Here is a 71932-nt window from a genome sequence, read left to right on the forward strand (position 1 = left end):
AGACACATCACGTGAAAATGGCTTCAGAGAAATCTCTTTGGAGAAATAACATCTGAGGACAGTTCAGTGCCACCCCTGCTCCTTTGACTTAGCTCAGAACTTCAGATTGTGCGTTTATATTCAAAGGCAAGAGACACAAATTATTTTCCTTAACCGGCGCTTCTCAAGCAACTCCCTTTTCATGTCTGTGAAATGGAAGCTATCTTAACTAGGAGATGAGCTGGCCAGTTAGCTTAAATTCTTTGGGTCAATAAGAAAACATTTTTTTTTTAAAAAAAAACCTCATCCACAAAATATTATAGTTCGCTACCTTCAATAACTTTATATTAGGAAGGAATGAAATGCTAGGCATTCTAAATATGAATGATGGGTCTTTGAAGTTGTCCTTAGGCATAGGCTGACACATATCAGCAGAAGGAAAAAGGGCTTCTGAGAGTTATTTGGTTCTTTCATAACCTGCGTGCTTCATAAAACAATCTGGAGAAGATGGTTAGAAGCCATGCTGCTCTTAACAACAGGAATCTTCATCCTTTGGAGAGCTGGCTGGTTCTTTTGATCTCTGTATTAGGTCATGCGATCACATGGTACATGTCTTGATGGGTTATTCCACATCATTCTGCAGAGAGTGAAGCCACATTTGTCCAAGGATTATGGGGTTAGGCTAAGAGTTACGGTCAGGGCTTCCCCCCTACCCAGCCTCAGTTCCAGCACCTCTCAGGTGGGCACCATTGCCATTATAAGAGACCAAGGGAGGCATTCGTGGTGAGTTCTAGGATCTCCTTCCTCTGGAAAAATAGCACTGATTATGGTAATGGTTAGGTGTAGACTTTGGGTCAGGATAGGTTTAAATTTATAAACAACAAGAACAACACAGCTGAAAGAAGGATAGGTCAGAGACTTTTCACCCAACAAGAGAGACCTTAAAGTTGTGATCTCCCCACCACATTTTAGTTCCTAACATATTTTTGCATGCCACTGCAATCTCCAAGTGGTGAGTGGCGCCATGGGTTCCAGGCACTTTCCCAGGGTTCAGTTCCCTTGGAATGAGGGACAGCGGAGACTGTGGTGTTTTTATGATGTATGGTTTATCTACACACATATATAACCCGATCCTACGATGGAGGGGCTCTGTCATGGACTGGTTGGACGCAGAGGAAAGGTGGGAAGAACCAGCTGGGGAACCACCAAGGGAAGAAAGCTTAGAGCTTGGGGAGTGGTGGTGGGACAATGATGAGTGGTGGTGGGAGAAGAGGGAGAAGACTGGGAGGAGGAGGTGTCAGAAGCTGAAGAGGTAACAGGGCTTAGTGAGCTGGGAGAGTCTGTGGCAGAGAGAAGTCCAGTATCAGAGGTAGAAGCTGAAGCAGGCGAGGGAGGGGAGGAAGGTCAAGAGGCAGAGATGAGTCTCGCTGGTGAAGAGTCACAAGTGTCTCCCCCTTGTGCTGCAACAAGCTCCCCTCTCCACCGACTCCCAGAACCAGGAGAGGCATGAAAAAGGTAGAGCAAAGACAGAGGGCACACAAACACAGTCCCTGGTTGCTTGGAAGACCTCGAGAGCCTCAGACCCAGTGCCGGATTTACGTATAAGCTAAACAAGCTATAGCTTAGGGCCCCCCAAAAAATTAAAGGGAAAAAACCTGGCTGTACGTTTCCAAAATATAAGATAAAAAACAAATAAAATAAAACCTACATACAGCAATAGTGTTTTGTCTTGTGTAGGCTCCTATGATGTAAGTAATGGGCCCCGCCTGCTAGCCTGCTCCCTACAGTATCACGGGTTTGCTCATTTCTATATATAGGGTGCCTACATTCCGCATGTGCAAATGGCTTTAGATACCTATTAGGTCCATAAATTACCATATTCAACACACAAAAAAGAGCGACAATTTGTTGTTGACAAAGGACAGCTGGACATATAAAGGGCCCCATTGCCTTCTGTAGCTTAGGGCCTCATCAAACCTAAATTTGGTCCTGCTCAGACTATAGAGGCAGAAGATAGCCTTCATGGCTAGTAGCCATTGATAGACTTACCTTGGATTTGTCTAACACTCTTTTAATGCCACCCAAGTTGGTGGCCATCACTACTTCTTGTGGGAACAAATTCCATAATTCCATGGTCCTCTATTCTGGATTTGAGCTCAACAGCATGCTCCCCTCCAGTAACTAGTATTCCGAAGCATCCTGCCTCCAACAGTGAAGAGAGAACTGAGCCATTTCCCCCAACATTTGGACATCCTGCCATAGCATCATGGAAACAGCAGTCTGCACTCTTCCTCAGCATGCTCTGAGCCAGACTTTTCCTTTCAATATCTAGCTCCATGACCCGTGATATCTTAGAAGCCCAAGGAGCTGACTGTAAGGTGACATTTAACTTGATACCTCGGCCTTTGCTATTAATAAAACATAACATTACTTCAGTGGTGCAAATCCTGCTCCTTCAGATCATCCCAACCCACTACAAAAATAGAAGAAGAAAAAGGTTGGGGGTTGGGAGACAGACTATAAAGAGAAGGTGCCAAAAAAAGCTTACGCCAGTGTTTGCTGTCAAACAAAACTTTGTGCCAGACGTCCCAAATCGAAACATTACAAGATCACAAGGCTTCTTTTTTCAGGAGAGCCTCTGAATGAGGCACTTAAAGCACCAGTATTACACCCAGGTGGGTTGCAATGGGGGATAAATTGAATTTCGTTTGCCTTTAAAGGTGTATCAACCAAATCTGCACATTCCAAAAAAATAAAACACTGAAATGCAGCAACCCTTCAGAATTCGCGCATTTCTGAATTTTGCAGTTCAGTTCTACGGCCAAGTACAGTGGTGCCCCGCAAGACGAATACCTCGCAAGACGAAAAAATCGCTAGACGAAAGGGTTTTGCATTTTTTGAGTCGTTCCGCAAGACGAATTTCCCTATGGGCTTGCTTCGCAAGACAAAACGTCTTGTGAGTTCTTGCGAGTTTGTTTCCTTTTTCTTAAAGCCGCTAAGCTGTTAATAGCCACTAAGCCGCTAAGCCATTAATAGCCGCTAAGCCGCTAATAGCCGTGCTTCGCAAGACAAAAAAACCGCAAGACGAAGAGACTCGCGGAACGGATTAATTTCGTCTTGCAAGGCACCACTGTAATGCATACTACTACTACTACTAATAATAATTTATACCCTGCCTATCTGGCTGGGTTTCCCCAGCCACTCTGGGTGGCTCCCGACAGAATATTAATAAGAATAAGAATAAAGCAATAAAACATCAAACATTAAAAACTACCCTGAACAGGGCTGCCTTCAGATGTCTTCTAAATGTCAGGTAGTTGTTTATCTCTTTGACATGATGGGAGGGCGTTCCACAGGGCGGGTGCCACTACCGAGAAGGCCCTCTGCCTGGTTCCCTGTAGCTTTGCTTCTCCCATTGAGGGAACCGCCAGAAGGCCCTCGGTGCTGGACCTCAGTGTCTGGGCAGAATGATGGGGGTGGAGATGCTCCTTCAGCTACACTGGGCCGAGGCCATTTAGGCCTTTAGACATCAGTAACAACACTTTGAATTGTGCATACAATTAAGCATACATTAGGGTGATGTGTCCACAACAATGCATCTGTTGGTGGAAGTAACATACCCAACTGTATTGTGTTAGAGAATAAAAGGTAAAGGGACCCCTGACCGTGAGGTCCAGTCGTGGCTGACTCTGGGGTTGCAGCGCTCATCTCGCTTTATTGGCCAAGGGAGCCGGCATACAGCTTCTGGGTCATGTGGCCAGCATGACTAAGCCGCTTCTGGTGAACCAGAGCAGCGCACGGAAACGCCATTTACCTTCCCACCGGAGCGGTACCTATTTATCTACTTGCACTTTGACATGCTTTCGAACTGCTAGGTTGGCAGGAGCAGGGGCCGAGCAATGGGAGCTCACCCCGTCGTGGGGATTCGAACCGCCAACCTTCTGATTGGCAAGTCCTAGGCTCTGTGGTTTAACCCACAGTGCCACCCGTGTCCTGTGTTAGAGAATATTGCTTTGCAAAACTGAGCTGGATTAAACTAACCTGCTCTACTAGCAGAAGCCAGTGCAAAGACGCCAGCTAGTGCAATAGGACTTTCTTTGCACTCCTCCCTGCACTCCTCCCACAAATCTACTCTGGGGGGTTGGGAGAAACCCCCGGAACAGGGCATGGCGAGAGGGGGGAGCAAGAGGACACTTCTATCCTCACAACACCCTAGTGAAGTAGATTTGGCTGAGATATAGTGATGGGTCCAAGCACATCCAGTGGGCATCATGGTTGAGTGGGGATTTGAACTCAGGTCTCTCCAAGGTTAGATCAGTGTTCTGTCAGGCAAATGTTTGAAGGGGTTTGCACTACCCTGTTGTAAAGGGAAGAACTCAACGCTGTACTGAGACTCAATCAGCACGAGAATTTCTGCTTGCCCAATGAGCATAGCTGTCAACTTTTTCCTTTTCTTGTGAGGAATCCTCTTTGGAATAAGGGAATTTCCCTTAAAAAAAGGAAAACATTGACAGCTATGCCAACGAGATGAGGGGAGTTTGGCACATGCCCTCCTTTTCCTGCCTATTGGAGGAAGAGGGAAATATAGACTTAATGAACCAAGGCTTGTTGTTGTTGTTTAGTCGTTTAGTTGTGTCTGACTCTTCGTGACCCCATGGACCAGAGCACACCAGGCACTCCTGTCTTCCACTGCCTCCCCTTCATGGATCACTGCCTTGCCCTGGCGAAGGGGCTTAGATAACTCAGAGAAGCTATGAGCTATGCCATGCAGGGCACCCAAGATGGACAGGTCATAGTGGAGAGTTTTGACCAAACGTGATCCACCTGGAGCAGGAACTGGCAAGCCACTCCAGTATCCCTGCCAAGTAAACTCCATGGACAAAGACAACAGGCATATAAAAACCAAGGCTTATTTCCATCTATATACTAATAGAAAAGCCACCTTCAGGCTGCCCATTCTTCTGAAGCTCAAATGCAACCATCCACACTGAAGAAGAAGCTATCTGCAGGCATGGTGGGGAGACTGGACCCCGAGGGTGGCAAGACAACAGCTTTAGGAAAAAGCTCTAAGAACGAACCCTCCCAAAATGTCCAACAAGGACTGAGCATGCTCAGTGGCCACAAGATGTTGGGTATGTGTTGGGCTGATGGCAGAGAGCATGGTTGGTGTGCTAAACAGGAATACTTCACCGTGCAACATTTTGTTGCGGTTCCTACTTGTACCACAGAAAGAAAAGTGACCCAGGGGGTAGGCAGGGCTGTTGCTGCCCCCAAACCTGGCCTGTTGGGAAGCCTAGGGCAGTCACACATCTATTACTATGTTCACAGTGACTGGTTGACATAGGAAGCTGAGTGATGGCAATATTAAGAGGAAGCTTTGCTGAATGGAACAGTTCAGGGATGTCAAAAGTTTCACCTGTAGGTTCCTGCCTGTTCTAGCGCTGTTAAGGGCACAACGCCTCTATCCACCAGAGACAATAAAAGGCTATTTAAGGAAATATCCCTTTAAAAGAACGAAAGAAGCAAACCTTAGTTAAAAACCAGCAGAATTTATAGGTCTAAGCAAGTTAATGTTTGATGCATTGATAAACCAAGCTATTCTTCCCACACTTTGAACCGCCCTTTGGTGATATGAGACTGGGATGGAAAGAACATTATTTTAATAAATGATGGAAGTGTTGTTTACTTAGAAACGACAAATGGCATTTTCTCTTTCTCCCTCTCTCTGTTCACGCGATCCTCACTTCCCATGTGGTGCCTTCTGGTCTCTGGGAAACTCTACTGACAGGGACACTGCGTAAAAAGGCCGTGATCTCAAGTCAAGATTCTATGCCAGCAATAAATGCTTCCATTCAGATGTCTTTGCCTACTCAGCTGGCGGTTATTGATGAGAATTTGAAAAGCAGCTGAAAGATACATGAGCAAGAATCACACTGAAGGCAACTGCGAATTTATCACCTGCTTCCCATGTGAATATTTTTTGCATAACTGCCTAGCCTGAACTGTGATGGTAGAGCAGTTAAAACCAATGGCTTCAAGGAACCATGGGTGCCAACTTGAATAAACTTGCCCATCAACTTTGGGCCCCCCGGCCCCCTCAAATATTTTATTGGGGGGCCGAAGACCCCTTGGACCCTAGGATTTGGCTCCTATGGTTCCAAATGTCACATTTTTCACTTAAAGATTAATCTGTAGGGATCAGATAAATGTCAGCCCCCAAAGAAAAAAAGGTTAAAAAGTAAGAAAATGTGGTCAGGAATGCTTGGAGGAAAGGAATCAAAATGCTCTTATTAAAGTATCAAGGTCTCCAAGAACATGCTGTTCAGAAGCTTATACAAAACACTGCACCTAGGCGTTTTTTGTTTAAAAAAACACACACCCAACTTCAGAACAAATTAAGAAAATCTGTTTTTTCCCCACAGCCATGGGAAAGGGATAAACTAGGGACAAAGAGATGAGTTCTCTAAAAAATCAGTTGCTTCTAAAAGTTGACACATTATGCTGTAATATTTGCATCACCCCCCGCAAAAAACCCCATACAAGTTAATTTGAAGGCATAGCTTAAACTCTCCAGCACACCCTCACAATCCCCTGTTCTCACATCAGATTTCCAAGGAGAAAAAACAAAAGGTTTTGCCCCCTGAGTCTAAACTATAGTTCTCTGCATCTTTTCTCAGTCTGCCTCAAACTGCTAGTCTATTCTTTTCACACAGAGATCCGGCTTGGTTTTCCCATCCTTTACTGTCCCCTCTTTGATTGTTCTGCCCCAAGAAGCAATTGGCCAGCTCTATAGTTCCCATGGCAAGAGATCACCCCTAATTTTGCCCAACAAAGGGAAATACTTGCTAGGCCAGGCCAGGGCTATCAAGATATATGGGACCATGCTGTACTTCTCCCAGCTGATCCTGTTTGTGCCTGGAGATCCTGTATGTCTCTCAGGGATTTCCTTATGATTCCACTCTCCTTTGAAATGTCCCAGGCAATTTCTTTTCCTCCTGGCCTGAGGACTGGGTTTATGAGGTCAATGGAATCATTCAGCCAGGACTTGAAAGGAGTTTTTGGTAGAACATTACCTTGGCGCCCCTGCTATAATCCTGTAGTGCTTTTCAAATACTTTCTTCCTATATTGGATATCTGAGAATCATAGAATTGGGAGGGACCTGTCAGCCCCAACTTGCCAATACAGGAAATTCACTTCTATAGCATTCCAGATAGGTTGAACATCTGGATTCTGCCTTAAAAAAGGGTTCTTTGCCATTTCCACTCCTCTCGCTTTCAAATCAGAAGGTCTTTTTTTTATTGTGCATTTATAAGAAAAGTGAAGGCAGAATGCACTGCAATGTAGACAGGTAACACCTTCTTTGATGCAACATCATCTAACCACCGTGTAAGCAAATCAGAATGATTGTTCAATAAACAGGTTGTCTGGAAGTGCTTTCAAAGACTGGGGAAAGTGGCCCTGCTCCAAATTGTTGCTGTGCATGCTCTGTTCTACCACTCCTTCCATAAATTAGAACTTATGCACAGCTAGCATGGTCCACTGTGAGCTTTATCCACAATGTTGGCTTTATTCAAGCTAGTAACATTGACCATGGACAACGACATATCGAAAGCAGATGTTCAGTGACCTCAGGAACACTCCCCAACAGTCTTAGGACTCAGCTACATTAGCCAAAAAAACAGTGTTTAAAATGCATTATAGACATGCAACACCAGATGGTGCTGTAGAGCACAAAACATTTCTATGCAATTTTACATAGAGATTTTTTCTTTTGTTATAACAATTTAATTTATGACTTATTTTTAGTGTAGATTCACCCCTACATACCCTTTAGCAACTTCTAATCTATTTGCTCTTGCGGTCTCCATCTCGACCTCTGAGCTTTTAGCCACCTCCTCCTCTCTTGATGCAATTGACTCTGATGTGAGAGTGGAATTTTGCAGAGGTTTTATAGTTTCCTGCATAGGAGCCAACTCCCAGGGGCCAAGGACCCTTTGTCGCCTCCATAAAATATTTGAGGGGGCTGGAGGAGGCAAAGTTGATGGGCATTGCCATTCAAATGGTGTGTGCATGCCGTATCGTGTGATACAATAGAACATTGCGCTATAAAGCGTTATATACCATAAAAACAATGGAATTGTTTTTCCAGTACCACAAAAAAAGGAGCATTGCTGGTAAACGGAATATATTGAGACTATGCATGACAGACTCCAGAGCACAGCAAAGCACCCAGGACAAAACCTGCCCTACTGTTAGGCAGAGAGAGGTGAGCCAGACACAATCCATAATGAGTTCAAGCAGTGGGTCAGAGGTTCTCTAAGCTTTTCTTTTGCCCCAAAGAGAAGAGACAGGAGGACAGAGGAAGACTAGAGCTGTGATGTTATTTCACAGATAGTGCAATGTTGCCATCTGCAGGCTAAAACAATAAGAATACACATTTCTTCATGAAATAAAACTAGGTTTATTGAGGCTTTGGTGGACTAGAGATCTCTTCAAGAATCCTAGGAATCTGATATTCTAGTGCAAGCCCTTATTGAAAACTTAGGTTTTGTTTTAGGGTTGTCACCCACTGCAACCCATTTCACTACACTGGGGGAAACTGTGGCCAGATGATTTGTGTCTTTCTCTCTCTACTGTCTGGGATGTAGGTGGCGCTGTGGTCTAAACCACAGAGCCTAGGGCTTGCCAATCAGAAGGTCGGTGGTTCAAATCCCCGTGATGGGGTGAGCTCCCGTTGCTCAGTCCCTGCTCCTGCAAACCTAGCAGTTCGAAAGCACATCAAAGTGCAAGTAGATAAATAGGTACCACTCCAGCAGGAAGGTAAACAGCGTTTCCGTGCACTGCTCTGCTTCGCCAGAAGTGACTTAGCGATGCCGGCCGCATGACCCGGAAGCTGTACATCGGCTCCCTTGGCCAATAAAGCGAGATGAGCGCCGCAACCCCAGAGTTGGTCACGACTGGACCTGCTGGTCAGGGGCCCCTTTACCTTTACCTTTTTACCTCTCTACTGTCCATGTATTTGGAAGAGTACCTCTGTGGCATGCCCCCCCCTCACAAACCTATATCTCATCTTTCTTCCAAGGAGCTCTAGGTGGTGTACATACCTATCCTCCTACCCATGTTATGCTCACAACAACCCTGTGAGGTAGGTGAGCGACTGTCCCAAGGTCACCTAGTGAGCTTGATGGCTGAACGAGAATTTAAACCCTGGTCTCCATGGTCCTGGTTCAGCACTCAAAACACTAGACCACACTGGGTCTTCTTTTTGTGGTTGTCTTTAAATGGACTTGGACCACACCAGTGGTGTAGCGTGGGGGGTGCAGGGGGGGCCAGCCGCACCGGGCGCAACATCTGGGGGTTAGGGTTAGGGGGCGCAAATCCACGGGTTAGGGGGCACAAATTACTTGCCTTGCCCCGGGTGCTGACAACCCACGCTACGCCACTGGACCACACAGTCCTCCAGACAGGGTATTCCTTCAAATAGGGACCTGGTGCTAGACTGAGGCCTGTCTGTCTTTGCATGCAGTACATGGGGCTCAGCTTCTGCCAACAGCGGCAACTTTGACTCAACTTAGCTCTGCCTCTTGCGTCCCAAAAGCTTACAGATTCCTCAAACCATGGGAATGGCTAAATAGAGACGTGTTTCATAATAAGGGCTGAGCTCCTTTTCCAATGCTGATTTGTATGGTACAAGTCAACACATATTAAGTACCTTTAGTCTGAGCTGATTAACCTTTTGGACCCAGATATACAAACAATGTGAGTGGGAAGGTCTGTTGCCCCTCCTTCCTCCCTGGTTCATTTTCTGCTGGCTGGTCTTCTAGCCTGCCTTACATAGATGTTGGGAAGTCATCCAGAACTCAGAGGGCCTATTCCGTTTTCCTTGTGGCATATTGAGATACATCTCATATCTCAAAACCTGTTCTGCATTCTGAAGTTTGATATTTGGGATTCGCTGACCTCTGAAATTTACATGCTACCAGAAAGATTGTCTCCCGAAATCTGCCTCTGATGAAAGGGGACTTCAGTTTTGGACAATATGTTAGCTCAGGAGGTGTGCATCAGATTAGCTCTTCAAATCAGAATCCACAAAGAACAAGTTCTGCAAGCATGCCTATTTCCTCTTGAGGTTAGATTGGTAGCTGCTTGGAGCAGGGCCTTTTCAGTGGTGGCTTCAATTGCCCCTATGTACTGTGGACACTCCTGCTCCTGTTCCTGTTGTTGTCTTTTAGAAAAAAGTTTGAGGATGTCTTTTTTATTTTATTCAATGTGAACACATGCATTAGGCCTCAACCTTTTCCCCGGGTCTCTGGAAATGTAGCAAGAAGAACACATCTTACCTCTAGCACATATAAAATGTGTGTGGAGGATTACTAGGCCATGCACTGAACAATAGATACTAAAGTACATAAGATGGTCACTATTTTCCTCTGAGGTGTTCTCCTTGAGGTAGGTCTGCCTGGCTACATTGCCTTCTGGGCTTTGTTGTCCTATGAATTTTCTATTTTTATTTTGACAGGGTTTCGAATCTGTTGTCTAGCATGATTCGGCTTTTGCCACCAATCCTTTTCTGGCTCAGTTCCCTTGTCTGCAAAATGGGCTGAATGTGTGATGCTGAATCACAAATGCAAAGCATTTCACCCTCTGAAGCGAAATAGCTATACAAACAACGTAAGTAGAATCCGTAAATTATAATGAATGGGATTATTTTTCTTATCATTTCTAGGTGTGCGCTTAGACAACTTTTTTTTTTAAAGGCTCCCTCTCCCCCCCCCCTTATTGAAACAATCACAAGGCTGGAAATATGAATACAGCTTTTATTAAGATGTCAATATGCCCTAATCAGGTTTCTAGAAAATTAGACAAAGATATGTGTTCAGAGGTCAGCAGTGTTGACTCAGCAAAATCTAGGGTCTGTGTGCAATCTGAAGTCACAGAAAGTCTTTTCTCGCTGCACCTGCAAATATGAAAAAGAACATTTCTTTCATGGCTATGGGAAAGGGATGAGTTAATTAGCAAAGATATGCTTGTGCAGTGTTAGCACTGGATACATTTGTGCAGAGAAATACATGATCAGCCTAAAGGATTTGCCATGCTACACTTTTAATTCTCAGTCACTTGCAATAGCACAGGTGTAGCATCCTGTCATGAATGAGCCAGCCCCCAGTGAAGGCTTGCAGCCAGCTCCCAGGGAAGACTTGCAGCTAGTCCCCAGTGAAGTTTTGCAGCCAAATGAAGAAAGCAGCCAGGAACAGAGAGGGTTAACTGCCATGCAGGACGAGCGTCGGCTAGTACCAACTCCCCCGCCCCGGTGGGGAGCCAGCCGGGACCCAACCAATGCTCCCGGGAAGTGCCAATTGGCATGGACAGAGAAGGAAGCAGTTTGTCAGAACAAGATGAGATGGGAGCTGAGCCAATCCCTCTTAAGAATAGGCTAAGGGGAGGGCTGTTAGACAGAAAACAAAGCAAAAGGCGCAAAGTGAGAAAGTTCAATATCTTCTGTATCCGGAAGAGGTCTTCAGAAGGGTCATCTTGATCGGTGATGGAGGAGGCTGCATTAAAGCCTCCTGGAGCTATCTGTTTGTTTTGAGAATAAATCATCCTTTTTAATGAACTACACTCACTGTGTTATCAAGCCGGGGACTGGACTCCTGACACATCCCAAAGAGATGTTTGTGAAATAAAAACTTTTCAGTGCATACACAGGCACAACACCGTACCCTGCATCCCACACAGAGTCTATTTTTGCTTTCCTACCTACCTGAGCCTTCCCCGCTCCAGAAGACACAACTCATATTCTCACAATTAGTTCTGGGCCAAGCAGTCATCACCGGTGCATGTGTAAGCCACTTCACTTTGAACCTGAAAATGGGGGGGGGGGGGGGAGAAATGTTTCAAAACTCTTATTTTCTAGGGTTGCCGCATTTCAAAAAGTGAAAATCCAGAAACAAAAAGTCATTGAGCTCTTTTTTGGGGGCAAAGTTGTTGCGAAATCTCAGAAGAGAATTAAGTTTTTATTTTTTATGAAATTCACCAAAATTTAGACTTCCGACATTGGTTGCCATACATCTGGACATACATTTCCTGGACATTTTAGCAATGTCTCTAGTAGGTCCCAGAAACCAGAAATCCAAGGGCTGCTTCCTTGAATTGCTGAGCTGGAGAGACGGCTCCTTACCTTCAGCCCGCAATACGATGGAGGTGCGTTCAAATGGCAGCAGGTGGATGCAAACGTAGACCTTTGCTCAACCAGCCCAGAAATGGTATCTTCAGAGGCACTGGGAAGCGCCTTGTGGTAGTGCTCTCTTAGCCTGCAGAATGGGCATAATATCTGGTTTAAGAAGGCCTTGCATATTGCAATTTCAGGGGGGAAATGACTCATTCAATATGTGTTTCATGAGGCACTACTAAGCCAAAGGACTATACCGCCACATAGTGGATGGTTTTTTTTATGTACCGCATTTTTCACTCTATAGGACGCACCCGACCATAGGACGCACCTTGTTTTAGAGGAGGAGAACAACAACAACAACAACAAATTCTCCCCCTCTCTGTGCAGCGCCCCTTCAGTGAAGTGTCAGGAGAAACAGAGCCCCTTCCATTTTTCCTCCCACTTAGCTGAAGGGGCGCTGCACCTTAGCTGAAGGGGCACCTACCCTTCAGCGAAAGGAACCCGAAACCTCCGGAGCGCAGCAGGAGCGCTCCCACTGCGCTTCGGAGGCTTCGGGTTCCTTTCGCTGGAGCCAAGGAGCCTGCATTCGCTCCATAAGACACACACACATTTCCCCTTAATTTTTGGAGGGGGAAATGTGCGTCTTATAGAGCGAAAAATATGGTATACTTAGAAACCCAGCAGATGACTGGCAGGTTCCCACCAAATCTGATTTCACTTGGTTCTGATCACATGTGAAATTTCATTTCTATTAGCCTACTTTGCATCTATGAAAACAAGGTTCCCTTTTTCTTGACTGATCTTGGGTTGAATCTTTTAATGTTCCGAAGTAATATCTACCTATCCATTAGAGAGCTATAATAGCATGTCACCAACTGGTCCTTTGTTTCGTTGCATCGTAAAATGTTTTGATTATTCCAGAAAAACTTTAAAACTGGAGAAAGCAATACAGCTGTGTTGCTAGCACTTTGCATGGAACCCCACCTCCAAATCGAATCCTTAACATCTACATCGGGTTAGGGAACATTTTAGAACCCAAGAGCAACTATTTTTTGGGTGGGGGGGGAGCACATGCCAATGATCAGAAGAGAGAGAGGTAAAGTGGGTGGAGCAATGGATATAATTTTTTACCTTTGTGTACTAGAGTAGTTTCTAACATGCTACCTCACTACCCTTCATCCAGACAAGCAGGAAACCTAAGCAGGCACATCCCAGCCATGCAAAAACACTCAAGGACAGGGAAAAGCAGAGTCAGAATTGGTGTGGCTGATGAGAGGCATGAGGGCCGGACAGGGAGACTTGCAGGGTGGCCATTGTCAACTGGGACTGAGGTTTTCCACCCGAATCTACAAGCTGAAATACAGTGGTGCCTCGCAAGACGAAATTAATTCGTTCCGCAAGTTTTTTCTTCTTGCGAGTTTTTCGTCTTGCGAAGCACGGTTTCTCATAGGAATGCATTGAAAATCAATCAATGCGTTCCTATGGAGACCGTCCGGGGACAGAGGGGAAGCGCCGCTCTGTCCCCTCTTTTGAAGCAAGGGGCTGCGGGGAGAAGATAGCTTCTCCCCGCCGCCCCTTGCTTCAAAAGAGGTCCGGGGACAGCGGGGAAGACGCGCTGCGCTTCCCGCTGTCCCCGGAGCTTGCGGGGCAAGCTTCGTTTTGCGAAGCAAGCCCATAGGGAGATTCGTCTTGCGAGGCAACTCGAAAATGAAAAAAACTCGTTTTGCGAGTTTTTCGTCTCACGAGGCGTTCGTCTTGTGGGGCACCACTGTAAAATCTTAAGAAATACAGCTAAGCCTATACAGTCATACCTCTTGTTACATTTGCTTCATGATACGTTTTTTTCAGGTTGTATCCCGCGGCGACCCGGAAGTACCGGAAAGGGTTATTTCTGGGTTACGCCACTTGCGCATGTGCAGATGCGCAAAATGACATCACACGCATGTGCAGAAGCGGCGAATCGTGACCCGCACTTGTGCGGAAGCACAGACGCGGCTTGCGTTCCTTTCAGGTTGCGAATGGGGCTCCGGAACTGATCCTGTTTGCAACCAGAGGTACCACTGTAAATTACATGGGGGTTACTGTATATTCTGGGGGTCATGCCTAAAGCCAATATTGCTTATACAGTAGTACCTTGGTTCTCGAACTTAATCCATTCCGGAAGTCCGTTAGACTCCTGAAACGTTTGAAAACCAAGGCATGACTTCCAATTGGCGCAGGCACCCCAGAAACAGTAGCCGACAGCCGCAACAGAAGTTCGGCTTCCGAAAAACGTTTGAAAACAGGAACACTTACTTCCGGGTTTTGGGAGCAGATTTGTTCGTCAACTAAGCCGTTCGAGAACCAAGGTTCCACCATAGTCATAACACACTGGGTCCAATGGTGGCTGGGATCGCCAAAGTCATTTTCCCCAGAACCCAGATCGCTTTCTGCCTCCTATTTATTTATTTATGCCGCGTGCATAACACTGAATGCCCACAAATTTTGGGCTTACTATACAACCACTCCTTATCTAGAAGGTAGCGCTCACCTCTTCTTGAAATCCAGGAAATTATGAGTTGTGTAAGCTCCGCACATTTCATTTCCTTTCGAAAGCAAATCAAATAACTTTGTCGGTGGTTTCTGGAGTTCATAAGGAAAAATGTAGAACGGCAGTCATATTAAGCAGTATATAAGTGCTTTTTAAACAATAATGAAATTCTGCAATGCTGATGCCACCAGTGTCACAGCAAGCCAATAATAATCAGGCCATGTCTAAACTAACTGGTTTCCGTTTGCAGTACTAGTTCTTTTAGCATTCCCTTTAGGGCAGGGATGGGGAACATGTGGTCATATAGTCATTTGTCGGACTACAGTTACCATCATCCTTGACCATGCTGGCTGGGGCTGATGGGGGTTAGAGTCTAGAAGCCCACATCTAGAAGCCCACATTGCCCTCATATTTTTTATTTTATTTTTAATGTGAAATGAGGAGCGGAAAGGGTTTCGTTTAGGGCAGTTTTTTCATGTTAATATGCCAAGCCATATTCTGGAGACCCTATGGAGGCAGAAGATCGCTCGTGACTGGCCCAAGGTAACTCAGTGAGATTCACTGTTGTGAGGGGGTTTATCATTGAAATAAAAAAAAAATAAGGTCATATATATATATATATATATATATATATATATATATATATATATATAAAATAAATGTTCATAAATGTACCAAGCAGGCGCATACATAGATGTGTGGACCACATGTCTGGAGTAGCACAGGAGGACCGCCCTGAAACTATTTTCACTCCCAAACTGTTTTCTCTTCAAGGAGGAAGGAGGTGGGGGAGCCTCCCCATTGTATTTTTGTTCCCAAATCCTGTCTTAAGGGTATGTCTGGGTATGAATAGGGTGAGCCTGTGACCTGGCTCAGGAACTAAGTATTTGTCATTACAAAAGACTGGCCAGGCTCCCCACGGTATCCAGTCAAGTAACCATTTACAGGTAACTTGCCAGACAGGAGATAAACAACACACTCAGATTTCTGTTGTAGGTCACCTCTTCTGTGATGCAGGTATGATGTTTCTGGGGGTGGTCTTGGACTCCAAGGCAGTCAATTTAAAATGTCTATATAAGGGCAGACACACCTTTGTTCGGGGTCCTTCTCCTTTCCTGCATGTGAGGGGAGCACCCTGTTGCAACAGTTCAATAAAGATCAGGCTTACGAGCTGCTTTGCTTCTCAATATTCTCTGGTTGGCCTCGGTTCTTTCCTCCGACCGATGGAGAGCCTACAAAGGACTCTATAAGGGCTCTTGTATCCCACATAAGGGAATAAGGGCAGATTTTCGTTTATTACGTCATAGAATCCAAGAGTTGGAAGGGACTACATGGGTCATCTAGTCCAACCGCCCTCTTTTGCCCAGCATAGGGATTGAACCCATTATCCTGAAATTAAGATTGAGGTTGGATGGCCATGTGTCATGGATGCTTTAGTTGAGATTGCTGCAATGCAAGGGGTTGGACTAGATGACCCTTGGTGGATTACTTCCAACTCTATGTCTCTTTCAGACCGGGCTCTTTCAGGTTTTAAAACTAGGGCACACTATATATGGGGCTGCCCTTGACATGCAACCTTCATCTGGTCCAAAATGCAGCTGCAAGCCCCCCCCCCTAGGGCGCAGAGGGGGGAGAGAGCGGTCTCCAAAGGCTGATGGATCGTCAAATGACTGATAACTGTGGAATAAGGTTTATCTACATTGTAATATTGCAAACAGTTTTGCCTAACAATTTAACTTGGAAGGTACTGGTTGAATGAAGCTCAAAAGGAAGGTTTGGGCAATTAATGATTGGAAGTTGCTGTGCCATTAAACTTCAGATAACAGGCTTGGAGAACATCCCGGATTGGAACGGAGACAGAGGAAGCTGCGCTGATACAAAGACAGTTGGAAAAATATATACTAACGAAGCTGTATTTGACGGATGAAAGTACATGATGTTTGACATGATTGAGAATCGTGGACTCAGGGACAGAGAATTATAAAGCATCAAAATCGAGATGTGGAAAATATGGAAACAAGGAGGAGAGGCAGGACTGAGATGTGGAGATATGCTTCAGAGATCCAGACCGTGGGGAGCTCCAAAAAATTAATAATTATAATTTGGACCATAACTTGGTCTTTTTTATTTTAGTTTTTATGTTAATTTATTTAATTGGAGCATTATGATTGGATATATTAATTGGATGTTTTTTATTGGAAAATCAATAAAAATGATTTAATAAAAAACAAAAAACAAAAACAAAATGCAGCTGCTAGATTATTGGCTGGGCTTCTGTTTAGAAATGAAAAGAAGCTTTCAGAACTATATTGCATCTTACCTTTCCGGCAAAACAAGCAGCGGGGTCCTCCGTGCCACAACAACTGTTCGCCACTGTTAGGCTATCGTCATAGAGAGCAACGAGAAGAGCTTCTGGGGCATACGTAAATGTCTGGGCAAAGCGGTGTATATAGCTGCAACAGAGAGAAAAGCCTCTCAGAACATTTCACAGAACGTTTGCGCTAGGTCTTCCTATGCTCTTGCAAAGGTAAAGGGACCCCTGGCCCTTAGGTCCAGTCGTGACCACTCTGGGGGTGCGGCGCTCATCTTGCTTTATTGGCCGAGGGACCTGGCCTACAGCTTCTGGGTCATGTGGCCAGCATGACTATGCCGCTTCTGGCGAACCAGAGCAGCGCACGGAAACACCGTTTACCTTCCCACCGGAGTGGTACCTATTTATCTACTTGCACTTTGATGTGCTTTCGAACTGCTGGGTTGGCAGGAGCTGGGACCAAACAACGGGAGCTCACCGTGACCTTCTGATTGGCAAGTCCTAGGCTCTGTGGTTTAATCCACAGCGCCACCTGTATCCCAGCGCCACCCGCGTCCCATATATCATATATATATGACCATATATGCTCTTATATCAAGCAGCTAACCAGGACTTTTATTCTTCATGACTAAGTTCTTGAAAAGTTTGTTTTAGGAAGGAATTAGTTCCAGTTCATTCCTCACCTTACAAATGAATTAGTACCCAAGGCTCTGGGTCAAGGCTGGTACCTTGGGTTATAGATGCTTTGGGTTACATGTTTTCAGGTTATGGATGTGCCGAAACCTGGAAGTACCGGAATGGGTTACCTCTGGGTTTCAGCACTCACGCATGCGCAGAACCGCTAAATCGTACTTTGTGCATGCGCAGAAGCGCCAAATTGCGTCACATGTGTGCGCAGATGCAGTACTGCGGATTGCAAACGTGCCTCCTGCATGGATCATGTACGCATCCTGAGGTTCCACTGTACTGTTCTCTTTCTATTTTAATTATTGGTATGGGTTTAACCAGTGCTTTTCCCCCTAAAAAATTAAAATACTCATATTGAAATACTGTCCCTCAATCAGGCCAAACTTAGATTCACAAAATGTTTAGGGGTATGCGTACCCCTGTGTCCCCTCAGAAAAAAAGCACTGGGTTTAACAGATTTCACATATGTATAGAGTTTTAATTTTATCAATGTTTAATTGTTTTTAAATGATTGGCTTCTTTGAGAAAATGTTTGTACCGGTTCTTGTTTTTAACAGTAAGTTGCATTTGAGTCCTGTCTGGGGGAAAATGCAGGTTGTGAAAAATAAATATATAATAATGATAATTAGGGCTGCATGGCTACTTTTTTCTTCAAAATAAACACATTCAGTTTCAGTCCTGCATATTACAACACATCATAGCTTGTCTGGGAGAACTTAAATGTTTTTCCTTGGTGCCTAAGGCCCCAGTCTCTTCCACAAGTCCTACCACTGATGAATTAAGAAATGTCCTGTTACCTTCAAGTCGGGTGGGAAAAAAGCATATAAGTGGGTTCTCCCACCTTTTTAACGCAGGTTTATGTTGAAGTGGGAATTAAGGTCAGTTTGCAATTTTGAGTTTGGAACCAGCAGGTGTTGCCAATAATGAATAAGCACATATAAATTACAGCTAATTAAAAAGCTTATCTCTAGGAAAGTGTGTGTGTGTGTGTGTGTGTGTGTGTGTGTGTGTGTGTGTGTGTAGGGGGACACTTACTTATAAATTTCCCGCTGTCTACAGTCCACATTACACAGGCATTCAGGAGTCGGTTGTGCAACATTTGAACTGTCGGTATTCTTGTCCCATGGCAGGGAATATATGCATACGTATTTCTGCAAGGAGCCAGAATTGTCTAGGCAACAGTCGTTAATTCTTTTATCTTGGGTTGAGAGTTTATTGCAGGTTTTGGCAGTGTGGTTCGACACCTGTGGAAGGAAAGGCAGCCAATGATCATAGAATCATAGAATCATAGAGTTGGAAGAGACCACAAGGGCCACCGAGTCCAACCCCCTGCCAAGCAGGAAACACCATCAGAGTACTCCTGACATATGGTTGTCAAGCCTCTGCTTAAAGACCTCCAAAGAAGGAGACTCCACCACACTCCTTGGCAGCAAATTCCACTGTCAAACAGCTCTTACTGTCAGGAAGTTCTTCCTAATGTTTAGGTGGAATGATTTCGCAACAAAACTGAACCACATGCGATGGTTCGTGTGGAAGGATGCGGGCACCAAGGGACCAATTTCATGTGGCATGTCCAGCCACAGAGGCCAATTTCAAAGTAATCAACTAACTCGACGTTTTTAAAATCCACCTTTTGGGAAAGGGCCATAGCTCAGTAGTAGAGCATCTGCTTTGCAGGACTGGAAATGTCCACTGTTTGAAACCCCAGAGACTTAACTGCCGGTTAGTGTAGACAATACTAAAGTAGATAAACCAGTGACTCTACTCAAGATAAAAAAGGAGCCATATGTCCCTGATTCACCTGAAATGTCCCAGGGGAGAAATATACCATCAAGTACTGGCTGAAGAGTAGTGGCAGAACCCCCTAGGGCAGGCACAGGCAAATTTGGCCCTCCAGATGTTTTGGGACTACAACTCCCATCATCCCTAGCTAACAGGACCAGTGGTCAGGGATGATGGGAGTTGTAGTCCCAAAACATCTGGAAGGCCGAGTTTGCCTATACCTGCCCTAGGGCGATCTCAGAGGAGGAAGGCTCAGAGCCCGGGGAGTGGTGGTGGGACACTGAGAACAAGTCAGAGGATGAAGCGGGGGCAGAATGATTGGAGGCTGAAGAAGCAGCAGGCTTGAGTGAGAGAGAGGAGCCAGATGTAGAAAGCAAGGCAGACTCAGAACATGAAGCAGAGAAGGAGGGGCTAGAGGCAGCAGAAGTATCCACCAAGCTTGCCTTTCCTACTGTAGCAATCTCCCCTCCTCCCTTGCCTCCATGTTTTTAAGGCTGCTTTGGAGGCATCCAGCTGGGGAGGGGAGTTAGTGGGAAGTGCTCTAGTTATCTCCCGCTTGGACTACTGCAATCTACTCTATGTGGGGCTACCTTTGAAGGTGACCCTTCAACTAGAACTACAACTAATCCAGAATACAGCAGCTAGACTGGTGACTGGGAGCAGCCACCGAGACCACATAACACCGGTCTTGAAAGACCTACATTGGCTCCCAGTATGTTTCCGAGCACAATTCAATGTGTTGGTGTTGACCTTTAAAGCCCTAAATGGCCTCGGCCGAGTATACCTGAAGGAGCGTCTCTACCTCCGGACGCTGAGGTCCAGCGCTGAGGGCCTTCTGGCAGTTCCCTCATTGCGAGAAGCAAAGCTACAGGGAACCAGGCAGAGGGCCTTCTTGGTAGTGGCACCCACCCTGTGGAATGCCCTCCCATCAGATGTCAAAGAGATAAACAACTACCTGAAATTTAGGAGACATCTGAAGGCAGCCCTGTTCAGGGAAGTTTTTAATGTGTGACATTTTAATGTATTTTTAATCTTTGTTGGAAGCCGCCCAGAGTGGCTGGGGAAACCCAGCCAGATGGTCGGGGTACAAATAAATAATAATAATAATAATAATAATAATAATAATAATAATAATAACAACAACAACAACAACAACAACAATAATAATAATAATAATAATAATAATAATAAGACAAGGACCTTCAGTCCTGGCAACTATTCCATGGGGGCCAGTCCTTGGTGCTTGGGATGCTGTTTTCTTGAATAAAGAGCTAACTTTTCTGCTTTTCTCTACGTCTTGAGTGCTGACCTACATCTGAACCAGCCCTGACATATACAGTGGTACCTCGGTTTTTGAAAGTCTCCGTTGAAGAACATTTCAGAACTTGAACGCCAAAAACCAGGAAGTAAACGCTTTGGTTTTCAAATGCGCCTCGGAAGTTGAACATGCCACACGGCTTCCGTACTGAGTTTTCCATATTGAGTTTTCCCTTTTTGAACAATTCGGAACTCGAATGGTCTTCTGGAATGGATTACGTTCGAAAACTGAGGTACCACTGTACGTGGTCCAAACCAAAAATGAACTGATTGAAGCATGCCTACCTTCCTATAGGTAAACTTTTGGATATTCTTTTTTGGAATTCATAGACTCATTGCACTAAATCCACACTTCCTTGGAAGTAAGTATTGAAATATGCAGAACTTGCTTCCAAGTATATGGCTCAATCTGTGTTACGTAGTTGGCATGATCACATGACACAGTTCTTCCTGTCTTGTACCATTTTGGAACCAGTGGGGGGCAGGATCACAGTTCTGAATGCCCCATATAAAAATTGTTCTGCAGATGGAAAACCAGCACATAGAAGACTAGTTGAGAAGGCCCAGTTAAAGCCCGTCTCTCTGATTTGCTCCTTTTCTATGTGGAGCTGGAAGCGATACAACCCATCACCTGATTCTGCAGATAAGAGGACTCAGCCATTCCTGTCGGACACAGAATGCTCTACTATTTTCAACAGAATGACAACGGCCATCAATGTGAAATGGCCTTTTGCTCCTGAATGCTCACTTCCTTCTGGACGCAGTCTTCTTCCAATGAATCGCAGCACTTGGCAAGCACTTCAGAAGCATCTTCAGCGAGGGATAAGATATCCTCAACAGAAGCATTTGGACTTTTCTGAGTATATGTTATGAAATAGCTAGACATGGGCAGAGAAAATAAGTGGGAATTTAAATTAGTGTAGCTATCCCAAAATGGTCTGTTCAAAAACCCCTAAAAACTCTGAAACCCCATTTTAAAATACAATATACTCCTATAGAGACTCCTTATACTGAGTTTAAAACCAGAATTGCATTTGGGTAGAAACTGTTTCTCAGGCGGCTAGTCCTAGTCTTTGTAACTCTGTACCTTCTTCCAGAAGGCAGAAGCTGAAAGAGATCATTTCAGGAGTGTGCACTATCCTGCACTATCTCTGCAGCATTCTTATGGCACCTGGAAGCATAGATTTGATCCAAGGTGGGAAGAGTGCAGCCAATTATTCTCTCTGCAGTCTTTGCAACCCTGGACTGCATTGTTTTTCCCCTGGCCGTGCAGCTCCTATTATTATTATTATTATTATTATTATTATTATTATTATTATTATTATTATATACTGCCCTATACCCAGACGTCTCAGGGCAGTTCACAGAATTGCTGCAACATGCCTATTAGCCCTATATGGCATTCTTGTCTGAAGCAGTGTAGGAAAGGGGGCAGTGATTGGCTCCATTTCCCAAATCCTTGGATACTCTCTGACCTTCCCACATTTAGTGTGGTGTATTCTAACCATGTGTGAAGAATCCCAGTCCCTAATATGTGTCCAGGCAATAATAGGTCTATTGTCGTGATCTGGCTTCAGGCAGTGACCTGGACACAGTGGATGGGAGTACCAAAATGTTTATAGAGGATCTATACTATAGGGAACCTCTGGCCCAATTTGGGAGCTCCTGAGTGAAGCTGGCATCTCACAAAAGGGAGACTGTGGCTCTCCCAGTTTCTCATTTTTCCATTCTTAAATTCAGTTCTCCACATTTCTCCAGCAATTTGTGATTTTTTTGTTTAAATCCTCATGAAAATTCATTAGCATTTTAGTGTGAATTTTGCCCGACAAACACATTTTTGTATGCAGTTTGGGCTAATGTTCAAGTTTTAGCAAACCGTTTCCCTTAACATAATGCATGTTTGCATGTTATTTTCGCTAATACATTCATTTTTATGCAAACTCCCCCTTATATTATTGTCTAGTTGAAAATTGCATTGCAAAATTCAGTAAAGTGTGATTTATTTATTTTTTGGAACGATGGTTGTGTTTCAGTTCTCATATTGTTTTGCAACATGTGAATTAGGTAGGTTTACCTTTAGATATGAAGTGAATCATTTTGTGTGTGCCCTAGACAGAATTCTTATGCACTGCTGCATTTGAAAAACACGACTTGAAAGACACATTTGGATATGGTAGCAAATTTGGTACTATCCCGTGAAATTCCATTGCAGTTTGCTTCTTCCAACCCAGATAGATCTATCCAAGCTTTCACAATGAACAGGAACTACCAAAAATTCAGAGATTCAACAGGTAAAGTTCTGACTTGCCATAAATACATAGGATGCAGAAGGTTTGCTTTGTACCTGAGTTTTGTTTTCTCTTTCCCAAACACGGAATAGCGGGAGCACGCTTTGTTGGACAGATCCGTGAGCATCATGAGAGACTTCCTCTCCAGCTTCTGCAGCGTAAAAGAAAGAGGTGAGATCAAACACTTGACACACTTAGTGAAGGGATCTGCTTCTAGCAGATCTGGAAGTGCCTGTTAACAGGAATCCGAAATATAACAGAGCTTTGCAATCGCACATTTTCACTCAGTTTAGTTGTCAGGGATGTGAGGCGAGTAGTCACGAGGAAGTCCTAGAACTCTGTCATAGAATACCAACCGTAAAATGGGTGTTAGGAACATTCCTTCCCAGAGTGAAAGAGAGAGCTCTGAGGAACAAGGGGAGTGGCAGGAAGGAGGAGACAGAGGGTTGCTTCCTTCACATGTGGAGAGTGAAGCGAGCCCCTCCTTGTTGGGATGCGTCCAGGGAGTCGGTCCAGTATACCTGAAGGAGCGTCTCCACCCCCATCGTTCTGCCCGGACACTGAGGTCCAGCGCCGAGGGCCTTCGGGCGGTTCCCTCATTGCGAGAAGCCAAGTTACAGGGAACCAGGCAGAGGGCCTTCTTGGTAGTGGCACCCGCCCTGTGGAATGCCCTCCCACCAGATGTCAAAGAGAAAAATAACTACCAAACTTTTAGAAGACATCTGAAGGCAGCCCTGTTCAGGGAAGTTTTTAATGTTTAATAGGTCATTGTATTTTAGTATTTTGTTGGAAGCCACCCAGAGTGGCTGGGGAAACCCAGCCAGATGGGCGGGGTATAAATAATAAATTTTTGTTGTTGTTATTATTATTATTTGGCAGGCCCCCAGCTGGCTCCAGCCACCGGCCGGCAGCCAGGCAGAAGCCAGCAGAGATAAGAACTCTTTGCAACGGAGGTGGTGGAGAGAGACATGTGTAAGCCTATTTACAGGCATTTATTCAGCATCAGGAACAAAGGGAAAAACATGTCTGCTTCCCTTTCGTGTCCAAGCAAACAGCAGTATAGCAAAAGCAATATACAATGAAAGTTCCCAGCAGACTGTGCTGGAAGTTAATAGACATGTGACATACAACAATCCACACATCTGTTCTAAAGGTGGAATGGAACTATATCCTAACACTCCCGTCCCAGAAGGCAAGTTGTCAGGGAACTGCCATCAGAGGCAAGAGGAGAGGTAACACGCTCCAATGATGCAGGGGAGGGAACTAGCAAGGAGAGAGAGAGAGCTTCCGCTGGGGAAGGAAATCCAGGGGACACCAGGGAGAAAGGGGAGGCTGAGAGTACTGCGGAGGGGAGGCTCCGAGACTCTTCCAGTGAACTCAGCGGAGAGAGCACAGGACCTCCGCTTGGCACGCCCACGCTGCGCAGAAGGCTTCCGCGCAGAGAATCTAGGAGGAGACTTGGAGTCAAAGAATTTTTATGTTGGAGGAAGTTTAGGAGACGCCCACTGACGGATTCTGCCAGTGACTAAGACAGTCGCGTTGTAAGGGCTGTCAAACCAGGGAAAGGTTTAGCTATACAACCAGCTTGGAGCAGTTTGCAGTTTACGCACAAGCAACCCCAATTCCCATTACAGAAGTCATAAATTTTCAGGACAGTGTCAGGCAGGCAGAGGGGCCGCAACTCTCAGACACGCTTTCAGGGGAGGAGGCACAAGCTGCTCATGAATCTCCTTGTACTAGAAGGATGTGCAGAGTTCAGGCTTGGTGTCAAGCCCACAAAAGGAGGAGCAGATGGCGTATTTCCTGTTGGAAAAGAGCCCACCCCCCCATTGGGCTCATCTGACCCTTCGAGTGCGGAAGACTGAGCCGTGTGCTCGGAATGAACTATTGTGTAAATACCAATAAATCTGAAAATTATGAAAACGCCGGCCTGCCGTCTCTTGGTGTGAGAGGGAGATCGTATATCCTGACAGCGGGAATCAAATGTTTACCTCACAGAGATGTGAGAATCTCTGTGGTGACTCTTCATCAACTGCATTACAGGCAATGGTCAATTTACGCACATCAAATGGGCACGTGACTGTGAACATGCGCATTGTGCCGAACCCATTGGCAACTTTAAAAATGGCAAAAATGTCCCTAGAAGCGCCCAGAAAGGGCAAAATTTGCAAAAATCCTAGCAATCCCAGGAGCCTTTGCACCGACCTTTGAGGCCTGTGGAGAGTTGGCGTTTGAGCTAGGAGGTTTGGAGGGAGCGATTGTAGTGAGAGTTTGGCGTCTGGTAAGTTCTGCTGGGTTTTTTGAGGGTTTCTGGAGATTTAGAGGGTGTTTGCAGGCTTTTCCAATGGCGTTTCCAATATACGCAATTTTACGTAACCGTGCGGTGCCTTGGAACGTAACCCTCGTGTAAATTGGGAGTTGCCTGTACTTTGAATAGTTCTGCACATGAGTCAAGGACAGTAAAAAGTGAGTTCCACCCAACTTCTCCAATGGAGAAGGTCTGTAGCCTAGTAGAAGAATATCTGATTGCATGCAGGAGGTCCCAGGTTCAAGCCCCAACATCGCCAGGTAGGTCTGGGAAGATTCCTGGGCTGAAACCCTGGAGAGCCATTGCTAGTCAGTGTAGCCAATACAGAGCTAGATCAGGCTTCCTCAACCTTGGCCCTCCAGATGTTTTGAGACTACAGTTCCCATCATCCCTGACCACTGGTCTTGCTACCTAGGGATCATGGGAGTTATGGGCCAAAAACATCTGGAGGACTGAGGTTGAGGAAGCCTGAGCTAGACGGACCAGTGGTCTGGCTCAGTATAAGACAGTATCCTATGTTCCTAACTCTGTGGGTTTAAGCTTTTGACAGATACTGAGGTTGGGAGCAGGGCCAGCCCACCCACGAGACAAGGTGAGGCAACTGCCTCGGGCGGCAAGATCCACACGGGCAGCAGATCCAGACTCCAAGGAATGCACAATGGCAGGGAAATGTGAAAATAAAGAAATTCCTTCCAGTAGCACCTTAAAGACCAATCTGAAGAAGTGTGCATGCACACGAAAGCTCATACCAAGAACTAACTTAGTTGGTCTTTAAGGTGCTACTGGAAGGAATTTCTTTATTTTGACTATGGCAGACCAACACGGCTACCTATCTACTACTAGGGAAATGTGAATTCTGGTACCCCTTCTTCTTCTTCTTCTTCTTCTTCTTCTTCTTCTTCTTCTTCTTCTTCTTCTTCTTCTTCTTCTTCTTCTTCTTCTTCTTCTTCTTCTTCTTCTCCTTCTTCTCCTCCTCCTCCTCCTCCTCCTCCTCCTCCTCCTCCTCCTTCTTCTTCTCCTCCTCCTCCTCCTCCTCCTCCTCCTTCTTCTTCTCCTTCTCCTCCTCCTCCTCCTCCTCCTCCTCCTCCTCCTCCTCCTCCTCCTCCTCCTCCTCCTCCTCCTTCTTCTTCTTCTTCTTCTTCTTCTTCTTCTAAAAACCCATTGCAAATATGCACAACATGATGCCCTTAGGTGGCTGGCAATGCTACATAAGTGGAACAAATTGTGAAGCATCACTGAGAAGGCACTTGATGTGCTTGGTGCTTAAAGTTCATTTGTCAGGGAAATGGCTGCCGGCATCGGGCTGCAGCTGAATTGGAAATGCAATGCGTTTAGTCCTGAGAAAAGAAAGCACCTACCTCTTTTAAGAAGCAGACTGTGGGTTGCGCATGGGTACAACATGTTCCGACGATGGACAAGTAGGTCGTTGTGGAGGCGATCAAGAGTGGCAAAGGTGTATGGCTATGGTCAATGGAAAACTCATACAGAAACCTAGAAAATGGACCACAAAGTAGAACATAAGTGATTGCATACCACAAGTGAGGTCAGCGAAATCTTTGCAGCTACTTCCATTGTCAGACTTCTCCAAGTGCTGAGTCTCCACATTTTATGCTGTAAAGGGATGGTGAATTTTAAACTCTACTAACTGGATGTTAACTCATAGAAGTGATAAGAGGAAGGATAAATAATAAATAATATCCTATCCAACCTCCAAATCCCTCCAATATTAAATCCCCAGCTGTGCAAAACAACAAGATAAAAACCCGTTTGTGGTTTTAAAGTTCTTTCTTGCTTTACAGACACCTCACTGAAAAGAACTTTGGGCAAACTGGAGAAAAAATAAGTTTCTAGAAGGAAAATATATGGGGTGGTATATTTGCATTATAACAGACCCAGGAAGGAGCCATAGCTCAGTGGGTGGAGCACATCACATGCTTTGAGTGCAGAAGATCCCAGCTTTTCCCAGTGGAATTTGCTGCCAAGGAGTGTGGTGGAGTCTCCTACTTTGGAGGTCTTTAAGCAGAGGCTTGACAACCATATGTCAGGAGTGCTCTGATGGTGTTTCCTGCTTGGCAGGGGGTTGGACTCGATGGCCCTTGTGGTCTCTTCCAACTCTATGATTCTATGATTCTATGATTCTATGATTCCTCTCTGTTGTTGAGAGTAGAAAACGAATTCTAGGCTGAAAAATCTCCGCTCCCCCCCCCGACTGCTGTTGGTGGACAGGAGTGAGCTAGGTGGATCAATGATCTTGACTCAGCAGAAGGCAGCTTCATAGGGTGAGATTTGTAAGAACTAGAGTGGCACCTCTGGGTGCGAACGGGATCCATTCCGGAGGCCCGTTCGCAACATGAGCAGAACGCAACCCGCGTCTGCAGGTCGTGATTCGCCACTTCTGTGCATGCGCGTGACACTTCTGTGCATGCGTGGGACAGGTAAGTGGCACAGTTGAAATGCACACATGACTCACCTGTCTGCAAAGTCCTGGGGGTCCTTTCTGAAGGCCCCACATAGTTCTTCATTGGATGGCTCCACATATGTATGGAACTCCTTGGGTGGGTGCTTCAAGGCTGCAAGGCAAAGCTTTCGTTCAAGGCCTTCCTCACGGCAACAGGCAGCTGTCCCTGGATGCTTCGGGAAAGGGTTATTTGGGTCACAGGATTTGGCTGAGAGTGCTAAAGACTGGGTAGGAGGAAGAGAGAGGGAAGGAAAAAAGAGGAAAAGGTTACAAGCTTGCCTAAGTACTACAGCCGCTGATACATAAGATCACAAGAAAAAACACTGTCTGATCAAAGCAAAAGGAAATCTAGGTGGAATCTACACACATACAGAAAACACTGTGAAATTGTGAACAGAATGTGAGTAAACTCTTTTTATACTTTTATAGAAGACTGTGTCATGTTTTATCTTTTATGAGGGAATAAGGGGGAAATACCAGAACAGTTATAATAGAGGCTTTAGTGAGCCTGAGCAAACACATCCGCTGAGTTTAAAAAGGGGAATGTTACTCTGCTAAATTGTAGAACTTGTTAACACAAGTTGGAAAGGATATAATCAAACAATAGACGCGGGTGGCGCTGTGGGTAAAACCTCAGCGCCTAGGACTTGCCGATCGCATGGTCGGCGGTTCAAATCCCCGCGGCGGGGTGAGCTCCCGTCGTTCGGTCCCAGCTCCTGCCCACCTAGCAGTTTGAAAGCACAATTAAGTGCAAGTAAATAAATAGGTACCGCTTTATAGCGGGAAGGTAAACGGCGTTCCGTGTGCTGCTCTGGTGCCGGTTCGCCGGAGCAGCTTCGTCAAGCTGGCCACGTGAGCCGGAAGTGTCTGCGGACAGCGCTGGCTCCCGGCCTCTAGAGTGAGATGAGCGCACAACCCTAGAGTCTGTCAAGACTGGCCCGTACGGGCAGGGGTACCTTTACCTTTACCTAGATGCTCTCCTGCATCCCTGAACATTCCCACATGACCTTCCTCAAACCCCTGCTATAAATCAGTGTTGCACGCCTCTTCTCCTGCAGCGTCAGGAGAAAGGGTGTGTGTGATCTCCACCATTCCTCATCCGCCTCGCCCTCTTGAGTCCAATCCCTGACAGTTTGGAATGGAGCAGCCGAGCAGGAGCGCATGGGTGAACCAGCAGAGGCAGCCACTTCCCACGGCAGGGACAGCGGCCCCCTTGGGAGCTACCCCGAACTACCACGGTGGCGGTCCAAGCTCTGACAAGCACATCTGGCCAGCTGACTGGGGGGGGAAGGGAGGAAGGACAGCAAGTGCCCCGGCCATGATGCTGACATCCACCCTGCCACCAACTGTTGCTCACTGAGCCTGCCTGAGCGCATGCTGGCCTGACCTCGACTTGGAAGGAGCGTGGCATGATGAAGGGGCATGGATGGGGCAGGGGAACCCCCCGTCACCTGCCATACCCCCCAATGTTCTCCTCAAGTTGGTACCACTTAGCACCGAGAAGGTCTGGGTGCACATATATGCTTGTGGAAGTGTACCTCTGTTGTGTAGCATTCCGGGTCAGCTCCCTCAACGCAGCATTTTTCCGCAAGGGCGACAATCTCCACCGCGATACTCTTGACTTCCTCAAAGGTGCTGTTGGTATACTTCCTGCTGTTCATGATAATTGCTCTGCGAACCAACAGGAGGGAAAGGGTATTATAATAATCTTAGTATAATCCAAAGTGCTGGTTTTGCCCTATGGAGCCTTAAATGGCTCAAGGACCACCTCTCTCCATATGAACCTACATAAACCCTGAGAGCATCCTTTGAGGCCCTCCTTCATGTGTCTCCTCCTTGAGAGGTCCAGATGGTGGCAACATGAGAATGGGCCTTTTCTGTGGTGGCTCCCCACTTGTGGAACGCTCTCCCCAGGGTGGTTTGCCTGGCACCTTCATTATATACCTTTATGACCCAGGCGGAAATATTCCTCTTCAACCAGGCGATACGATAACGACACGATACTATACAATACAATACGTATCTACAATAATCTACATGAGACATTCAAAAACCAACAAGCCTGCTATCCCAGCTATCCCAACCTGGTTAGCCCCTTAAAGACTCTGATACCCCATAATTAAATGCAATATACTCCCATAGAGACTCCTTACACAGCGTTTAAAACCAAAATCGCATTTGGATAGAAAGTGTTTCTCAGGTGACTAGTTCTAGTCTTTGGCTGGTTAACATTTGATACCTTTAAAAATGTGTTGTGGGAAGGGGGTGGGGCTTATTGGTTTACTTTTCTTCCTATTTTTTATATCATGTACTTTGTGTTTTTTTATCTTGCATTTTTATGTTGTGAACTGCCCTGGGATCTATGGATGAAGGGCGGAATGCAAAATAAACAGACAGACAGACAGATAGACAGACAAACAAAATGACAAACATGGAATTCTGGAGTTGAAAGGGATCCCAAGGGCTTTGTTGCAATCAAGCAATATATCAATTTTGTTTAATAACAGTACAAATAAAACAAATATTTCCACGCTATACTGTGGCCACCAGCAGCAGCCAGCAAAACCCTAGACACAAAAAGCCATTCAATTCCACATTCTGGCAGTCTCCACCCACAATGCAGTAGGTCTAGGACCCTCGTACCTACGGGACCGCCTCTCCTGGTATGTCCCACGGAGGATCTTATGGTCTTCAAAGAAAAACTTCTTGGAGATCCCGGGCCACAGGGAGGTTAGACTGGCCTCAACCAGAGCCAGGGCTTTTTTGGCCGTGGCCCCGGTCTGGTGGAACGCTCTGTCACAAGAGACTAGGGCCCTGAGGGACTTGACATCTTTCCGCAGGGCCTGCAAGACAGAGCTGTTCCACCAGGCCTCTGGCCAAGGCACAGTCCTTTGGTAATCTTCATAGAACTCTAGCTCAATGGTTGCCATTAATTTGATTCTGGATTGATTTTAGAATGTATTGATTTTAGAATATATTTCAATTACTTGATTGTGATTTTATGTAAACTGTGTTACTTTTATTGTTGTTAGTTGCTCTGAGCCTGGCTTTGGCTGGGGAGGGCGGGATATAAATAAATAATAATAAATAATAAATAAATAATAATTAATATATTATTATTATTATTATTATTATTATTATTATTATTATTATTATTATTATTATTATTTCTCCCTCAGATCCAGCCTGCCTTACCAAATGGCTGTGTGATCCACCAAACTCTCTCCTTATTGGGTTCTGCTCTGGCTCCCCCCACCCGGCTTGGCTCAGTATTTTCGAAACCAAAGAGGGGCAGCCCTGTTCAGAAACAGATATTTGATATCTCCCTTTTACGACCAGAGCTTCTCCATTTTGGCTGGTCTGAAGGACAGCAGGTGTGCGGCTCTGCATAGGCGCCGCCTTCAAAAATACGTACAGAGAACGGAATTTGTCTTTCCCCAAGTGGTTGAATTCTTGACAGATTTTGTCTCTCATGTAATCCCGTCCTGAAAAACCAAACAGGAGGAAGAGCAATTAATTCAAAAGCCCATTTGCATTTCAAAGAGCTACCATATCACCCCAGTTACTGTTATCATCATTGTCACCATGGAAGGGGGGGGGGAAGGGAAAAAAATAATGTATGAGACTATATGATTATGTTGAAATTGCAAATAAAAACTTTATTTTTTTATTTTTTTTAAATAGTCTTCCCCTCCATGAATTTGTTTAATCTTCCTTTAATGCAATCTAAGCTGGGGACCATCATTGTTGCCATTGAGAAGAAGTTCCATACTTAAACTCTGTTTTGTGTTCTTTCTTTTGTACGTCACATCTGATGTAGGTGGGGTGGCCCATAACACAACTGAAAGCATTTGTCCATCTTTCAAAGATGTGCCCATCTCCAGATTCCTGCAAGGCTGCCTGCTTGATAACAAGAAGAACATATGTTTGAAGAAGATTGGGAAATGTTTATTGAATATATGGGGGGAAACTGTGTATATTTGAAAACGTGGGCGGCATTCAGATAAATTCAACCGTGTAAATAAGTTTTGATGGATGCAATAATGGAAGATTCAATGGTTTAGCTTATATAAAATATGCAGGGATTTATATTATGCAAAATGAACCATGGGAAGGGAAGAAGAAGGGAAGTAATTGATATTTTAAGGTTGTTTAAATATTCTAAAATGTAAAACAGAAAATGTAATAATTTTTTTTGGGGGGGGTGGATGTTGCTTGCTTGATAATGGCCGAGCTTAAAGATCCTGAAAGGATGCTGCTGTTTATTCTTCAATAACTCCAGGTTAGGAACAGTTTCTGGAAGATGGCTTACACCTTTGGAGAGGCGTAAGTCACAACTTAAAGGCAGCTCACTGTTTCAGCAATTGCCACCGAGTGCTTACGGCGCTGAAATGAGTCTTGACAATCACCAAGGGGAAGATATTTTATCCTAAACCCACCTCTCTCGTTTCCTCCCCTCCAGGGCCCCAATTTCCACAATTCCTCCCTCGTCTCCTCTTGATTCATTAAGGCTAATAGGGCTGGAGAATGTAATAAAATAAAAAAATCCCAGCATCCTTTTTACCACTGCTTCTTTCACCCTCACTGCACATTTTGGAAATGAGTATGTTATGTTCTAGAAGCAAAAGCTGAGAATTTCTAAGGGAAATTGATGTTTCTGCTCATTAATTCTGGGCGAAGGCTTCGTGTAGAGAGAGAGAGCATGGAAATCCGAACAATGAAGGAAGGATTTGTGCTTTCTTCTGGGCGCTTTGAGACTGTCATTCTTCACAGTCGAAACAAAAAATAATAATTTCCCCCCCCATTCCAGTAGCACCTTAGAGACCAACTAAATTTGTTATTGGCATGAGCTTTTGTGTACATGCACACTTCTTCAGATACACTGAAACAGAAGTCAGCAGACCCTTATATATAGTGAGAGGGTGGGGAGGGATATTACTCAGAAGGGTTTTGGGAGTTGTGGGATTCAAGGTAATTTTGTGCAGTTAAAGTAGGTGAAAATACTCTGGCGGTTGAAATCCACTTTAAACAATGGAATTTGACTTTTCTTTTTTTTTTGCCACCTGGCGAGTGAAAAGAGAAATGCCTAGAAAAGTGTCAGGCGAATGAAAGATGAATGGGAAGATGTACAAACACCCCACATGCAAATCAAGCTGCATGCTCATGAATCATTGACATCTGTCTGTTTTGAGAGACAATGGAGTGTGCCTCTGGGAGTGAAGTCAAACAGCTGCATTAGCAGCACTGAAGTGACCTCCCTGGGGTGCAAGGCTGGGCAGAGTGTCTGGGGGTGCTGGGCTGCCCAGACAACAAGACCCTCACTGGTGAGGCTCAAAGGAAAGCACAGCAATACATTTGGCACCAGCTTGGGCTCTAGGAGCCGCCGGAAGGTGCCATCTTAGGGACTCTACTCCCGATGTGTGTAGGGTTTACTCCTTTTTTTATATATATATAAAATCTTTATTAATTTAAATCACACACTTTTATAAAGAATTTACAATCTCATACTACAAAAAGAAAATTAAAGAAAAAACAATTAAGAAAAAAGAAAAGGAAATACAGAAAAAAGAAAGAAGGAAAAGCAAATTTACGTACATAAAAAACCTTACTCTTCCTAATTAATACTTAATTAAACACTTAAATAAAAAAGACTTCTGACAAAACGAGCCTTCCAGTCATTCTCATTGTACTGTTTATACTGTTGTTGTTTTTTCGCACAGTTTTATATTCTTGAATATTGTTGCCATCTACTCCACAAACGGTATTTGTTGTGTTTACAAGTATCACTCAAGTTCTGCTGATATGGTGTGATTGGCACAATATGTTCTTATATAATCCTTAAATATTCTCCATTCTCCAAATATTTTCTGCTTCAATACTCCTCTAACTCTTCCCGTCAGTGTAGGGTTTACTCCTTAGCCTTTACTTCTCCTGAAGATATCCCACAAGGAAGGGGAGGTTTAGGGTCAGAGTTTTTCTCCTAGATGGGCTACCTTCCCAGGTTGACGAGCCCCATCTGCCACTCAGTTCTCTCTACAGCATGTTTAGAAACAGCCTTCTCTTGAAAATTGAACCCACTCTTAGTCTCATCCACTCAATTTGCCAGAGCCTGTCTGTGAAGCAGGACCAGTGAGGAGTTTAGTCTAGGATGCATACTGAGAGGGCCAGATAGAAAGGGCTGGAGGGCCACTTTTGACCCTGAGAATGACCCCCACCACCACTGCCTTAGAGCAATAATAATGAGAAAACAGAAAGATTACAATTTCTGTTTCAGGAAGCCGTTCAGCACAGAGGCTGAGGGCATTGGAGAGTAGAAACTAGTAAAGACATAGAGAAACAGACAAGAAAAAAATAATAATTGATATTGAGTTGGTCTGTATAAGTTTGGAAAACAAGCATCTTAGAAAAAAAAAGACTGATAAAATAAATATGCATTATTAAAAATGCAGGTTAGTCTACAGAAGTGGAGAATAGAGAAAGAGGAGAGAATGTGGAGATGGTATTTCAGGGAAATAATAAAATAAGTAAAACTAAAAGCAACAATATCGGCGCCATCCGGGTGCTCCCAGCAGTATTTTCAACGAAGGGAAACAAATGAGTGAAAAGTAGACTCGGCTCCTTGAAAATAAATGGAGGAGGATGCAAAGGAAAAAAGAGAGGTTCATTAAATGCAGTATAAAAAGAAAACAAGAAAGTATGGGAGTGTTAGAGAATTCAGCATACATAATATTCACTTTGAAGGTGCATTACTCTAGTCTATAAATAAATAAACAGAGGCAATCCATGAAGTGTCAAAAGCTGCAAGAAGCAGGCGGGATTCTTTGTCTTTTTGAAGCAACATTTGAGAAAAAGTTAGAATGCGTGGAAGATCTTGCAAAGCAAGTGAGTTCTACAGGCAGGGATGTGGAATCAGTGACTCTTCGGAAGTTGTTAGACTGTCTCCCATCAGTCCCAGCCTGCACAGCCGGCGGTCAGGGAAGATGGGAGCTGTAGTCCAACAGATAACTAGAAGGCTCCTGGCTCCTCATCCCTGCTCCATCCCTGTACCAAATTGAACATTTGAAATTGTTTCACAATGGCTATAGGTTCTGCTGAAGATGGTATTAGAGTGGAAAGGAGAAAGTCCAACAGTGAATTCCTGTGAATTTTATAAAATGTATACAGTGCTTGACTGCAGAGAAAAATCCGAAGTGTTTTACTCAGACCCTGTTTTACAATTTTGTGTTGTACGTTCCCCTTCCTGAGTGGTGGTACCCAACTTCTTTTAGAGCAGTGGTTCCCCTGTGAGGAGGTGGGATTAACTAAAGGGGGCACTAAAAGCAGTGGCATAGCGTGGGCTGCCAGTGCCCAGGGCAGCTTGGAGAGCAGGGTGGGAAGAAGGGAAGCGTACTGAGTATGCACGTGCATTCAATTGCCTAAAGGTGTCCATGTCACCCAGGAGCAGGGCCAGTTCACTCCAGCGGAGATCCCTCTATGGGCCGAATCACGCCCCCCCCCGATTTCCAGTGTCTGTGTCTGCGCAGACACGATTTACGGCGCCACGAAAGCGAATCCCTGCACCGCGCTGTGCCAGTTTAGTGCAGCACGTGGAGACTCACCGAGTGGGCGGCTCGGTTTGGGGGGTGGCTTATGGGCTGGTTAAATGACCCCCGTGGGCCGCTTGTGGTCCATGGGCCTTAGGTTGCCGATCCCTGCCCAGGAGATAGCAGGTGCAGAGATAAGAAAAGAAGAGTTGTTCCATTGTTGGGAAAGGTCACTTCCTGGTTTGTATAGAGAAGCTGTTTTTAATACTACTACTACTACTACTACTACTACTACTACTACTACTGCTACTACTATATTATTTATACCCCGCCTATCTGGCTGAGTTTCCCCAGCCACTCTGGGCAGCTCCCAATCGAGTGTTAAAAACAATACAGCATTAAATATTAAAAACTTCCCTAAACAGGGCTGCCTTCAGATGTCTTTTAAAAATAAGATAGCTGCTTATTTCCTTGACATCTGAAGGGAGGGCGTTTCACAGGGCAGGCGCCACTACCAAGAAGACCCTCTGTCTGGCTCCCTATAACCTCACTTCTCGCAATGAGGGAACCGCCAGAAGGCCCTCGGTGCTGGATCTCAGTGTCTGGGATGAACGATGGGGGTGGAGACGCTCCTTCAGGTATACAGGATCGAGGCCAACAACAGAAGCACATTGAGACTGCACCGGGTGATGAAATTTTGTGCCCCTAACAATTTTGCATCCAGGGCAACTGTTCATGTCACCCCCTCCACAATACTCCTAAGAGGCAAGAGGGTGGTAGAGGGGTCACAGGAGGTGAATCCCTCCATCCCATAAACTCATCCCCTATGCCTCCTATCATTATTCAAAATAGCGGTTTGCACAACCCACTGAGACAACATCACAATGAAATTCAATACAGTAACAACTGGGTGCACATTTATTGAAAATCCAGTTGAAACTATTTAGTTTAATCCATTCAACAAAACTGATGGACTTGATTCAGTGATGCCAGCTTTTCAAAGTCTCATAGTCATTTACACCTTCAGTGCCCCCTGCCTCTTAGTGCCACTTCCCAGGTAATTGCACTGCCCCACAGGGGGTGGTACGGCCCACTCTGAGAACCCCGCACTTAACAGATGTGCCTTATCATGCTGGTTTGGGGTCTAGACTATCCTGTTGCTTCTCTTGCCCCTTGCCTGTTAACAAAAGGGAGAAGGAGATTTCTGTTCCGGTAAGAACCCGAAGAGGGCACTATTGTGACGCACATTGTCGAAAGAGAGAGGATTTGCTAGCGCATATTGTTCTGGCTGGAAATATCCCAGAGAAACATACAGAAGTCAATATGATTCCAATGAAATAACACACTGCGTCTCCATTATGAAACCTCAAAAGAGAATATTGCAACTCACGTAGCTTCCATTTGTGCTGAAGGGCTTATTAATGAATAGCTAATCTCACCGAGTAGCTGCATAAGTGTGCCGGCTTGGCCTCCGGAGAGACGGCCATCGGTTTAAATGCAAGTGGGGAATCTGGGCAAACGGTGGTGGCTTTTACATCCACTTTTACATTCAATTCCATGGAGTATTTCTCTCCCGAGAAGACTGTTTGAATTGAAACCTGGGCTATATTTGCAGATGTGTTGTTTAGTCATGTCTGACTCTTTGTGACCCCATGGACCAGAGCATGCCAGGCACTCCTGTTGTTTAGTCGTTTAGTCGTGTCCGACTCTTCGTGACCCCATGGACCAGAGCACGCCAGGCACTCCTGTCTTCCACTGCCTCCTGCAGTTTGGTCAAACTCATGCTGGTAGCTTCAAGAACACTGTCCAACCATCTCGTCCTCTGTGGTCCCCTTCTCCTTGTGCCCTCCCTCTTTCCCAACATCAGGGTCTTTTCCAGGGAGTCTTCTCTTCTCATGAGGTGGCCAAAGTCTTGGAGCCTCAGCTTCAGGATCTGTCCTTCCAGTGAGCACTCAGGGCTGATCTCCTTCAGAATGGATAGGTTTGATCTTCTTGCAGTCCATGGGACTCTCAAGAGTCTCCTCCAGCACCATAATTCAAAAGCATCAATTCTTCGGCGATCAGCCTTCTTTATGGTCCAGCTCTCACTTCCATACATCACTACTGGAAAACCATAGCTTTTACTATACGGACCTTTGTCGGCAAGGTGATGTCTCTGCTTTTTAAGGTGCTGTCTAGGTTTGTTTGCAGATATTTGCAGATACATACCGTGTTTTGATTTGTATGCTAGTCCTCCCCATCCAAACAACACATCTGCAAGTATTTTTTTTTTTTTGCTTCCAAGTTCCAAGTTTTCAAAAGTTTCTGCTCCTGTTGTGAAGATCAGTCATAGAATCATATAGTTGGAAGGAAACATGAGAATCATCTAGTCCAACCCCCTTGCAATGCAGGAATACACAGCTGTCCCTTATGGGACTCGAACCTGCAACTTTGGCATTATCGGCACCATGCTCTAACAATCTGAGCTGTCCAGTAACGTAGGTAGGAACACAGAAAGCTGCCTCATACTGAGTCACACTATTGGTCCATCTTGCTCAGTAATCTCTGCAACGACTGGTAGCAGTCAGAGGGATCCTCTAACCCAGTGGTTCTCAACCTGTGGGTCCCCAGATGTTGTTGGACTACAACTCCCATCATTCCTAGCTAGCAAGGCCAGAGCTCAGGGATGATGGGAGTTGTAGTCCAAAAACATCTGGGGAACCACAGGTTGAGAACCGCTGCTAACCTGAAGATGCCAGGCATTGAACTTTTGGCATGCAAAGCTGATGTTCTGCCACTGACCTATGACCCTTCCATAGTTTTTGGGTTAACTGGGTTCTGGAATTGTAGCCATGGGAGAGATGGTGGTGCTGCAGAAGGGAGCACAACTCTGGGACATTTTGTAGAGGAGGTATCACAGAACCAGAGCATTCACAGTGCTGGTTTTGACTTATAAAGACTTAAATGACTCAGGATCACAATATTTCAAGGACCACCTCTCTCCATATGAACTGACCCCCACCCTGCGATCATCTTCTGAGGCCCTTCTTTGTGTGTCTCCTCCTCGAGAGATCTGGAGGGTGGCAACACGAGAACGCAGTGGTTTCCCATTAGTGGAATCCTCTCCCAGGGGAAGTTCACTATTCACCTTTAGGCACCAGACAAAAGGTGCCTTTAACCAGGCCTTTGGCTGATTAACATCCTACATCCTTTTAAATGTGTTTGTGTGTGGGGAGTAGTATTGATTTGTGCTTTTTTGGTTCTTGGTTTTATTATGTATTTTGTGTTTTTCTTTTGTTATTTTGTTTTTTAATGTTGTTTTGTTATTTTGATGCTGTGAATCACCCTGAGATGAAGTGCAGTATACAATTTTAATTAATAACAAATTTAATTTAATTTGTATCACCATCATCATAACACAGGAGGTCCCACGTTCAGTCTCAGGCATCACCAGTAAGGACTGGGAGACACAGATTATTGAGACTTTACAGATCTTATAGCGTAGCAGTGGCAGCAACTGGAACAAATGCTATCCAGCAGCAGTAGTAGCAGCAGCAACAACAACAGCAAAAAGCTTGTTTTTATCTACAGCTTAATAAGCGAGCATCACTCCGGCACTGAAATGCCTTTTATTTCTGGTAAATTGCTGCAAGGATTTCTCAATCTAGCATAGGACTAGTACACCCTGCACACGTATTTTCTGTTTGGTCAAGGCCGTCTTGTGCAACTGAGAAGGACAGTTATCTCAGGGTCATTATCCTGCTCTAATGACCTTTGCCTACAAAAACAGTTGCTGTATCCACAGGGTGATCGGGGAGGAGCTTGTTTCGGGTGGCTAGCCAGGGCTGTGGAGAAAGTCTCAGGTCTTGTTTGAATAATAATAATAATAATAATAATAATAATAATAATAATAATAATAATAATTTATTATTTGTACCCTGCCCATCTGGCTGGGTTTCCCCAGCCACTCTGGGTGGCTTCCACAAAGACCAAAAGTACACTAATATGTCATACATTAAAAACTTCCCTGAGGTACCTGAGGTACAGTGGTACCTCAGGTTAAGTGCTTAATTCGTTCTGGAGGTCTATTCTTAACCTGAAACTGTTCTTAACCTGAAGCATCACTTTAGCTAATGGGGCCTCCCACTGCTGTTGCGCCGCCAGAGCACGAGTTCTGTTCTCATCCTGAAGCAAAGTTCTTAACCCGAGGTACTATTTCTGGGTTAGTGGAGTCTGTAACCTGAAGCGTATGTAACCTGAAGTGTATGTAACCCGAGGTACCACTGTACATTTTAAGCAGTACCATACCGCTTTAAACAGTCATGGCATCCCCCAAATAATCATGGGAGCTGTGTTGGCAGCACTGAAGTGATCTCCCTGGGACGCAAGCTTGGGCAGTGTGGATGGAGGTCCACACTGGAGGCTGCCCAGACGACAGGACCCCACTCTTGGCCTCGCTGATGTGGTCCAAATGAAAGGAAAACAATACATTTGGCACCAGCTTGGCTGCAGGAGTTGCCTCCCAGAGCTACAATTCTCAGAATTCTCTGGGAAGTGGGATTGATTCTTAAACCACTCTGAGAATTCCAGACCCCCTAAGTATCCCTATTTTCCAGGGACATCCCTGATTTAGAGAAGCCATCCTGGTTTATGATTTTATCCCAGAATGTCCTGCTTTTCCTTTGGACGTCCCTATTTTCATCGGAGGGTATTTAGTTATGCGACCCCCCCCCGAGTCAAGCAGATAAGTAACTATACAAGCTTTAGAAGGCATTCAAAGGCAGCCCTGTGTAGGGAAGTTTTTCAAAGTTTAATTATGTTTTTATATAATTAATTTGGAAGCCACCTAGAGTGGCTGGGGCAAGCCAGTCAAATAGGTGAGGTATAAATAATAAAAATATTATGGAATAGGACATCCCTATTTTCCTCAGAGAAATGTTGGAGGGTATGGAGTTTTCCTTTCTTAAGATGAAGAGTAATTTTTGTGAAGGTGATAATCTCTATTTAGGCTAGGGATGACCAATTTTACAATATTGTCATAGGCTTGGTGGCAGGACAGGAAAGGCTTAGGTGTGATGTTGTCTTCCAGCCTGTGGTTTTATATCTGTAAGATGGGCTTCTGCAGCTGAAGGGTATCCTTAAGTGCTCAAACCAATCCATTTTTTGAGTTAATGGCTCTAGCCAATTTCGTTAAGTATCTCTTTGCATGACTGAAGAGCGCAGAAGCTACTAGCTAAAGATGCTTTGAGAAGGCAGGTCTTCCTTCACTTCCCGGGCAGGAATAGAGGTCACTGGCAAACACACGAGAACAAAAGGCCAGAAGTCAGTCTTGTTTAGAGGTCGGGGAGGGGTGGAGGGGTGAGAAAAAGAAAGAAATCTCAGAACATTTCTCCAAAAAATATATGCTGATAAAATTTGGCTTAACTCTTAGCCACTTCTGCCTCACCATGTGCAAAAAGACCCTGCAAACCTTTCTTGATTGAACACAATAATGAGAGGGGGGGCGGGGAGTGTGTGTATTTTGGGACATGACGACCTGCTCAAAAAGCAAATAATTTTTGGTCCCCAGGCAAAAATATGGCAAATTGAGCCATTGGAGCACACTATAGACACTGTGGGTTTATTTTACTTTGTGAAATGCCCTAAGCTCTTTGGATGTGGAGTGGTGCATAAATAATAATAATAATAATAATAATAATAATAATAATAATAATATGTTATTGTTGTTTAGGCCTGGGACACAGCTTAGTCAAAGAGGGCTGCAGATGAAGAAGCTCCCGGAACTTTTACTGGCTTTGAAAACACATTTGGCTGCTTAACGTGGAGGCCTCTCCATTTATCACATCAAGAAAATCCAATTAGAGTGTTGATAAAAACAGAGCATCACTTCAACTGCCTTTCCAGAGCAATTGAAGCATTAATTACCATTTAATTTGTAGTCTTTAGGCTCAGGAAAATACTCTGAGGCTTAATGAGGGAGGGCATGAGAGCAATAGAGAGAACGCCTTCTGTCCCAGGAACAAATGAACAAATGTGTTTGCCAAATAACCAGAGAGGTGCACTTGCAATGACACAAGAAGCCTCTCCAAAGTAGAGACAGACGATCTCCTCCTTTAACAAAGGAGATGTGTGTTTGTTCATAGCCTGGCCCTTGGGGAGGGGGCGGAAAAGGAGCTTTGTACTGCCCCATCACCCTTTCGCCGCCATACACATTGGCCCATTCCATCTACAGTGGCACCTCGAGTTAAGAACTTAATTCGTTCTGAAGGTCCGTTCTTAACCTGAAACTGTTCTTAACCTGAGGTACCACTTTAGCTAATGGGGCCTCCCGCTGCCACTGCTAATGGGGCCTCCCGCTGCTGCCGCGCCGCCACCGCACAATTTCTGTTCTCATACTGAAGCAAAGTTCTTAACCCGAGGTACTATTTCTGGATTAGCGGAGTCTGTAACCTGAAGCGGCTGCAAGCCGAGGTACCACTGTATAAATTTTGCTCCTGAGGGGTCCGTGGTTGGGACGAGAGAGAGAGAAGTGGTGAGATGGAAAGTAGCCCGTTATATTTGCTAAGCAAGGGTAAGACTGAAAGCCCCTTCCGCATACACCTTTAGATCCACGGGGGATGAAGATCCCCGCCTAGGGTTGTGTAGCTATTGCAAATACAGTGGTACCTCAGGTTACATTCGCTTCAGGTTACAGACTCTGTTAACCCAGAAATAGTGCTTCAGGTTAAGAACTTTGCTTCAGGATGAGAACAGAAATCGTGCTAGGGCGGTGCAGTGGCAGTGGTAGGCATCATTAGCTAAAGTGGTGCTTCAGGTTAAGAACAGTTTCAGGTTAAGAACAGACCTCCGGAATGAATTAAGTACTTAACCTGAGGTACCACTGTAATTTATTTGCTTCTCTTGAGAAATGCCTGTAAGGGCAAGAGGCAGGAGTGAGCAGTGGGCAGAGGGGAGGGTGCCATCTCCTGTGGGCCAAGCCCTTTTTGGGACCCCCAATATTTTTGGGGCGGGGCGCCCCCATGTTGAATGAGGGGGGCAGTGGGCGGCTTCTCTTCCTCTTGCTGCTTCCAAGGAGCAGGTGTGGGGAAGCAGCCCCAAGCCAGTGGCAGCAGCAGGAGGAGCCATGTTGACACCACATCCAGCTCCACCCTCTGGCTCCTTCGATGTCCTGACATCATGCACGCAACTCTGGCCCCCCAATTCTCAGTTGGCAGAGGCAGTGCAGTGCACCTACTCTGGCAATGGCATTGCTACCATGTCCTGCAAAAGTGATGAGGCAGGGCTGTGGAGACCTTGGTGCAGTTTTGGCATCCCAATGGGAGTGCCACATTGACTTGTGTGCTCAGACTGCCCTGACCTTGCCACCCCCTGCCCATTCTGGTAGGTGGCAGCAACACAGCTGCAAATAGCCCCTCCCCACTGGCAGTTCCTGGTAAGGGGGAACAATCTGAAGCATAGTTGTGGGGTGGGGGGCATCTTCCTCAATAACTGCTTAGCTCAGCTGTGGGGGAATCTTTGACCCGCCAAATGTTGCTGGACTACAGCTGCCATCAGCCTCAGCAAGCATGTTGAATGACCAGGGATGATGGGAGTTGAAGTTCAGCAATATCTGGAGGGCCAAGTACGGTGGTACCTCGGGTTAAGAACTAAATTCGTTCTGGAGATCTGTTCTTAACCTTAACTTGTTCTTAACCTGAAGTACCACTTTAACTAATGGGGCCTCCCGCTGCCACTGTGCCACCGCTGCACGATTTCTGTTCTCATCCTGAAGCAAAGTTCTTAACCCACGGTACTATTTCTGGGTTAGCGGAGTCTGTAACCTGAAGCGTCTGTAACCTGAAGCGTCTGTAACCTGAGGTATCACTGTATTCCCTATCTCTGGCCTAGCTTGCCAAATATCATTGGCCTAGCTGTGCTAATGCCGCCCTCATACTATATGGCAGGATAATTGTGCATTTTGAAACGCAGATGCAAAACAGTGCAAGGATATCTTTGTCTTGCAACTATGAGAGAAACAAAGGGAAAGGTTAAAAAAAAAAGAGAAAAGGTAAAGGACACCTGGACTGTTAAGTTCTATCAAAGGCAACTATGGGGTTGCGGCGCTCATCTTGCACGCTGAGGGAGCCAGTCTTTGTCCACAGACAGCTTTCCAGGTCATGTGGCCAGCAGGACTAAACCGCTTCTGGCGCAATGGAACACCGTGACGGAAACCAGAACTCACGGAAAATAATAATAATAATAATAATAATAATAATAATAATAATAATAATAATTATTTATACCCCGCCCATCTGGCTGGGTTTCCCCAGCCACTCTGGGCGGCTTCCAACGCAATATTAAAATACAATAGTCTATTAAACATTAAAAGCTTCCCTAAACAGGGCTGCCTCCAGATGTCTTCTAAAAGTCTGGTAGTTGTTTTTCTCTTTGACATCTGGTGGGAGGGCGTTCCACAGGGCGGGTGCCACTACCAAGAAGGCCCCCTGCCTGGTTCCCTGTAGCTTGGCTTCTCGCAGTGAGGGAACCGCCAGAAGGCCCTCGGCACTGGACTGTTTACCTTCCAGCCACAGCAGTACCTATTTATCTACTTGCACCAGCGTGCTTTCAGACTGGTAGTTTGGCAGGAGCTGGGACAGAGCAACAGGAGCTCACCCCATCATGGGGATTCAAACCGCCGGCCTTCTGATTGACAAGCCCAAGAGGCTCAGTGGTTTAGATCACAGTGCCACCCAAACCATAGGACACACTGTTCCCATACCCTAAACTGCAGGTACAATCTCATGCATCCTTAAAAAGCTCTCCTGTTGCCAGGCTGGTGGAAGCTGCTCTTTCATAGTCCAGTGGAAGACCTGATGACTTGCTTGTGGAACGTTCCACCTGCAGAGTCTGGGAAGAGGTGAGCTGCATTCTAAGGGACCACAGGCCTCATCTGCTCCACAGACTGGGAGTTCCTCACCCCTGACCACCTCTGGGAGAAGGTCTAATGAAGGTCCTCCAGTGTAAGAGCCCAAGAGCCTCTGTCACGCAGAGCTATACTGATCTAGATGGACCAAAGTTTTGACTCAGAATATGGCAGCTTCATCTCTCCAGCCAGCTGTGAAAGTAACATTGCAGAATAATAATAGAAAAGAGGGACTCACACTGTGAACATAAGAAGAGCTCTGCTGAATCTGGCCAAAGGCAAATCTCACCCAGCATTGTGTTCTCACAGTGGCCAGTCAGATGCTTATGGGAAGCTGGCAGGCCTGGCTATGACGTGAGGGCAGTAATGGTCTCCCTTCCTGCAGTTTCCAGCCTCTGTATCTGACAGCGGAGGTAGAACTTATTTGTATTGTTTTGTTCCAATTTTAATATATGTGCTGCTGAAGCAAAGGAAGTATTCTAAGCAGACTCCGCAGCGTTTTTCTTTCTTTTGTTCCAAAACACATTTTTTTAAAAGTATGAATAGCTTCAATACTTAATTCTTCGGTGTGCATATTTAGCTCTTTATCATCTAATCCGCTCCCTGTGTTTTCCCTGTTCCTGTTTGTTAGCTACTTGCAACGTGAAAATGTCACCTTTGTTTGCCTCGGGAAATTGTATTGTTCTATGGCTGAAAAGGTCTTAAGAGAAAGAGCTTGTCGGTGTCTGAACGCAGATCAAAAGGAGAGGGAACGAACAATATTCTCATGGCAAAGGTGGGTTCATCATTTTGTGATTGGAATTCCACCAAATAATGCATTTGCCCTGGGAACTCCTAGAAATAAAATGTGCTTTTAGCAACTGAAGAAGGGGGCACAGCTCTGTGGTAGAGCATCTGTTTTGTCTTCTGAAGGTCCTAAATTCAATCCCTGGCATGTCCAGTTAGGGTTGGGAGAGACCCCTTGGATAGTCATTGCCAGTTACTGGGCTAGAGGGACCAAGGCATCTTATTATATTCCAAGGACTTCTATTCCTTCACTCAACATCTGAGCTTGGCTACGTGCTTGGGGAGAAGGTCCATGCAGAAGGTCCCAGGTTCAATCCCTGGCATCTCCAGGTAAGACTGGGAGAAACTTGAGCTTGAAACTCTGGAGAACCATGGACAGACACTATAGATGATTCTGAGCAAGATGGACTCAGTATCAGAAATTTCTGAGGATATGCCTGGAGGTGCAGAGTGTTCTAACACAGGTGAGTGGTGAGGTGAAGGGCAAACAGGGGGGCAATTTTGCATCAACTGGCATATTGGGATAGGCCGACCGGAAAGTTCAAATGCTAGAAGGCTATATCTGAACAGTTGCTAGAAGGCTGCCTGTTTGGATAGCTCAGTTGGTTAGAGCAGTGTTTCCCAACCGGTGTTCCGCGGCACACTAGTGTGCCGCGAGACGTTGCCTGGTGTGCTGTGGGAGGGAGGCGGGCGAGTCGGGCGGCGAGAGGTGGGGCGGCGGCGGCAAGCACACACGGGGCGGCGAGCGAGCTCCCTCCCACATCCCATCGCCACTCGCTTCGGCCGGCCTACTGGGCTGTTGCAGGCGGAAGGCCTGCGCATGCGCGAGGTTTTCGCGCCTTCGGGATTCCCTTCACGCCTTCCTCCTCCCGGGTCCTTGAGAGCGCGGGAAGCGGCAGCGCGAGACCGGCGTTGAGCCTGGTAGGTATTGCGCTTGCCAAGGGCAGATCACCGCCGCCGTTCGGATGTACCGTAAACCTCGCAGTATTCTGTAGGGTGTGTGCTTTCAAGAACTGTGTTTAGGATTGGAGCCTTGTTGAGCTAACACAACCTCCTCTTTACTTAAGGGAAATGTTTAAGCTTTTCTCCCCGCCCCTGTGTTGAGTTTTAAAAATAAATAATCCTACAATTGCAATAGGGGGAGACTATGTGTATGAACCGAAAGGGGAGGAGAAGCGGGGCGCGCGCGCAGGGGGGGGGGGTTTCCTCGAGCACAAATCAAGACAATGGATCTTCTGCGCTGGAAGAGGCGGCAGATCTCAAACAAAAGCTTGATGAACGGAACAGACAAAAACGCAAAGTTCCATTCAGGGCTCCCCTTTTGCCACGTCGTCTCACAGTTTGGAAGATAGCAGCTCTCCAAATTAATAGTCCTCTTTGAATAGGCGGGGCCTGAGCGTTCCACCAATTTAGGCCTCCTGCCGGGATGTGATATGGCTCCACCTTTCTCAAGGTGGTTCTGCTTTTAAATATTTTCCACCCTGTCACCATGAGGACTAGCGACTTCTTTTCGTAAAATATAAAATCGCTGTTCCTTGCTCTCGTGAGACTGTGTGTTTTAATTCGAAAAGGGTGTTCCGTGTACATTTGTGCGAGCTGTGCTGTAAAAAAAGGGGGGTCTGTATCCGTTTGTCAGTGGCAATTGGATGGCATCTGTCTGGCTCAATGGACAATGGAAGAGTGCGCCTTCGAGCAGGAGGAACTAACTGAACTGAGACAAAATCGTGGTTTCAAGCTAAGATTTGCTGATCTACCTTTGGACAGTTTTTGGTTGGAAACTGCCAAGGAGTTCCCCCTTCTGGCAAACAAAGCTATTTTGACATTGCTCCCATTTTCCACTACATATCTGTGTGAGATGAGCTTTTCAAGCATGATTGCTATAAAAACTAAATTCAGAGAGAGACTGAGAGCTGTTGACGAAGAGCTACGTGTGTGTCTTTCTTCGATTCCAGCCAGAATATCAGCTTTGTGTTCAGCCAAACAGGCCCAGGTTGCGCACTGAATAAAGTATTTTATAATTTTTCATATTTCTGTTTACTTACTATTTCATAATAAAGTAATTATAAAATACTTTCTTTGTGTTTATTTGATTCCTATTAAAGAGAGTTACTTTATATATAGTCAATATAGGCACAGAATTAATTTTTTAAACATTTTCTAATGGTGGTGTGCCTCGAGATTTTTTTCATGAAACAAGTGTGCCTTTGCCCAAAAAAGGTTGGGAAACACTGGGTTAGAGAGTGGTGCTGATGATGCCAAGGTTGCAGGTTTGATCCCTCTATGGGATAGCTGCATTGAATGGGGGTTGGACCAGATGATCATCAGGGTTTCTTACTGCAATTCTATGATTTATCTCTTGAATTCAAGGATTGTTGATATCCACTAGATCAGGACTGTGATCTGCTCACAGTTTAAAACTGGCTGTGATCTACCCCCTTTTTGGGGGTTCAGGTCAAAGTTGAGTTTTTCCAGGAAGGAAGTAAAATGTTGAGTTTTTTTAGAGGAGCCACAGTTGTTCATCTTCTTTGGGGGGAGCCAATGATCTACCTGTGATCTACTGCAGACGTCCAGTGATCTACTGGTAGATCACGATCTACCTGTTGGACATCCCTGCACTATATTGATACCAATACTTATTCTGATTTTCTGAGCATATAAATAAATATTGGAGTTCAAGATGTCTTAGAGCAGCCTTGGCCAATGTTGGATCCTCCAGATAGCCATCTTAGATTTGATCATTAAAGATAGTCTTGCATATTAAAAACAAATCAGGTATTGCAGGAGAGGTATTCTTTTACAAATGCAGCAAGGTAGACTTCTTTCCTGGCTGAACTTTCTTTTAGAATTGCTCTCTAATCCAACATTAATTTTCTACTGGAATCTCACCCTTTTGCAAGGAGCCTTCCACCCTCCCCTTTCCCTCTCCCACTACTTCTCATATTTAATTAATATTTTCCCTTTGTGTCAAAATGCTTTAAAAGAAATCCTTTTTCAGAACTGGTATTTACTGGGAAATATGGGTTGGGTAGAGGAATTGAGTGGGTGGCTGGCTTTGTAAATCAGGAGATAGTAAAAAAAATATCTCTTTGCTTAACTCTAGTTCTACAATTGAAATCTTTGCCACTTGTTAAATTCAATTCTATATTAGCAACAACAACAAAAATATTATACCCACCAGTGAGCATAATTAGGGATTGTGTGCATGTAGAGGTTCAGGTTTCAGTGAAACAGCTTTGTTGAATTCTTTTTAGGATGAATTAGGAAACTGTTATTTCATCTTTAGAGTGGATATCAAATTCAGACTTCCCCAACCTGGTGCCCTCAAGATATTGCTGAACGACAATTCCTATCAGCCTCAGCTGGCATGACAAATGGGCAAGGAAGACGGGAGTTGTTGTTCCAGACATTGGGTGGAATTTGACGTCATGCAGAGATGAATGTTCTGCCTGCACAAGCACATCACCTTTCGGGATGGAGCTATCCTTCCCATGTGCTTTTCTGGGAGTTCTCTCGACTGCTCCAGAGCCAATTTGGGAGTGTGCAAGGTGCTTGGGGCGGGAGGAGAGTGAGCTAATTTAATCTGCTACGCTTGTGCAGATGGAACATTCATCTAGAGAGGTGAATTCCTCAGAGAGAGGATTCGGGTGTGTGTGTGAGTGAGCCCCGTTGTACAAATGGAAGTATTTGCAAGGGAGTTCTGCTTATGGGTTTGATAGGTGAATCCCATATGAACATATAGAGGATATTGGAGTTCAAGTTATCTTAGAGCATGCCTACCTGGACTCTGGACATTTATATAATATGAGGATGAGGAACCGGTGGCCTTCCAGATGTTGCTGGAATTCAAATTCCAGTATCCATGGCCAAAACATTTCTCTGTAACCAGGACTCTAACTGTCTGTGGCTTATTAGAAGTGGGTGGAATGTTTTTACTCCCAACACTCTGTTTTAATAAATCTATGTGTGGTTTTTTTGTTTTGTTTTGTTTGTACGGTGCTTTAATTTGCCTTGGGCAAGATAAAGTGACTAACAAATTTAATAAGCATTCGAAGCTAAATAATGATTGGTCTTGCTAGCCAGGGCTAATGGGAGTGAGCGTCAAATTTTATTTATTTCAATTATTTATTACATTACAGTGGTAGCTCGGGTTACATACACTTCAGGTTACATACGCTTCAGGTTACAGACTCCGCTAACCCAGAAATAGTGCTTCAGGTTAAGAACTTTGCTTCATGATGAGAACAGAAATCGTGTAGTGGCGGTGCGGCGGCAGCAGGAGGCCCCATTAGGTAAAGTGGTGCTTCAGGTTAAGAACAGTTTCAGGTTAAGTACGGACCTCCGGAACGAATTAAGTACTTAACCTGAGGTACCACTGTATGTTATATATTTATTAATATTTATAAATTGTTTTATTTATTAATTAAATGGACCCAATGGTTCATAGAAGTTCAAAGGTCTCCATCCTCTAAGTTCTGAACAAGCAGGGGTGGTCACATGCAGGTGAGCAAAATCATTTTCACAAATTGTGATCTGGGATGGGTCTCTTTCAGACCTTTTAACATACATGTGGACACACACAATCTAGGAGTTCATATAATGCCCAAGCAATTCATACACACACACACACACACACACACACACACACACACAGAGAGAGAGAGAGAGAGAGAGAGAGAGAGAATATTACTCTTCAGAACACTCTTACAAATTCACCTGCTTAACACATTTTTCCCAAGCAAGTGATAATGAGTTTCTTTCTCACTGCCAAGCAAGGACCAGAAGCAATCAGTGTAGTTTACGAACCCATTGGAACAGCAATTTCTTGTTCAAGCGCAAGCGAATCCTCTCAAACATTTCTGCTCGTATTATAAAGCTCTTGACAGGGTCTTAGAAAGAACGAAATCGAACCCTTTCTCTTTGCTGTCGGAGGCAACCCAAAATTTCCAATGGAAGTTTCCACAGCAGCAACACACAACGTGTGCCTGCATACATATGTATATTTTAAAAAAATCCTTACCTCTCTCGATTGCATGGCTATACGTTAACATGAGCAGCAAGGCGGTTATGATGATGGTCTTCATTTTTGTTCCCTGACAATTGCACAAGTTTAAAGGGAAGATGATACGATCACGGTTTGCTTCCCAGAGGCTGCTTCACAAAGGCGGCGGAAAAGTTTGCCATGCCACTTATATCTCTTTACTCCCAATTTTTTTGATCAATCATTAATTTTTGGGTGGGGCAGGGGCCATGGATCCTTGGCCTGGCTGAGATAATCTGAAGCTTCTTCGGCAGGCAAACAGACACTGGTGGGTGCTGACAGACTCCAGACCATATTCCATTTTAAACATTAACTTAAGAATGCTCGGTTTTGGCACAGAAAAGAGAGAGGACCTATGTGGTCCCTCTGCTGCAGAATCTTGCTTCTGACAATACTCTCCGCATCAAATGTGGCACATTTATCTAATAAAAGAGTAGACAAGCACTGTACACCAGATTTGTCTTGAATCCCAATGCAAATCAGGCCTGTTTGGAGGGAACTGGGCCTCAGACAACTTGGGCTGAGACAGCCACAGATCTCCGTGGGTCAGTTTGGATGGCCCAAAGGGATCCAGGGCTGTCAGTGGGTGGGGCATCAGGCAGGAAGGAGAGCTAGGTATCACATTTCCCTGCGAAAAGACCTCCCCGACCACCAGCTGCATCTTCCCAGAAGCTAGACCACCTTTAAATGCAAACGAAATCAATTTTCTCCCCATCCCTAGACTGTACTACATTCAGTATCAGAGGCAGTGTGCCTCTGAATAACAGTTGCTGTAGATCAGGGGTGTCGAACTCAAATTCATCGGGGGCCGCATCAGCAGTTTGGTCACCCTCAAAGGGCCGGTTGTATCTGTGGGACTATGTGTCCACTCTTTATTATCATAAATTATTGTCACTGCATTCAATTATTACTGTTTTTTGTAATAATGTAAGTAATAACTAGCTCTGAAAGCAGAAACATAGAATAATGGCAAGTAGAATGCATGTAAAGTGGAGGTTTCCTGTGTAGAACGGCCGGCGCCGCTAGAGGGCAGACGTTCTGTGGCTTGTAGGCTGCCGTGCATGCGCTGAAGAGGCGGCTTTCTTGTGTCAAAAAAAAAAAAAAGGGGGAGAATAAAAGGTGAAGGCTGGCGGCCGGCGGCTACACGGGCCACATGACGAGGTCTGGCGGGCCAGATTCGGCCCGCGGGCCTTGTGTTTGACACCCGTGCTGTAGATCTTTAGTGGAAGAGTCTAAATAACTCATGCTTATGGGCATCCCATGGGTATCTGATTGCCACTGGGAGAGAAGAATCGGCTCTTTAGTCTGATCCAGCAGGACTTTTCTAATGTGAAAATGACACAGTGCATTAATGCTATACACAGAGATAATTAAGATGTAATATCAGTATTGTGAGTTAACCAGTCTCATATAACCAACATATTGTAGTCTAATTAATGCACAAAGGGGTTAACACCATAGAGTAAGCTGTCCTGACAGGCTTAGCTCCCCTTGGGAGGGACTAGGTGATGAAGCTTCCAATCTACCAGAGAAGCTCAATGTGTGAGGAGGTCAGAGCTGGTTGCTGCAGCTCAGACTGAATGGGTCTTAAAAGTCACCCTTGAGTTCCTAGACCAATAATTTAGGAACTTTCACCACTGATGCTCAGCCAAGTTTTACTGCGTGTGTAACTTTTTCTAAATGTTGTATAGATATGCACATGAACTTGACCTTTGGAGAGTGTGTAAGTAAAGTATTTAAAACTTACCAAATATGTAGTCTTTTTCTATGCGGGGGAAGAGGGGAAATTTTTGAAAGAATTCACAAGGGTTTTAAGGCTTTAATAGCCTCTATCTCCACACTTTACTTTGCTGCATGTTTCGTGTTTTTAAATCTATGCTGGAGTTTTCTCACCAAAAGCACTTGCCCCAAATCTGAATCATGCCATCCAGAGAATTATCCTTTTTATATATTTGTATTTTTCATTGCCACTAACAAATATCAGGTATAAAATATAAAAACACATTATATTACAGATGATTGCTCTGCAAAAACATGCATATGGGGGAAACCCAGTCAGATGGGTGGAGTATAAATAATAAATTATTATTATTATATTTGTTCAAAATTCCACGCAGATGTGAATATGAGGAGACACTGGCACTAAATTACTGGTGAATTTTCATGGGGACTTAAAAAAAAAGAAATCACAAACTGATGTGGAAATGTGGAGATCTTAATTTAAGCCTGGAAAAATAAGAAACTGAGAGGAAACTTAAACTAACAGATCCCTACACCCCTAAGACAAACCTATCATGACTAGCAATTATTGCTAGCCTCATTCCCCATGACAGCCTCCCTTTAGGAATAAAGTGTGAAGCATGATGCCCCATCATTTCTGTGCTTCTGGTGCATGCTGAAAACCTTTCTCTCCAAACAGGGTGAGTGGGCACAGGGACCATGCATTAGAGAACACCAGCCTATACCCCTCTATTGCTCAGCACCAGCCACTGGAGCAAGCACAGATTGCTGTTACTGTGGCTTTTTGCTGGAGTCTTTCAGGCACTGCCCTGGATTGGTCCCAGAAAAATATCTTTAAACGAACCATAAGGGCAGTGGCAACTAAAAACGATCTAAACTCTATGTACACATCTACATGCGCCCCATTATATTTTAAACTTAGAGAAGCCTATGAACATTCATCTTATTTTAATGAATTGACTTTTGTACAACTTTGGAAAGCTTTTACAGAGTTACAATAAACCCTGCTTATAGAGATGGGAGACACAGAGGCATACCAACAAACAAACGTGTTTGCATTAGGGGATGTCCTGAAGTAGAGGACCTTATGCATTATATCTTGCGCTGCCCCTTATATAATGAAGCAAGAGAAAGATTTTTACCACCCATAATCACAAGGTCCCCTGGCCAGAACCCCTCTGACATGATTTTATATCTCCTCGCAGACACAGATAAGTATGTGACCTGGCGTGTAGCACTCTTTGCAACTGCCGCTAGGAAAATTAGAGCAAATAATATAGCCAAGATAGCCACCAACTGTAAAGGAGATGAATGTATTTGACCCTATCTACATCAAGCCAGCGGCGTAGCGTGAGTTGTAAGCACCCGGGGCAACGCAAGTAATTTGCGCCCCCTAACCCGGGGCAAGGCAAGTAATTTGCGCCCCCCCGCTGCCGCCCAAACGACGCCGCTTGCCCGGAGGAGGAGGGGGGCAGAGAGGCGAGGAAAATTCAACGGCCCAGCAGCTGCAGCAGCAGCGGCGAAGGCGGGGCTGTGAAGAGGGGCTGCTTGGCGCGTCCTCCGCGGCGAGGGCTGAGAGCCGCTGCCTGCCGGGCGCCTTCAGCCCGGACGCGCGCACAGCTCGTCGGTTCCGCAAGACATGCGGCTCCGCTACAGCCTGCGCCCGAGGCTCTTCAGCGACTCCGGAGGCAGCGAGCGCGCCCCCCCCGATGTTGCGCCCGGTGCGGCTGGCACCCCTGGCACCCCCCACGCTACGCCACTGCATCAAGCTACAGTGGTGTCTCGCAAGACGAACGCCTCGCAAAACGAAAAACTCGCAAGACGAAAGAGTTTTCCGTTTTTGAGTCGTTCCGCAAGACGAATTTCCCTATGGGCTTGCTTCGCAAGAAGAAAGCCCATAGGGAAATCTCCGGGCACCTCTTTTAAAATGCTGGCGGTCGGGAGCAAAGACTTTCGCCCACCGCCGGCCTTCAGAAGAGGTCCTGGACCTCTTCTGAAGGCCGGCGGGGGGCAAAAGTCTTTGCTCCCCCCGCCTGCCTTCCCGGGACAGCGGAGACTTCTCCACTGTCCCGGGCGACCTTAAAATGCTGGCGGGCGGCAGCGAAGCCTTCGCTGCCGCCCGCCAGCATTTTAAAATCGCCCCGGGACAGCGGAGGCTTCGCTGCCGCCGGCCAGCATTTTAAAATCGCCCCGGGACAGCGGAGGCTTCGCTGCCGCCGGCCAGCATTTTAAAATCGCCCTGGGACAGCGGAGGCTTCGCTGCCGCCGGCCAGCATTTTAAAATCGCCCCGGGACAGCGGAGGCTTCGCTGCCGCCGGCCAGCATTTTAAAATCGCCCTGGGACAGCGGAGGCTTCGCTGCCGCCGGCCAGCATTTTAAAATCGCCCCGGGACAGCGGAGGCTTCGCTGCCGCCCGCCAGCATTTTAAAATCGCCCCGGGACAGCGGGGGCTTTTGAAATGCTGGCGGTCGGCAGCAAAGCGCTCCTGTCCCCGGAGCTTGCGGGGCAGGAGGTGGGGAGAAGGGCTTTTCTTCCCACCGCCAGCCTTCAGAACAGCCTTCTGAAGGCTGGCGGTGGGAAGAAAAGCCCTTGTCCCCCCCCCCAGCCTTCAGAAGAGGTCGGGGGACAGACTGTCCCCGGACCTGGTCTGAAGGCGGTTTCCATAGGAACGCATTGATTGATTTTCAATGCATTCCTATGGGAAACCGTGCTTCGCAAGACGAAAAACTCGCAAGAAGAAAAAACTTGCGGAACGAATTAATTTCGTCTTGCGAGGCACCACTGTATATTCTATCTTCATCACCAAACTCCGAATATAATTGCAATTGTATCAATTAACATTATTTCTTAATATATTAGTGGCCATGTGATAATTTTAGCTTATAAATTTTATTTTTTAATGTCTTAACTTGTATATTAAGGTACTTTTATAGCTCTGTTTAGAGTAGGCAATGTCTTGATAATATAACTGTTTTAAGTTTTTTGTATCAATCCAGTATATTTTCTTTTAATTGTTGAATGTTTCTGTGTACATTGCGGCAGCCTCTGGCTATGTGCAATAAAACTGACTGCCTGCCTGCCCTGGATCTGTCATTCACTCTTCCTGATGGCTCCATCCAGGTACCATGACTTGGGAAATCAAAAACTGGCAATCTGCTCCTGGGCATTTGTGAATTCTTGTCTTCAAATCCAGGAGCTGAACCTACAAGCTGTGATGGACAGGGCAGAATCCCTTGCCATTCGGGGTACTGTAAGAGTTGGAGGAGAAGAGCTATAGCAGAGCACTTGCTTTGCATGGATGCAGAAGGTCTCAGGGCATCCTCTGAGACTCCCAGCTGAAAGGACCTCTGGCAGCAGAGCTGAGAAACAGAGACATCTCCTTAAGACGCCAAAGAACTGCTGTCAGCCAGGCTAGATCAGTCCTGCAACCACAAATGTTACAAACCCACTCTCTGATACATGTATGGATAAACTCTTTGACCCTGAGGAGCAGCTGAGCTCTATTCTGAAACCTTGTGAAATGCGTCTCCAAAAATAATAATAAACCAAGATAACTGACAATAAAATTGAATGTGGTGCTCTTGTTTTCAGCTGGCTTGGTTGACCTTTAAAGCCCTAAACGGCCTTGGTCCAGTATATCTGAAGGAGCGTCTCCACCCCCATCGTTCTACCCGGACACTGAGGTCCAGCACCGAGGGCCTTCTGGCAGTTCCCTCACTGCGAGAAGCCAAGTTACAGGGAACCAGGCAGAGGGCCTTCTTGGTAGTGGCGCCTTCCTTGTGGAACACCCTCCCACCAGATGTCAAAGAGAACAACAACTACCAGGCTTTTAGAAGACATCTGAAGGCAGCCCTGTTTAGGGAAGCTTTTAATGTTTGATGTATTATAGTATTTTATTATTCTTTTGTAAGCTGCCCAGAGTGGCTGGGGAAGCCCAGCCAGATGGGCAGGGTATAAATAATAAATTATTATTATTATTATTATTATTATTATTATTATTATTATTATTATTATTATTGCTCTTGCTCTTGGTTCAGGGGAGATGAATGCATGGGGTGGGAAAGCAATGTGCAAGCAGTATGGCCAATGCGTAGGGATGGTGGGAGCTGCAAGACGACAACATTTGGAGGACCACAGGTCCCCCACTCTAGCTGTTCTGAACTAGATGGTCTTGACACTGTATCAGGTTGCCTATGCACACACAAACACACACCCCAAGAGGCCCACAGCTTCTAACAAAAGACAAGCAAGCGGAGTGAGTGAGCCCAGCTTTTTAAATAAAACATTTGCATGTACAACGCGGAGCTAATCTCCTCCTGAGACAAAGGTTGAAGTCTAGTCTGCCAGATATCATGGTGCTTATATAACACATCGCAAACATCCAAAGCAGATAACCAGGCAGTCAGAAGGAGGGCTGATCCCATTACAAATATCCTATTCAGTCCCCTGACATAGAGATCTCTTGATATATTTCAGGGGACATTCTAGCTGTGTTTTATTGGAATGTACACCTTCCTATTCTATCCTGGGCAGTAAGCATGGCAAGAGCAAGGGACAGAGGCAAGGGACCTTAGACTGAATTTGTTTGCACATTTTTTGGAAATAGGGAATGATGAGCTCATCCTTGCCTAGCTCTATTTCATGAAAAATACTTTTTGGGGTGAACCAGACGCTTCTAGAAGTATTTTACAATCTGGTTTTCTTTAGCAGTTTTCTTTAGTGTGGGGGAGAGGGAGACCGCTTGCACCTCAAGGTCCACATTATCTTCTAGACAACCTTCTGGGAGGGGCACATTCCTGTGCTGGGTGGGGCCAGAGACAAAACGGACTGTGCAACCAACCAAAAAAATATCTTTTGTGCGAGTTGGATAGCTTTTCTTATTTTCTTTAAAAATCAAGTCTTCACCCAAAGGGTTTATTAATTCCTCTTCCACCACAGCCTGTTATTTCTTGACACCCCCCCCCCGATTTTCATCCTTTCACCCCTAATCACGGTCATTTCTTTGCCTCAACTCCCTAGAAGACCCCCTCATCTTTTCACCTCTCCCCTAGTCCGTGCCATTACTTGACCCTCCCTCAACATATGGCTCTGGCCTTAGATTTTTCTTTGTGTGGGCTAATTTTGACACACATTTGCACGCCCCTCACTATCCTTCATCCAGGCAGGCAAGAGCTATTAGAGTATTTGAGGATATATTCCAGCTAGGCAAACAACAACAATGACACTCAAGGAAGATGTGGCTGAGCAGGGCGTGTGGTCTGAGGACATTTCCAAGGGCCAAACAGAACAATCGATGATACAATGGGCAGGAGGGGAAGTATTAAGTTCTCTGGAGGAAAGGTAGCATATAAATGGAATCGACAAAAGAATATGCAAGAAGGGCTTCAAATTTCACCCTGCATTCTGTGACAGGACTTTGTTTCCCAACCCAGTCATTCATCCATGGGGTTTCAAACCTCCATCACAGTCTATGCACTCTGTGCATTCTTCTTACATCCAGCTTTGGCTGAACAAGCTCAGTTGGGTAAAGTGCCTGGATTTCGCTTTAATCAGAGCAAATGGGACCTTTTGTGTTCATCCTTTATGCAAGAGCTCACCCCTCAGTCAAGCCACCACTTGACCTTTTTCAATAAAACTTAGCAGGTCGAGGCTATTAAAAACTTTCATCGCAAGACATCTCCCATAGCTCTTAAACAATCTCTTTTCTTCTTTTCACAGGTCAAAAGGTCTAAAAAAAACAACCAACCCTTGTGAGACACGACGAGGTATTATGGGTATACTGGGCAAGGGTCAATGATGGTAAGGATGGCCCTTTAAAATAGGGCTGATTCAAGGAAATTGGTGCTTGACCTGAGTTGGGTCAAGATAACTCTAGATCATCCTGGGTTAGTTTGGGCCACCCAGAATGATCCAGGACTGCCAGAGTATTGGGTGGGAAGACGTAGGGGTCTGCTATCAGTCAGCTGATGCCATCATGACAGCTGACACCATCATGACCCACCTACCCGTCAAAGCTGGTCCGTGCAGGGAAACAAAGATCTGACTCCCTTGGCCAAAAGTGAGCCCCCTAGGCCACCCATGACTTATAGGGAAGAGCAGAATAACCTAGATGCTCAGATAAGCAAGCATTTGGGAGATCATACTGGGAACTCACAGTTTTTTATACAGCTGCCACACGCGGTGAAGCATCTTCCTAGCTAGAAAAGGTGTCCCAGCTACAGGAGTGAGTCTACTTAGCCAAGCTGACCATTTGCTGTTCTGAATGTTTATTATTTTATCATTTCATCACTTTCACAAAGGAAAGGGCAACAAAGCCTTCCTGTTCATGATAGGACCTAGGCTGAGCAATGATAGCCCTTAGAGGTAGAGAATTTCAAGGGAAGCCCAGCAAATAAAGGTGTGTTCCAAAGCCATGGGAACATAGGAAGCGGCCTTATACTGAGCTGGACAATTGGTCCATCTAGCTCTGAGTGGTCAACACTGACTAGCAGTGGCTCCCCAAGGTTTCTTGCAGGGAGCCTTATTCCAGCCCTTTCTGGAGATGCTGCAGACTGAATTTGGGACCTTCTGCATGCAAAGCCAAATGATCTACCATTGAGCCATGTAGGTATCAAGAATGTTAAGTCCCCAGCCCTAAGTCCTGTTGAGGGACGCGGGTGGCGCTGTGGGTTAAACCACAGAGCCTAGGACTTGCCAATCAGAAGGTCGGCAGTTCGAATCCTCGTGACGGGGTGAGCTCCCATTGCTCGGTCCCTGCTCCTGCCAATCTAGCAGTTCGAAAGCACATCAAAGTGCAAGTAGATAAATAGGTACCGTTCCGGCGGGAAGGTAAACGGCGTTTCCATGCACTGCTCTGGTTTGCCAGAAGCGGCTTAGTCATGCAGGCCACATGACCTGGAAGCTGTATGCCAGCTCCCTCGGCCAATAAAGCGAGATGAGCGCCGCAACCCCAGAGTCGGTCACGACTGGATCTAATGGTCAGGGGTCCCTTTACCTTTACCTTTAAGTCCTGTTGAACTCAGTTGGGCTTAACTTTGAGTGAATGGGATTCGATTGCAGAACATACTCTGCCTACAAAGTAGATCAATTAAAACCACATTAAAAAACCACAGTATAAAGACTAAAAAAGCCCAGCTGATTCATGTTATTTCCCAGAAGCAACTTCATAAGCAACGCTTATGAAGAAGGCTTTTGGATTTGAACATTGTGTGATGACAACGACTCTCTTTCAGCATTGTGACTCGATGAAGACTAAGGAACTCCACTCAGTGGAAACAACTTCCATTTTTCTTCCTTTCCATTGCACTTGCATGAGCTTTTGGAATGGATGCAATTTTCCAGCTCAGTCAATTTTCTCAATATCACTGTCTTGTCCTCTGATTTATTTACGGCATTCCAAAGCATGGTGCAATCTGTCCTGGAGTTTATCAGTAATTATTCATATCTTCCTTGGAGGAATGAGGGTGTGCTTTGTTTGCAAGGCTATGGGGAGGAGAAAGGCAGTGAGACAGCCTACTGCAACTCATATTATGGGCTAGGATGTCTGCATTAAATGACCTTGATTGTATTCCTTTGCTGGGCCTGATGGTATTATTTTATTTATTTTTAAACATATCAGCTGTGTCATAAAAAAGATCAAAACAGTTTACAATGATACATGTAAATAATAAAGGCATGTGCAAATTTAAAACCAGAGACCATCAACTAACCATTATAGAAATATGTACTTTTAATTGCCAGTGTAAGTTGGGCAGGACAGTAAAGTTTTAGGCAATTGTTTAAAGGTTGAAAGAAAAAGTTCCTGGTGCATCTATATTGGCTGAGTATTCCAAGGACTGGACCAATGATGCTTGAGCCTCACCACCGGGGGGGGGGGGGGCAACCCATGATGCTTCTGTATACAATTTCTTTATGAAGAGCAGAATGTCACTGTGTCAGGTGAGGCATAGTGAGACAAGGGTCCCTTTCATTTATAACAGCTGTAAATGGGAGAAAGGGAATACTAACAATGACAAAAGGGTTGACACAAAGGCAATGCATTTGTCTGTAATACTATGCTTGTGTTTAGAAAGATTAACATGACATTACATTACATTGAGCAGCCAACATTTCTCATTTTAAGTAAAGAGGGTTTTAATCACCATCTAATAAGGATTAACATTTCTAAAGCAGCTGGTAAAAGGTAACTTCCCCACAAGCTACAAAGACGTCTAATGAAGCTGGTTGGCTTTTATAATATTATAATCTTGATGTAGCCCAGGAAATCCCTGAAGAAAGAGAAAGATCAATTCTCCCACTTCAAATTCCAACAGGAGCAGAGAGAAATGATGACCCCCATTAGCAAGAGAGAGGACTCAGCCCTGAACAAATAAAAGAAAGAAAGTTTGTGGGTCAATCCATGAAGGTAAGAGGAATTAATGAAGTTTTAATGAAAATTTGCACAAGTTTTTAAAGGGGGGGGGGGATCCCAAACTTTCAAAGTAAACTTTATTTCTAGAAGAAAACTGCAGGCACTGCGGGATAAATAAATACAATGGAATCGGACCTTTCCTGCTACTTTCTTAAAATAAGCTTCAAATACTTTTGGATCTCAGCTCCACAGAAAATCCCAAACTGGCAACCAGAATCCAGGCTGTACAGCAATATCCACCTCCTGCCAAATGAAGGGCCCTGAAAGGAGACCAGCAATACCAGTAATGTAAGCAGTGGTGTAAGCAGAGCCTTGCTGGTTCAGGTCAAAGGTCAATCTTAGACCATCACTCTGTTCTCACAGAGGCCAACCAGAAACCTAAGGGAAGTCCTGAAGCCTTCTCCTCACTAGAGATTTCCAGGAATTGATATTCAGAGGCACACTGCACCCAACGTTCTCAAATGCCAACTCAATAACTGAGTAATGACAGTTGCTGAAACATGCCAGAACTGCTTTGTTTCCTTGCCACAAAACAAAAGCATCTATATATCACCTATATTGCCACCAAGAAGTTCAGATACATCATCATCATCATCATCATCATCATCGGAGCCAGTGTGGTGTAGTGGTTAAGAACGGTAGTCTCGTAATCTGGTGAACCGGGTTTGCATCTCCGCTCCTCCACATGCAGCTGCTGGGTGACCTTGGGCTGGTCACACTTCTCTGAAGTCTTTCAGCCCCACTCACCTCACAGAGTGTTTGTTGTGGGGGAGGAAGGGAAAGGAGAATGTTAGCCGCTTTGAGACTCCTTTGGGTAGTGATAAAGCGGGATATCAAATCCAAACTCATCATCATCATCATCATCATCATCATCATCATCATCATCATCATTTTATTTGTATGCTGCCTTTCTACAGTTAAAACAATGCTCAAGGCGGCTTACAATATGAAAAGATTTACACAATTACAAATAAAGCAAAGTAGTCCTAAAAATAAAAAATAAAAACATTAAAAACTACATAACCGAACTGAACAATTTTCACATAAAAATAAAGATACAAAAAGTTAATATCACTAACAACAGCAAAAACTCCCCCCCCCCAAACTTTTCCCCAAATACCCCAGTCCTTGCTGGGCAGTAGCTGCAGCCGCAGTCCTTGTGAGGCCAGTCAGGCCCCGCCCTGGGCCAGGTGGAGAGAGGCAGGAACAGGGCCCTCAGGCACTCAGCAGGGGAGTCGCTGTGGAGGAACAGCTCCTCTTGAACCTTCCTCAAGAGGGAATGGACCTTCTGATTATTGAGGGTGACGTGGGTGAGTTCCTCATCAACGGCACCTGGGTTGGCTACCCAGAGCCAACATCCCCTTTACTGCCAGCAGCAGCCGGCCCGAGTGCCCCATCATCTCCACCATGGCCAACTACCTGAGGACCCCACCTCTCAGAGCATCTGGCTGAGTTGGCTCAGCAACAGGGATTGTGTGTATTTTCATGAACTGAACAGAGTGAAAAAATATAAGTCATGGAGGTGTGGAGAGTGTGCATATGAACTTAGCAGTGTTTAGCTTGTTGTTTTTTTAGTTGCTACTTTGCTAATGTTGCTAATATTGTTTTATAGATTATAAATGCTGTGTTGAATTGTTAGTCCCATAATATGACTTTTGCTGTAATTAGCTTATTTTTTAGTTACTGCCTTCATAGAATAATATAATTATGCAGTGTCCCGCACGGGGATCGAACCTGCAACCTTCTTTGTTAATAGTGTTTTATAGATTGTAATTGTTCTACTGAAGATTTGTCAATTATTTTACATTATTCATGCCGTACTTGTGATGTTCTATGCTCTACTATGTTAGTGTTATTTATTGTTTGTAAGCTGCTTTGGGATTCACCCCTGATCAGGAGATCCATTTTTGTTGTATCCTTCACTCTTGTCCCTTCTGCCCCTGAACTGTCCCCTCCCACCCTATGTTCAGCCGCACAGGAAATGGATTTGACAAGTTGTAGTTTGTCATCTCTTCTCTGACCCCAGAAATGGAGCCCGAGATAGCCTATTATTTAAAAGGGTCATTGGTGCCAGGTTGTCCCTGACTTATGCAAGTTGGCAGGTTGCCAGGCCAAACAAAGTGCACATGTGATGAAGCATAGCTTTGGAGAAAGTTCTGTATCTCGAGCCAAAGGACTGCAACACTTGTGGACATCTTCATTTAGACTGAAGCTTTTGAATTAATAATAATACCTCTGTTTTCCAATCTCAGTAAATTTGGGATTTTTCAGGATAGAGACAAGGTGAGCAAGAGGCAACATGACTGAAGTGTGTATAGTAATGCATGGCATGGAGAAAACTGGATGGAAATACTCTTTCACACAGCACACAGTTGAACTATGGAATCCACTCCCACAAGAGGCAGTAATGACCAACAACTTGTTGTTGTTTAGTCATTTAGTCGTGTCCCCATGGACCAGAGCACGCCAGGCACTCCTGTCTTCCACTGCCTCCTACAGTTTAGTGAAACTCATGCTGGTATCTTTGAGAACACTGTCCAACCATCTCGTCCTCTGTTGTCCCCTTCTACTTGCGCCCTCAATCTCTCCCAACATCAGGGTCCTTTCCAGGGAGTCTTCTCTTCTCATGAGGTGGCCAAGGTCTTGGAGCCCCAAGTTCAGGATCTGTCCTTCTAGTGAGCACTCAGGGCTGATTCCCTTAAGAATGGGGAGGTTTGATCTTCTTGCAGTCCATGGGACTCTCAAGAGTCTCCTCCAGCACCAGAATTCAGAAGCATCCATTCTTCCACGATCAGCCTTCTTTATGGTCCAGCTCTCACTTCCATACATCACTACTGGGAAAACCATAGCTTTAACTATACGGACCTTTGTTGGCAAGGTGATGTCTCTGCTTTTTAAGATGCTGTCAAGGTTTGTCATTGCTTTCCTCCCAAGAAGAAGGCGTCCTTTAATTTCGTGGCTGCTGTCACCATCTGCAGTGATCATGGAGCCCAAGAAAGTAAAATCTCTCACTGCCTCCAACTTGGATGGCCGTAAAAGAGGATTAGACAAATTCATGGAGGATGAAACTATAAATGGCCAAGGCCATACACTTGCAGATACCAGTTGCTGGAAAGTGCAAGAAGGGAGAGTTTTTTTGTGTTCAGATTCTGCTTGTGTGCTTCATGTGGGCATCTGGTTGGCTACTGTGAGAATGGGATGTTGGATGTTGGATAGCATCTCCAAGTAGGGTTGGGAATGTCTCCTGCCTGAAACCTTGGACAGTCACTGCCAGCCAGTTTTACCAATGATCTGACTCAGTCTCTGACAGCTTCCCATGTTCCCATGTGTATCCAGACATGAAGAGCATTGTGCTTCACACTGCCACTCTCCCACCTTACTAGGTTTTCAGAAGAAGGCATCAGGTTTTAATACAGTCATACCTCAGGTTACAGAGGCTTCAGGTCGAGTTTTTTCAGGTTACGGATGTGCTGAAACCCCGAAGTACCAGAACGGATTACTTCTGGGTTTCGGCGATTGCGCATGCACAGAAGTGCTGAATTGCAACCTGCGCGTGTGCAGATGTGGCGCTGCAGGTTGCAAACACTGCAGGTTGCAAACGTGCCTCCCGCACAGATCATGTTCGCAACCTGAGCGTCCACTGTACTTCACTTTACCAGGCACATTTAGGGGACTAGCCTAGTCTAAGGTTACCAGACGTCCCCGTTTCCTGGGGACAGTCTCGGGATTTACAACTCAGTCCCCATACAAAATCCATTGAAGTTGAAAAGTGTCCCCGGATTCATTGAAAAAAGTCTGGTAACCTTAGCTAGTTCCCCTAGTTCACTGACTGCATGTCACTGATCAAACCCAAAGCAATACAGGTGCCACTGTGTTCTTAGCCTGTCCCTTGTAAATAAAGCCATTTCCGACTCAAAGGAGATGGGGTTGCGGGCTTGCTCCGCCCCACTCCCGTGCGGGGGCTGGCTTTTCCCCCCGCGCGAGAACAGGGAATCCCCGGGCGTGTCACTGAACCGGCCAGCCTATTGGCTGGCCGGGGAGGCGGGACCTGGCCTATTTAAGGCCAGGCACGCCCGGGGATCACCCTCTTTCCACCTGGACGCCAGAGAGGTTTTGGCCAGCTGAGCGGTTTTGGATCCTCGCTTGGAGCTACCTTCTCTGGAGCTGCCTTTCGCCCAGCCTGTTCCCTGCTCCCTGTCCCTCTTAGCCTGTCCCTTGTAAATAAGAGGGAGAACTGGAACATAGGAAGCTGCCTTATATTCAGTCAGTCCATTGTTTCACCTGGCTCACTATTGTCTACACTGGTGGGCAGTGGCTCTCCAGAGATTCAAGAAGGAAGCTTTCCCAGTTCTACCTGCAGACTTCAGGGTTTGAACCTGGCAGCCTCTGCATATAAGGCAGAATCTCTACCACCGAGCTACAGTCTTTAGCAGTTGGAACACATTGGGTACCTGCCATTTCTTCTGTTGCTCTGGATAGTTAACCAATAACAGTGAATTGTTATCAATACCCTTGAGTCCCGTTCTCTCCCCCCCCCTGCATTTGCCTGGGACCTCCTTGGGGAAAGATTGGGTGCATTATGGATGATGGCATGTGATATATCAGCTCTTTACCTTTTAAGGGATGGAGCGGAATCCCCCGAAGACATTTCGAAAGGCCAAACCTGATGCTCAGGACACTTGTTGGTAAAGATTAGCAATCCTTGTGGGATATCGGATCGGTCCATTTCAGAATAAATGTCCTAATATGAAATTGGTGCAGATGGCAAGCACGGAAAGGGCAGTCAGGAGCAAAGCTTAAACTACAGGAAAGTGAAAACAAGCCTTCCCTGGAGGTTTAAGTAGTAGTCTAAATGCACAGCTAATTTTAGCAAAATCACAGTAGCAAGAGAGATTCCTGGACAATTTTATCCCATGTGATTAGGATACGGTAAAGCCACTGAAAACAAAACAAAATAAAGTTGGCATAAATATGTACTTTTTATTATAATTATATCCTTCCTCTAAAATGTGCACAGGGTAGCAAACAGCAATTGATCAAACTATAAAGACATCTTTTTTTAAAAAAGAATTCTACCACAGATGCAGGGTGAGAAATATCTTAGATACGAAACAAAATATATGTTATATGAAAGGAAGAACACCTTTGACATTTTATTTTTAAAACTCTGTTGTTTTAAATAAAAACTCTAATAAGGTTTTTATTTTTAAGAACTTTGAAGGCCAAAGTAGAGAGGGGTTCCATGTGAACAGCAGTTGAACATGGACCAGTCGTTTCTTCAGGATAGGCGAATATTGTTCCTCGGTCAATTGAAAGAATCGAAAGATTCAGATCCCTGAATCGGAAGTGGCAGAGGTGGGCACTGCGATGTGGTAACATGAGCAATCCCAAAGACGCCAGCGAGAGCCCCAGGGCAAGTCCTCTTTTTTTGTGGCACAGTAAAACAAAAGAACGAAAATAAGTGAGTGTGCTTATGTCAGGCGTGGAGTATCGTCTCTTCCCCTGGTAGCCTCAGAGGCCAGAAGAACAAACAGTTCGTATTTAATGGCTTTTTATTCAGTCATCTGGTTACAAGATAAAAGATCTATGTCTCCACACATAGGAGAAGTTGGCTATTCTGAGTCCCTCCTCTTCCGCCTCCCACAACATCCTGGAAACCTATAGGAAGAAGAAGAAGAAGAAGAAGAAGAAGAAGAAGAAGAAGAAGAAGAAGAAGAGTAGGAGGAGGAGTTTGGATTTGATATCCTGCTTTATCACTACCCGAAGGAGTCTCCAAGCAGCTAACAATCTTCTTTCTTTTCCTTCCCCACAACAAACACTCTGTGAGGTGAGTGGGGCTGAGAGACTTCAAAGAAGTGTGACTAGCCCAAGGTTACCCAGCAGCTGCATGTGGAGGAGCAGAGACACGAACCCGGTTCACCAGATTACAAGTCTACTGCTCTTAACCACTACACCACACTGACTGGAAGTCACAGGAGTCACATTCCTCCGCATTCTCTGTTCTTGAATGTGGAGGGACCAGTGAGCCCTTGGATTAGACAGGTCTCCCATACCCTCCAGGGAGGTCTCTGCTGTCTGCTCTCTAACTTCCCCCTCCTCATTCTCCACTATCTCGTAACTAGGCATTTCCTCATTCAGCTCTACATCATCCCTGTCTCCCTCTCTTCCTGAAACTGCTGGAGACGGGGAGGGTGAAATTTCCCACTCTTCCTCCTCTTCTGAGAGGAGCTGATCAGACCAAGAGCTCATTTCCCATTCCTCCTGTCCAGTCCAGTCCCTGACAGCTTATAATTCACAGTCCCATCCCCATCAAAATTAGCCTCCACCTCTTAACCAACTAAACCTTTAGTTGATTAACTTCACAGGCAAAATAATCATTCATCCCTGCTTCCTAGTAAGCTTGCTTAGTAGTGTAGTCTTAGCTGACTAGGACTCAACTTTTAAGTTGCTGATTGATTTGTTATTTATAGTTGCAGACTTACAGCTGTTCTGCTAAATGTCTCCTAAATGTAGGAGTAGCCAATGGGGAATCCTCCCGATGTTGTTAGACTCTACCTGTGACATTTGGCCATGCTTCCTGGGGCTGATGGAGTTTGACAACATCTGAAGAACTTCACCTAAGTTTCCCTTGACCACAGTGTTCTGTACACCAGCCAGGTTTCCTCTTATACTGTGTTGTACACATCCTGCCATTAGCTGTAAGAATTGCAGGGAAATTATACATCTAATTATCACAGTGGCTATAATTGTGTTAACGTTGCTGTCAATTACTGCTCCTTTCCCACGAATATAACTGCTTGTATTTTTTTCCCTTTTTGGCTGTTTTTAATTATCTCCCTTCTTCCCCTGCAGAGCAGCTTTCCCATTACGCTAAGCCTTTCCACGTTGTTCCAAGGCAAGCACCTCTAGCCCATTTTTATCACCTGTGTTTCACGGCTCAACCTGTTCCTTCTCTTACATAAAGTTTCACTTGTTAAATCATTTCTATGTGCTCCAAGCCTTGATGGGATTAGTCTAGTTTCTTGCATGCCACGAGCCATCTGACACATGCATTTGATATTCTTGAAACTAACTTCACTCCTAGTGTTCTGCATGATTTAGGACTGCAGATTTGGTTCAGAGTGTAGGTATGGAAGTACACAATGAAATGCTCCTGGTACTTCTTCTTTTTTAAACTCACTGCATGTAGAAATCTAGCCTCTTAGGAAGAAGGCTAGGCTAGAATCCTCTTTCTGGCATGCTAGTATGCCTAAGAGAAAGTGTGCTCCTTTTACAGAGTTTCTGAGGGCACAGGTCGGTGCTGTGGCTCAGTGCAAAATGACTTTTGCTATATCCTATACAGTGGTACCTCGGGTTACAGATGCTTCAGGTTACAGACGCTTCAGGTTACAGACTCCGGTGGCGCTGTGGGTTAAACCACAGAGTCTAGGACTTGCCAATCAGAAGGTCGGTGGTTCGAATCCCTGCGACGGGGTGAGCTCCCGTTGCTCGGTCCCTGCTCCTGCCAACCTAGCAGTTCGAAAGCACATCAAAGTGCAAGTAGATAAATAGGTACCGCTCCGGTGGGAAGGTAAATGGCGTTTCCGTGCGCTGCTCTGGTTTGCCAGAAGCGGCTTAATCATGCTGGCCACATGACCTGGAAGCTGTCTGCAGACAAACGCTGGCTCCCTTAGCCAGTAAAGCGAGATGAGCGCCGCAACCCCAGAGTCGGTCACGACTGGACCTAATGGTCAGGGGTCCCTTTACCTTTACCTTTAACCCAGAAATAGTACCTCGGGTTAAGAACTTTGCTTCAGGATGAGAACAGAAATCGTGTGGTGGCAGTGGGAGGCCCCATTAGCTAAAGTGGTACCTCAGGTTAAGAACAATTTCAGGTTAAGAACGGGCCCCCAGAATGAATTAAGTTCTTAACCCGAGGTACCACTGTACAGCGGAACCTCGGTTGCCGAACGTTTCGGAAGCTGAACAATTCGGAACCTGAATGCTGACAACCCAGAAGTGAATGCTTCCATTTTCAAATGCATCTCGGAAGTCGAACGGCTGAACATTTTGGAAGTCGGATGGTCTTCTGGAACGGAAGGTTCCGCTGTAATAACACTCCACCTACTTTGTGAGCCTCCCAACAAGTCTTACGGTTTCATCTTCATCTGTGCAGCCAGTGCCTGAACAGAGTGGTTGTGATGGGAGCGGCCTCCGTGTGGGTTCAACCATTAGCTTCCTGAAGAGTTTTGGGACAACTGAGGCTTTCCAGGCTACTCTTTCCCCACCTAAAAAAAGAAGGAGAATTGTGTTGCAAAAAAAAGTGCTTAACAGTTGCAAGGGACCTTTATAATAACAGCCTTTTAACCAGCTAGGGTGATGTTCATCACTTTGCACCATTAGCAGCTCTGGGGACTTCCATTGCTAAGTTAACATTTCAGTGGCGCTTTTGCAGTGCTGGTTAAATATTTTCTCATTTCTCCGACACTTTGCTCAAATCCCGTAAGCGCGCCATTCAGCAAACAGGGAGGAGGTCAATGTACTTCTGGCTCTCGTTCTCTCTCCCTGTGGTCTCCTTTGGGCTGTTTGCACAGTGAGTACACAGCATTAGATCTAATCATTAATAAACATCCTTTCAAAAGGTACTCCCCAGCGGCTGGGTCTGCTTGAACCCGCTGACACCACATCCGGCTTTAAACGATGATGTTAGGGAAATGGTGCTCAGGGGAGCCTGGAGGTGCAAACAAAAAGCCATGTTTGAAATGGTCTTCACATTGCCAGAAGACACAGCTGGGCATAATGTTAATGACCAGTTGGTCAAAGGAGGGAGCAAACATGCTAGTTTTGAGAGTGCGGGACTGCCACCTGTTGCAAAAACACATCACAAACAATGAGGGAAACTTGGCTCAGCATCCCAGATCACCGGGCTCAAAGGAAGTTGATTCAAAGGGTGTCTAGAATGAGATGCATGCTGAGCTGAATCACACAAATAAATCAAGAACATAAGAGACTGCTATATCAGACCAGTGGCCCATCATAGGCTACCCATTTTGTGCTCACAACCTGATGCCTATGAGAAGGATGTGAGCACAACAGTACTCTCTCCAACAGTGGAGGCAGAACAGAGCCATCATGACCCTGAGGTAAAACTCTTCTTTAGGGGATGAGGCTGGGAATTCAGACTGTGAAAGGGAATTGCTCTCAGGATCGGGCCCAGAGGTACATAGCAGATTGGAAGCATCTGTGCAAGCCATTGTGCCATTCCCTTAGCCCAAGAGGTTGCATTGCCTTCCTCTGAATACACATCAGAAGCCCTAGTGGAACCTCAGTCACTCACACTCCATCAGAGTCAATTACAGTGGTACCTCAGGTTACATACACTTCAGGTTACATACGCTTCAGGTTACAGACTCTGCTAACCCAGAAATAGTGCTTCAGGTTAAGAACTTGGCTTCAGGATGAGAACAGAAATCGTGCAGTGGCGGCGGTGGCAGTGGGAGGCCCCATTAGCTAAAGTGGTGCTTCAGGGTAAGAACAGTTTCAGGTTAAGAACGGACCTCCGGAACGAATTAAGTACTTAGCCTGAGGTACCACTGTACTGCTCAAGCAGGCTTGATCCCCTTTCAATGAAGAGGCTCCTTTCATGGAAGGCAGAGCCAGCTACTGAGATACAGCTGCAGCTCCTGTTTAAAGCTCAGTCCAAGGATGACTGCTGCTGAAACAACACTCTAGTCTAGCCTGAGCTCTACATAGAGCTGTCCCAGGTACTGTACTGCTGAGGCCATTGCTCAAAACAGAGCAGTACTCTAATCAGGCAGGTGGGCCTGGCATCAACTGAGAACCAGGACAATGATACTAGCTTCTGTTGAGTGGGTCCCTGAGTGGTTCAGGGCCTAAAAAACTGCCCATCTCCCCGTCTCTAACAGAGGTCATTAATTTATAGGTGGTTTTCTCTGTAATTATTCTTCCTATTTATATCTGTCCTTCCTGTTGCTGCTTGTTCCAGAGCTAATTTATAATTCCCAAGAAACAATTTTTTGTTTTCAGAGAACATTATGAACAGCTTGAACTGCTTAAGGGTACTTATCAGAAGGAGCAAAACTAAAATAAACAAAGTTGTTAAAATAATAATAATAATAATAATAATAATAATAATAATAATAATAATAATTTATTATTTGTACCCCGCCCATCTGGCTGGGCTTCCCCAGCCACTCTGGGCGGCTTCCATAGAAACCAAAAATACAGTAAAATATCACAGAGTAAAAACTTCCCTTAAGATGTCTTCTAAATGTCAGGTAGTTGTTTATCGCTTTGACATCTGATGGGAGGGCATTCCACAGGGCGAGCACCACTACCGAGAAGGCCCTCTGCCTGGTTCCCTGTAGCTTTGCTTCTCGCAATGAGGGAACCGCCAGAAGGCCCTCGGCGCTGGACCTCAGCGTCCGGGCAGAACGATGGGGGTGGAGACGCTCCTTCAGGTATACTGGGCCGAGGCCGTTTAGGGCTTTAAAGGTCAACACCAGCACTTTGAATTGTGCTCGGAAACGTACTGGGAGCCAATGTAGGTCTTTCAAGACCGGTGTTATGTGGTCTCGGCGGTGGAACACTATTATAAACTAAGGTGGCTATGCAAAGTCCCTTTTCCTGATTAGCTGATTGTCAGTGCCTGCAGATTTCTTTTTTTGCTGAGCCAGGTCTTGCCCTGCACTTTACATCATATATGATATCTGGGGTAGGGCAGGTAGGTGTGGTTTGGCCAAAATGGCCTTGTGGGCTAAATAAGGAGTGCCTTATTAGACCTGTGGGGCTGAGGTTCCCAACCTCTGCTGTGAATTAACACTAAGCTTTTGCTAGCATAGTCACTGGTTTTGTCATCCAGGGCCAAGACAAAAAATGTCATTGGAAAATGTATTAAATCACGTTGACTATACATGATATTTCATTGTGAGAATGTTCCTGACAGGACACTAATAATTCTAATAACCTCTGCTATTCTCAGCTATGAAAGGTGTGCTTGCTTTGGTCTGGTCCATACATAGCACTTAGCCACAGTTGTTAAAACCATGGTTTATTTAGCAGTCTATGAAGTTTAAACAAACCATGGCTTATTTCACCCGGGGTTTTTTTCTGCCTTGTGGCTTTGTAATTTAGTGGGGTGGCTAAACAAACCTTGATTAAGGAAGGGTCTTCAGTTCACACATAACACCAAGTCATAGTTAAAACAAGCCAAGGTCCATAAACCAACAAGAAACCATGTTTACAGATTGTGGTTTCTTTGCAGTAAACAAACCATAGTTAAGCTGCTGGGTAAGGTTTCCATGTAACACTAAGCCATGGTTTGATAATAATTATTTATTATATTTATATACTATTCTTCATCTGAGGATCACAGAGTGGTTTATATTATAAACAATGTGTGTGAACCAAGGTTTCTAGAAGTGGCTTCAGGTTTTATGGTATGTTTCCAGGGCAAAATGTCTCTTGATGGGCCCATTCTGTCAGGTGTCCCTGGCAGGATTATCTGGTTGCAGTGGCAGTGCTCCAAACCATGTGAGTGGGACTAGCAATGAGGGATGGGGGAGAAATTTGATTTTGTTCACATTTCAAGGAGAATCTACCTAATTCCCACTTCATAAACCATTATTAGACCTGAAACACAAGTGTCCTCATGCACTTCTCCAAATTTTGCAATGCCGTTCCGCAACCAATGTGTAGGGAAAAAATCTGCATATATTTGAG

General features: G+C 45.3%; 1 protein-coding gene and 1 long non-coding RNA gene across 2 annotated transcripts; one reads left to right on the plus strand and one right to left on the minus strand.

The window, feature by feature from the left end:
- Positions 1-10783: 10783 nt before the first annotated feature.
- GC (GC vitamin D binding protein) lies at positions 10784-50199 on the minus strand. Its single transcript, XM_081207154.1, has 13 exons — positions 50041-50199; positions 31249-31318; positions 29372-29504; positions 27846-28057; positions 26734-26866; positions 23124-23218; positions 21528-21657; positions 18716-18924; positions 17003-17135; positions 14683-14774; positions 12159-12291; positions 11742-11842; positions 10784-10937 (listed from the first exon to the last, which is right to left on the minus strand). Exons 1-12 carry the CDS (start codon positions 50102-50104, stop codon positions 11786-11788), a joined length of 1461 nt encoding a protein of 486 aa, XP_081063280.1. The 5' UTR covers positions 50105-50199; the 3' UTR covers positions 10784-10937; positions 11742-11785.
- A 1402-nt stretch (positions 50200-51601) lies between these two features.
- Positions 51602-55367, plus strand: LOC308594422. The gene is made up of 2 exons (XR_014011463.1): positions 51602-51784; positions 54844-55367. It is a non-coding gene; the product is annotated as an uncharacterized lncRNA (long non-coding RNA).
- Positions 55368-71932: the final 16565 nt, after the last annotated feature.

Source organism: Podarcis bocagei (genome assembly GCF_964188305.1).
Source record: "Podarcis bocagei genome assembly, chromosome: 9".
NCBI classification, from domain to species: Eukaryota; Metazoa; Chordata; class Lepidosauria; order Squamata; family Lacertidae; genus Podarcis; species Podarcis bocagei.

Coding starts and splice junctions, on each gene's coding strand:
- GC (XM_081207154.1), bottom strand. CDS start 50,104: ATGAAGACCATCATCATAACCGCCTTGCTGCTCATGTTAACGTATAGC. Junction 29,505..31,248: donor AAAGACAAATTCCGTTCTCT/GTACGTATTTTT, acceptor GTTGGTTCGCAG/AGCAATTATCATGAACAGCA. Junction 23,219..26,733: donor CAGTCTGCTTCTTAAAAGAG/GTAGGTGCTTTC, acceptor TTTACGCTGCAG/AAGCTGGAGAGGAAGTCTCT.